General features: G+C 39.3%; 1 protein-coding gene across 1 annotated transcript; it reads right to left on the bottom strand.

Annotated features, from left to right (window-relative positions):
* Positions 1 to 22,083: 22,083 nt before the first annotated feature.
* Positions 22,084 to 34,567, bottom strand: LOC147347647 (chorionic somatomammotropin hormone 1). Its single transcript, XM_086370551.1, has 5 exons — positions 34,396 to 34,567; positions 27,013 to 27,197; positions 25,301 to 25,408; positions 23,137 to 23,316; positions 22,084 to 22,422 (listed from the first exon to the last, which is right to left on the bottom strand). The coding sequence occupies exons 1-5, from the start codon at positions 34,565 to 34,567 to the stop codon at positions 22,240 to 22,242; spliced, it is 828 nt and encodes a 275-aa protein (XP_086226677.1). The 3' UTR covers positions 22,084 to 22,239.
* Positions 34,568 to 72,089: the final 37,522 nt, after the last annotated feature.

Raw genomic sequence — 72,089 nt, 5'->3', positions numbered from 1 at the left:
AGAACCCATGTCCCCTGCATTGGCAGGTAGCTTCTTTACCACTGAGCACCAGGGAAGCCCACCAGTATCTAATAAACTATGCTTATAACTTTTTTTGAATCATTGTAAATTTATAAATGCTAGCAACAGTGAAATTTGGAGAGAAAAAAAAAATTATATCTAACACAACTTTTGACTTGAGAATAGTTCCTGTATTCCCCTTCTTTGAAAATGAAAATCAAAATTCATTACAACAATGTCATAAACTGAGCAGTGGCAATCTTCTGGTTTAACTTTTTGATCCTACATGAAAAAATTAGATGCACAAATTGTATTGTCAGAGCAATGGTCTGACATTGCTGGATGTCAGGTTTTTTTTTTTTTTTAATATAATCTCAGTTGATTCTAATCCAAATATCCAGTTTCATCTTCCATGCCCACCCAACTCTAAGCAATCTATCTATGAGCCATAAGGAATTTGAGCTCCATCCTTAGACCTGGCACATGACCTCTGACCTGGGCATGGTAGTAGAAAGCCCCGCTCAGGCCTTCTCCCCTAGACCAAGAGGATGTTTCTTCTCAGGATCTTTGTTTCCATTTTTCTAGACCTAAATCACTGAAACGCTGGAATTTTCTGCCTACTAAGCCAGACACTCTCTCCCAAGGCCATATGAGGAGGCTTGTCTCTGGGATGATGGTAATGGAGGGTTCACTCCTAAGCTCATGTGTCAGTGTGTCTGCCCAGAAGTCCACTCATAGTAGGGACAGAACTACAGGAAGCAAGTGAAGATGTGTAACTCCCAAGCTAGGGCTCCGTTGCTGCTTTTGCCTGTCCCTTTAAAAGATAGGAAAGAGCTGATGGAAGTCATGATCTTTCCCCAAACCTGCAGTGCTCTTTTAGGTTTAAATGTCTTTCTTTGTATAAGCTCTTCTACACCTTGGAGTCCTGTCCCCTTTCACTCCTGGAGAGCTCCTCCAGATTCAATTTCACTTCCTTTTTGAAAATTCTCATCACTTTTCTGGGCAAATCAGCTCTTCTGTCCTTTTGGTTACTATACTAGGTTTTACTTATACTTATCATAGAAATTAATACAACTGACTAATTATTTATTCACATATTTATCTCCTCATGAAAAATGGGACCAGGAAGTCTTAAATTCAAACACTAGCCATTCATAAATATTTAATAAAAGTGTGTTGAATAAAATGTGTAAAATATATTATTTATTTATAAATTGATTATCAAGGTCATTGCTCATGTCAAAATTCTTTAGGCTACAGCTCAGGATAATGTTAAATTTTTATGAATATAAAGGAATAAAATAGTAAACTCAAAATCAGTTCAAACATTTTCCAAATGTGAATACTTTTAAAAATTTCATCTATAAAGACAAATTCTTAAGATAATGCAATCCTTGAAAAAAACTGACAGTTGTACTTGACATTCAAAGGTAACTTTTGAAAAGCAATTGTGTTTGTCTTTTTAATCTCTGGCTGCTATTACTTTGGGTGACCTATTTTCTTCTTATGGCTCTGCTGTACACATATGTATTTCCCCTAATTCTATAATATATTGATAGCAATAGTTTTAATCTAGGTTCAATGTAATACGGACACTGTGTCCACTTAAACTTGACATTTGTCTCTGTGTTGCGTATATTTTATTTAAGTCAGTATTATTTAAGCTATTAGGAAAATACAAGTATTGGTTCCTCAAGTGGTTTGTAAAAGTACCCCCAATTAAATAAAGGACAGAACCACAACAACACAAAGGTAACTTTTTACTATTGATCACAACTGGGACCTCCCTAGTAGTTGAGCTGGTAAAGAATACGCCTGCAATTCAGGAGACCCCAGTATAATTCCTAGGTTGGCAAGATACATTAGACAGGGATAGGCTACCCATTCCAGTATTCTTGGGCTTCCCTCATGGCTCATGGCTCATGGCTCATGGCTCAGCAGCATGGCACCCCACTCCAGTACTCTTGCCTGGAAAATCCCATGGAGGGAGGAGCCTAGTAGGCTGCAGTCCATGGGGTCTCTAGAGTCTGACATGACCGAGAGACTTCACTTTCACTTTTCACTTTCATTCATCGGAAGGAAATGGCAACCCACTCCAGTATTCTTGCCTGGAGAATCCCAGGGATGGGGGAGCCTAGTGGGCTGCCGTCTATGGGGTCGCACAGGGTCAGACATGACTGAAGTGACTTAGCAGCAGAAGCATGGCTCAGCTGGTAAAGAATCTGCTTGCAATGCAGGAGGCCTGGGTTGGATCCTTGGGTTGGGAAGATCTCCTGGAGAAGGGAACAGCTACCCACTCCAGTATTCTTGCCTGGAGAATACAGACCATGGGGTCAAAAAGAGTCAGAGATGACTGAGCAGCTTTCACGTTCATTGTTCACCACTTGGACAAAGGGCAGAGGGTTTATCAGTAAAATCTGGGGAGTTTTATTCTGCTTTCCAGGTCAAATGCCTGTCTCATGAATATTACAACCTAGACTCTTCCTTTTCTCTCTTCTTGTCAGTAAAATTTCTCAAGTCATCGTGTTATTCAGGGCTATGTGGGCATAGATTCTTATGTCAATTAATATAGCTGAAATAGGAACATAAAAAACATAGAAATGCATACAATCAAAATCTCTCTCTCCTTTTTTATTTAAGGTATATTTTTAAATATAATTGACATATAGCATCATACAAGTTTTAGATGTACAACACAATGATTTGGTATTTGTATATATTGTAAATAAGGGCTTCCCTGGTGGCTCAGATGGAAAATAATCACCACAGTAAATCTAGTTAACATCCATCATCACACTTCGTTATGATTTCTTTCTTGAGGTGAGAACTTTTAAGATCTAGTCTCTACAACTTTCAAGTGTGCAATACACTATTATTTACTGTAGTCACCACTACGCTTTGTGTTATGTCCCCATGACTTATATGTAACTGTACATTTGTAAGTGTGCAATACACTACTATTTACTATAGTCACCACTAGGCTTTGTGTTATATGCCCATGACTTATATGTAACTGTACATTTGTACCTTTAAACCCACTTCACCCATGTTGGCTGCCCACCCAAACCCTGCGTCTGGAAACCAACAATCTGTTCTCTGTATTTATTTTTTGTTCGTCGTGGTTATTGTTTGATTCCACATTTAAGTGTGATCATGCAGCATTTGTCTTTCTCTGACTTATTTCATATAGCATAATGTGCTCAAGATTCATTCATGTTATTGCAAATAGTAAGATTTCTTTATGGTAAGTCCATAACCAATACATTAAAAGTACCTTCATAATCCTGATGTATAAACTTGGGGTGCCTCCACACCCTTATAGTGAATAAATAGTTGATAGTGGTATGTGTGTCTTAGTTGATTAGTCATGTGTGACTCCTTGTGAATCCAGACTGTAGCCCATCAGGCTTTTCCATCCATGGAATTTTCCAGGCAAGAATACAGAAGTGGGTTGCTGTTTCCTTCTCCAGGGGATCTTCCTAACCCAGGGAATGAACCTGGGACTCTTGCATTGCAGGCGGATGTTTTACCATATGAACTACTAGGTATAATTGATGTAATTTACTTTTTACTCTTCTTCTTCACTGTCAGTTTGATCAACCACAATTCTGCTTCAGTCCTATCTGAGACCCAAGGTTTAGCACAATAGCAAGCATCATTTGCACCTGGCCTGAGAGAAGGGCCATGAAACAGTTGCTGTACTTTGGCAAAGGCTATTACTATAACTGACTCAATGGACATGAGTTTGGGTAGACTCCGGGAGTTGGTGATGGACAAGGCGGCCTGGCATGCTGCAGTTCATGGAGTCACAAAGAGTCGGACACGACTGAGTGACTGAGCTGAAATGAACTGATTACTGTAACGATAAAAGTGGAGCAAAGCAAACAAAATTTTCACTAGAGACAGTATGTCAGTTTTTAAATCAAAAGAGAAATGCAATGAATAAATTTTTTGGATTTTGATGCATCACAATTGTTTACTATTTCTTTTCTTGGCAATTTCAGTTGTGACAAAAATACCTTAAGAAATAAATAGTATATGTATACAAAAAAAAAAAAAAAAATCCAAGATGCTTTTCAAAATAGAAAGAGAAAAGAGAAAACAGATGAGACTTCTGTCAAATTTTAATCGACAAAGCAAAGAATATTACGCTCTCTTTCTCTCTTTAGTCGCAAAGTTGTGTTCAATTATTGCAACTCCATGGACTGTAGCCTTCCAGGCTCCTCTGTCCACGGGATTCTCCAGGCAAGAATCCTGGAGTCAGTAGCCATTTTCTTCTTGAGGGCATCTTCTTGACCCAGGAATTGAACCCGGGTCTCCTGTGTTACAGGCAGATTTTTTTTACCAACTGAGGTATGAGGGAAGCCCATATCACTAATAAAACTTCATTAAATCATTAAATATTTAAATGAACTTTGAACTCTAGCTTATTGAATGGTTCCTTTTTATGTATTTGAAGCCCTATTATGAAATATATACATAAAGAAATTCTAATGTAAAACCGAACTATTTAATGTATTCCTCTCAATCGAAAATTTCATTTACCTTTCCAAAATTTAAATCACCTCAGAATATTATATCTCAGTTTATATTTTTTTAATATAAATTTATTTATTGTAATTGGAGGTTAATTACTTTACAACGTTGTATTGGTTTTGCCATACATCAACATGAATCCACCACGGGTGTACACGTGTTCCCCATCCTGAACCCTCCTCCCACCTCCCTCCCCGTACCATCCCTCTGGGTCATCCCAGTGCATCAGCCCCAAGCATCCTGTATCCTGCATTGAACCTGGATTGGCGATTCCTTTCTTATATGATATTATACATGTTTCAATGCCATTCTCCCAAATCATCCCCCCGCCCCTCTCCCACAGAGTCCAAAAGACTGTTCTATACATCTGTGTCTCTTTTGCTGTCTCACATACAGGGTTATCGTTACCATCTTTCTAAATTCCATATATATGCATTAGTATACTGTATTGATGTTTTTCTTTCTGGTTCACTTCACTCTGTATAATAGGCTCCAGTTTCATCCACCTCATTAGAATTGAGGGAACCCTCTTACACTGTTGGTGGGAATGCAAAGTAGTACAGCCACTATGGAGAACAGTGTGGAGATTCTTTAAAAAACTGGAAATAGAACTGACTTATGACCCAGCATGGCTTAGCTTCATTGAGTTAGACAAGGCTGTGGTCCTAGTGTGATTAGATTGACTAGTTTTCTGTGAGTATGGTTTCAGTGTGTCTGTCCTCTGATGCCCTCTTGCAACACCTACCATCTTACTTGGGTTTCTCTTACCTTGGACATGGGGTATCTCTTCACGGCTGCTCCAGCAAAGCGCAGCCACTGCTCTTTACCTTGGACGAGGGGTATCTCCTCACCGCCACCGCTTCTGACCTTGAATGTGGAATAGCTCCTCTAGGCCCTCCTGCGCCCGTGCAGCCACCGCTCCTTGGAAGTGGGGTTGCTCCTACCGGCCAGGGCCCCTGGCCTCTGGGGGGGGGTAGATCCTCCAGGCCGCCGCCCCTGGCCTCGGACGCAGGGTAGCTTCTCTTGGCCACCACCCTGACCTTGGACGTGGGGTAACTCCTTTTGGCTGCCTCCCCTCGGGCATGGGGTCCTCCCGGCTTCTGCCCTGAAATCGGACGTGGGGTAGCTCCTTTCCACTGTGTTAAATGCGCCAGTCACAGCCGCCCGTGCTAAATGCGCAGTTTGTAGCTGCCCGTGCTAAAGACAGTATGGTAATCACACTAGGACCACAGCCTCGTCTAACTCAATGAAACTAAGCCATGCCCGTGGGTCCACCCAAGATGCGCGGGTCATGGTGGAGAGGTCTGACAGAATGTGGTCCACTGGAGAAGGGAATGGCAAACCACTTCAGTATTCTTGCCTTGAGAACCCCATGAACAGTATGAAAGGCAAAATGATAGGATACTGAAAGAGGAACTCCCCAGGTCAGTAGGTGCCCAATATGCTACTGGAGATCAGTGGAGAAATAACTCCAGAAGGATGAAGGGATGGAGCCAAAGAAAAAACAATACCAAGTTGTGATTGTGACTGGTGATAGAAGCAAGGTCTGATGCTGGAAAGAGCAATATTGCATAGGAACTTGGAATGTCAGGTCCATGAATCAAAGCAAATTGGAAGCGGTCAAACAAGAGATGGCAAGAGTGAACGTTGACATTCTAGGAATCAGAGAACTAAAATGGACTGGAAAGGGTGAATTTAAATCAGATGACCATTATATCTACTACTGCTGGCAGGAATCCCTCAGAAGAAATGGAGTAGCCATCATGGTCAACAAAAGAGTCCAAAATTCAGTACTTGGATGCAATCTCAAAAACGACAGAATGATCTCTGTTCATTTCCAAGGCAAACCATTCATATCACAGTAATCCAAGCCTAAGCCCCAACCAGTAATGCTGAAGAAGCTGAAGTTGAACGGTTCGATGAAGACCTACAAGACCTTTTAGAACTAACACCCAAAAAAGATGTCCTTTTCATTATAGGGGACTGGAATGCAAAAGTAGGAAGTCAAGCAACACCTGGAATAACAGGCAAATTTGGCCTTGGAATATGGAATGAAGCAGGGCAAAGACTAATAGAGTTTTGCTAAGAAAATGCACTGGTCATAGCAAACACCCTCTTCCAACAATGCAAGAGAAGACTCTACACATGGACATCACCAGATGGTCAACACTGAAATCAGATTGATTATATTCTTCGCAGCCAAAGATGGAGAAGCTGTATACAGTCAACAAAAACAAGACCAGGAGCTGACTGTGGCTCAGATCATGAACTCCTTATTGCCAAATTCAGGCTTAAATTGAAGAAAGTAGGGAAAACCACTAGACCATTCAGGTATGACCTAAATCAACTCCCTTATGATAATACAGTGGAAGTGAGAAATAGATTTAAGGGACTAGATCTGACAGATAGAGTGCCTGATGAACTATGGATAGAGGTTCGTGACATTGTGCAGGAGACAGGGATCAAGATCATCCCCATGGAAAAGAAATGCAAAAAAGCAAAATGACTGTCTGGGGAGGCCTTACAAATAGCTGTGAAAAGAAGAGAAGCAAAAAGCAAAGGAGAAAAGGAAAGATACAAGCATCTGAATGCAGAGTTCCAAAGAATAGCAAGAAGAGATAAGAAAGCCTTCCTCAGCGATCAATGCACAGAAATAGAGGAAAACAACAGAATGGGAAAGACTAGAGATCTCTTCAAGAAAATTAGAGATACCAAGGGAACATTTCATGCAAAGATGGGCTCAATTAAGGACAGAAATGGCATGGACCTAACAGATGCAGAAGATATTAAGAAGAGGTAGCAAGAATACACAGAAGAACTGTAAAAAAAAGATGTTCATGACCAAGATAATCACGATTGTGTGATCACTGACCTAGAGCCAGACATCCTGGAATGTGAAGTCAGGTGGGCCTTAGAAAACATCATTATGAACAAAGTTAGTGGAGGTGATGGAATTCCAGTTGAGCTATTCCAAATCCTGAAAGATGATGCTGTGAAAGTGCTGCACTCAATATGCCAGAAAATTTGGTAAACTCAGCAGTGGCCACAGGACTGGAAAAGGTCCATTTTCACTCCAACCCCAAAGAATGGCAATGCCAAAGAATGCTCAAAGTACCGCACAATTGCACTCATCTCATACGCTAGTAAAGTAATGTTCAAAATTCTCCAAGTCAGGCTTCAGCAATACGTGAACCGTGAACTTCCAGATGTTCAAGCTGTTTTAGAAAAGGCAGAGGAACCAGAGGCCAAATTGCCAACATCCGCTGGATCATGAAAAAAGCAAGAGAGTTCCAGAAAAAACATCTATTTCTGCTTTATTGACTATCCCTAAGCCTTTGACTGTGTGGATCACAATAAACTGTGGAAAATTCTGAAAGAGATGGGAATACCAGGCCACTTAACCTGCCTCTTGAGAAATTTGTATGCAGGTCAGGAAGCAACAGTTAGAACTGGACATGGAACAACAGACTGGTTCCAAATAGGAAAAGGAGTATGTCAAGGCCGTATATTGTCACACTGCTTATTTAACTTCTATGCAGAGTACATCATGAGAAAACTGGGCTGGAAGAAGCACAAGCTGGAATCAAGATTGCCAGGAGAAATATCAATAACTTCAGATATGCAGATGACACCACCCTTATGGCAGAAAGTGAGGAGGAACTAAAAAGCCTTTTGATGAATGTGAAAGAGGAGAGTGAAAAAGTTGGCTTAAAGCTCAACATTCAGAAAACGAAGATCATGGCATGTGGTCCCATCAGTTCATGAGAAATAGATGGGGAAACAGTGGAAACAGTGTCAGACTTTATTTTTGGGGGCTCCAAAATCACTGCAGATGGTGACTGCAGCCATGAAATTAAAAGACTTTTATTCCTTGGAAGAAAAGTTATGCCTAACCTAGATCAGATCAGATCAGTCACTCAGTCGTGTCCGACTCTTTGCGACCCCGTGAATCACAGCACCCAAGGCCTCCCTGTCCATCACCAACTCCTGGAGTTCACTCAGACTCACGTCCATCCAGGCAGTGATGCCATCCAGCCATCTCATCCTCTGTTCTCCCCTTCTTCTCTTGCCCCCAATCCCTCCCAGCATCAGAGTCTTTTCCAATGGGTCAACTCTTCGCATGAGGTGGCCAAAGTACTGGAGTTTCAGCTTTAGCATCATTCCTTCCAAAGAAATCCCAGGGCTGATCTCCTTCAGAATGGACTGGTTGGATCTCCTTGCAGTCCAAGGGACTCTCAAGAGTCTTCTCCAACACCACAGTTCAAAAGCATCAATTCTTCGGCGCTCAGCTTTCTTCACAGTCCAAGTCTCACATCCATACATGACCACAGGAAAAACCATAGCCTTGACTAGACGAACCTTTGTTGGCAAAGTAATGTCTCTGCTTTTGAATATGCTATCTAGATTGGACATAACTTTCCTTACAAGGAGTAAGTGTCTTTTAATTTCATGGCTGCAGTAACCATTTGTAGTGATTTTGGAGCCCAGAAAAATAAAGTCTGACACTGTTTCCACTGTTTCCCCATCTATTTCCCATGAAGTGATGGGACCGGATGCCATGATCTTCGTTTTCTGAATGTTGAGTTTTAAGCCAACTTTTTCACTTTCCACTTTCACTTTCATCAAGAGGCTTTTTAGTTCCTCTTCACTTTCTGCCATAAGGGTGGTGTCATCTGCATATCTGAGGTTATTGATATTTCTCCCAGCCGGCTCAACCTAGATAGCATATTGAAAAGCAGAGACATTACTTTGCCAACAAAGGTCCGTCTAGTCAAGGCTATTTTTTTTCCAGTGGTCATGTATGGATATGAGAGTTGGACTATGAAGAAAGCTGAGTGCCAAAGAATTGATGCTTTTGAACTGTGGTGTTGGAGAAGATTCTTGAGAGTCCCTTGGACTGCAAGGAGACCCAACCAATCCATTCTGAAGGAGATCAGCCCTGAGATTTCTTTGGAAGGAATGATGTTAAAGCTGAAACTCCAGTACTTTGGCCACCTCATGTGAAGAGTTGACTCATTGGAAAAGACTGATGCTGGGAGGGATTGGGGGCAGGAGGAGAAGGGGACGACAGAGGATGAGATGGCTGGATGGCATCACTGGCTCGATGCACATAAGTCTGAGTGAACTCCAGGAGTTGGTGATGGATAGGGAGGCCTGGCGTGCTGCAATTCATGGGGTCGCAAAGAGTCGGATACAACTGAGTGACTGAACTGAACTGATGACACAGCCATCCCCCTACTGGGCATACACACTGAGGAATCCAGAATTGAAAGAGACAAGTGTACCCCAATGTTCATTGTAGCACTGTTTTTAATAGCCAGTACATGGAGTATTACTCAGTTTATATTTCGCTCACATCAGGAAACATAATAAAACACTGTTACAAATACCCATCACCTACAAAGTGGTTGAGCCTTTAAATATAACTCATTCATTTCACATGTTTCATTTCATTTCACTAACAATGTATGATAATATTGTGCAATTTACAATGAATGTCAATTTTATGGCAGATAAGATAATGGATATTTACTAACTCCACTTTTTACATCACTCACAACCAACTATATAGACATATATAAGTTGTGTCAGAGTGGAAATAGACACTGAAAAAACTTGCAAACAGAGGAAGCCAAAGTAAACAAACAAGAGGGAACCACTCTGGAAGCGACAGGTGCAACAGATTAAAACCCTGTAGTTAACATTGACTAAGCATTGGAAGTGGAGAAGGCAATGGCATCCCACTCCAGTACTCTTGCCTGTAAAATCCCATGGACAGAGGAGCCTGGTAGGCTGCAGACCATGGGGTCGCGAAGAGTTCGACACGACTGAGCGACTTCACTTTCACTTTTCCCTTTCATGCATTGGAGAAGGAAATGGCAACCCACTCCAGTGTTCTTGCCTGGAGAATCCCAGGGACGGGGGAGCCTGGTGGGCCGCCGTCTGTGGGGTCGCACAGAGTCCGACAGGACTGAAATGACTTAGCAGCAGCAGCAGCAGCAGCGAGCATTGGAAGGGGCCTTAAAACTTGAGCATAAGTATAAGCTGGAACAAGGAACTATCTGAAACTGAACTGACCCCACACTGCCCACAACAGCTCCAGAGAAATTCCTGGATATATATTTACTATTATAGTTTTAAAAAATTTTTAAAAATTTTAAGCTTTTTATTACTCCTTTAATTTTCATTTTTATAACCTACTATTACCTTGCAAGAAAAGACCCTATTTTTAAAACAAATTTCATATATACATATTTTTTCATTTTTGTGATTGATTTTGTTTTGTACTTTTAATACTGTATTTTTGAGAGTCTAACTTCTACTCTAGATTATTAATCTTTACTTTTTGGTAATATCGTCTTGTACCTTTAAGAATCTAATCTTCAGTATCCATTTTGACTTAGGGGTGTGATTACTGGCTTGATTGCTCTCTCCCCTTTTGACTCTCCCTTTTCTCCCCCAGGTCACCTCTATCTCCACCCTCCCCCCTTTCCTCTCTTTTTAACTCTGTGAATCACTTTTAGTGTTCTGAGCTGTGGAGAACACTTAGGGAACTGATTACTGGATAGATTGGTCTCTCCCCTTTTGACTGCCCCTCATCTCCTCCTGGTCACCTCTATCTCCTTCCTCCCTCTTCTAATCTCTGTGTAACTCCATGAACCTCTCTGGGTGTTCCAGACTGTGGAGAGCACATAGGGAATTGATACTGGCTAGACTGCTCTCTCCCCTTTTGACTCCTCCTCTTCTCCTCCTGGTCACCTCTATCTCCCTCCTCCCTCTTCTCTTCTCTGCATAACTCTGTGAGCCTCTCTGAGTGTCCCTCACTGTGGAGAATCTTTTCACCATTAACCTAGATGGTTTGTCATCTGTATGGATGGAGAAGTCTTGAGGCTACTGTAAGAATAAGACTGAAAGCCAGAAGCAGGAAGCTTAAATCCAAAACTTGAGAACACCAGAAACCTCCTGATTCCAGGGAACATTATTTGAAAGGAGCTCATCCAAAAGTCTCCAAACCTACACTAAAGCCAAGCTCCACCCAAAAGCCAGCAAGTTCCAGAGCAAGACACACCATGTTAATTCTCCAGCAATGCAGGAACACAACCCTGAGCATTAAAATACAGGCTGCCCAAAGTCACGCCACAGCCATAGACACCCCAAAACTCACTACTGGACAATTCACTTCACTCCAGAGAGAAAAGATCCAGCTCCACCCACCAGAACACAGATGCAAGCTTCCCTACCAAGAAACCCTGATAAGCCACTAGTCCAACCCCACACACAGGGAGCAACCTCCACAATCAAGAGGAACTACAAACTTCCAGCCTACAGAAAGGCCACCCCAAACACAGCAATCTAAACAAAATGAAAAGGCAGAAATATTTAGCAGGTAAAGGAACATGATAAAGGCCCACCAAACCAAACAAAAGAGGAGGAGATAGGAAGTCTACCTGAAAAAGAGTTCAGAATAATGATAGTAAAGATGATCCAAAATCCTGAAAACAAACTGGAGTTATAGATAAATAGAGTAGAGAAAATGATAGAGAATATGCAAGAAATGTTTAACAAGGACCTAGAAGAAATAAAAAAGAGTCAATCAATAATGAATAATGCAATAACTGAGATCAAAATCACTCTGGAGGGAAATAGAGGCAGAAGATAGGATAAATGAGGTGGCACACAGTATGGTGGAAATAAATGAAGAAGAGAGGAAAAAAGGAAAAAGAATTTAAAGAAATGAGGAAAACCTCAGAGACATCTGGGACAATGTTAAATGTCCCAACATTTGAATCATAGGAGTCCCAGAAGAAATAGGCAAAAAGAAAGGGTATGAGAAAATACTTGAGGAGATAACAGTTGAAAACTTCCCCCAAATGGGGAAGAAAATAGCCATCTAAGTCCAAGAAACCCAGAGAGTCCCAAATAGATTAAACCCAAGGTGAAACACCCCAAGATACATAGTAGTCAAACTGATGAAGATCAAACACAAAGATAAATATTAAAAGCAGCAAGGGGAAAGCAACAAAAAACACACAAAGGAATCCCCATAAAGATAACAGCTGATCTTTCAATAGAAACTCTTCAGGCCAGAAGGGAATGGCATTACATACTTAAAGTGATGAAAGAGGAAAAGCTACAACCCAGATTACTATACCCAGCAAGGATCTTATTTAAATATGGAGGAGAAATCAAAAGCTTTACAGACAAGCAAAAGCTGAGAGAATTCAGCAACACCAAATCATCTCTTCAACAAATGCTAAAAATCTTCTCTAGACAGGAAACACAGAATAGGTTTATAAACTCAAACCCAAAACAACAAAGTAAATGACAATGGGGTCATACTTATCAATAATTACCTTCAATGTAAATGGGTTGAGTGCCCCATCCAAAAGACAAAGACTGGCTGCTGCTGTTGTTGCTGCTAAGTCGCCTCAGTAGTGTCTGGCTCTGTGAGACCCCATAGAAGGCAGCCCACCAGGCTCTGCCATCCCTGGGCTTCTCTAGGCAAGAACACTGGAGTGGGTTGCCATTTCCTTCTCCAATGCATGAAAGTGAAAAGTGAAAGTGAAGTTGCTCAGTCATGTCCAACTCTTTGCGACCCCATGGCCTGCAGCCCGCCAGGCTCCTCTGTCCATGGGATTTTCTAGGCAAAAGTACTGGAGTGTGTTGCCTACTCCACAAAGACTGGCTGAATGGATACAAAAACAAGACCCCTGTATATGCTGTCTATAAGAGATCCACCTCAAAACAAGGGACACATACAGACTGAAAGTGAAGGGCTGGAAAAAGATATTTCATGCAAATGGAGACTAAAAGAAAGAAGGACTAGCAATACTCATAACATATAAAATAGACTTTGAAATAAAGGCCGTGAAAAGAGACAAAGAAGCACAGCACATAATGATCAAAGGATCAGCCCCAAAAGAAGATATAACCATTATAAATAGATATGCACCCAACATAGGAGCACCACAATATGTAAAGCAAATGCTAACAAGTATGAAAGGGAAAATTAACAGCAACACAATAATAGTGGGAGACTTTAATACCCCCCTCACACCTATGGATAGATCAACAAAACACAACATTAGCAAGGAAACACAAACTTTAAATAGTACAATGGACCAGTCAGACCTAATTGACACCAATAGGACATTACACCCCAAAACAATGAATTTCACCATTTTCTTAAGTTCACACAGAACATTCTCCAGGATAGATCACATCCTGTGCCATAAATATAGCCTTGGTAAATTAAAAAAAATGAAATCATTTCAAGCATCTTTTCTGATTACATTTCAGTAAGTTTAGATGTCAAATACAGGAAAAAGTACAAAATCCATGGAGGCTAAACAACATGCTTCTGAATAACCAAGGAATCACAGAAGAAATAAGAAAATAAATCAAAATGTCCATAGAAACAAAGCAAAATGAAAACACGACAACCGACAACCCAAAACCTATGGGATTCAGTAAAAGCAGTGCTAAGGGGAAGGTTCATAGCAATACAAGGTTACCACAAGAAACAAGAGAAAAATCAAATAAATGACTTAACTTTATACCTAAAGCAACTAGAAAAAGAAGAAATTAAGAAGCCCAGGTTTAGTAGAAAGAAATAAATCATAAAAATTAGGGCAGAAATAAGTGCAAAAGAAACAAAGGAGACTATAGCAAAAATCAAAAGTAAAAGCTGGTTTCTTTGAGAAGATAAATAAAATAGACAAACCATTAGCCAGTCTCATCAAGAAAAAAAGGGAGAAGAATCATATTGACAAAATTAGAAATGACAATGGAGAAATCATGACAACACAGAAATACAAAGTATCCTCAGAGACTACTATCAACAACTATATGACAATAAAATGGACAACTTGGAAGAAATTGAGGAATTCTTAGAAAAGTATAACCTTCCAAAACTGAACCAGGAAGAAATAGAAAATCTTAACAGACCCATCACAGGTGCAGAAATCAAAACTGTAATAAAAAGTCTTTCAACAAACAAAAGCTCAGGACCAGATGGCTTCACAGGTGAATTCTACCAAAAATTTAAAAAGCTAAACCTATCCTACTCAATCTCTTCCAGAAAATTGCAGAGGAAGGCAAACTGCCAAACTCATTCTATGAGGCCACCATCACCCTAATACCAAAAGCAGACAAAGATGACACAAAAAAAGAAAACTACGGACCGATATCACTGATGAACTTAGATTCAAAAGTCCTTAACAAAATTCTAGCAAACAAAATCCAACAACATATCAAAAAGATCATACAACATGACCAAGTGGGCTTTATCGCAGGGATGCAAGGATTCTTCAAATCTCTTTAACAAGTGGTGCTGGGAAATCTGGTCAACCACTTGTAAAAGAATGAAACTAGAACACTTTCTAACACCATACACAAAAATAAACTCAAAATGGATTAAAGATCTAAACGTAAGACCAGAAACTATAAAACTCCTAGAGGAGAACATAGGCAAAACACTCTCTGACATATATCACAGCAGGATCCTCTATGACCCACCTCCCAGAATATTGGAAATGAAATAAAAAATAAACAAATGGGACCTAATTAACCTTAAAAGCTTCTGCACATCAAAGGAAACTATTAGCAAGGTGAAAAGACAGCCTTCAGAATGGGAGAAAATAATAGCAAATGAAGCAACTGACAAACAACTAATCTCAAAAATATACAAGCAACTCCTACAGCTCAACTCCAGAAAAATAAACGACCCAATCAAAAAAATGGGCCAAAGAACTAAATAGACATTTCTCCAAAGAAGACATACAGATGGCTAACAAACACATGAAAAGATGCTCAACATCACTCATTATCAGAGAAATGCAAATCAAAACCACTATGAGGTACCATTTCACACCAGTCAGAATTGCTGCAATCCAAAAGTCTACAAATAATAAATGCTGGAGAGGGTGTGGAGAAAAGGGAACCCTCTTACACTGTTGGTGGGAATGCAAACTAGTACAGCCACTATGGAGAACAGTGTGGAGATTCCTTAAAAAACTGGAAATAGAACTGCCTTATGATCCAGCAATCCCACTGCTGGGCATACACACTGAGGAAACCAGAAGGGAAAGAGATACGTGTACCCCAGTGTTCATCGCAGCACTGTTTATAATAGCCAGGACATGGAAGCAACCTAGATGTCCATCAGCAGATGAATGGAAAAGAAAGCTGTGGTACATATACACAATGGAATACTACTCAGCCATTAAAAGGAATACATTTGAATCAGTTCTAATGAGGTGGATGAAACTGGAGCCTATTATACAGAGTGAAGTAAGCCAGAAGGAAAAACATAAATACAGTGTACTAATGCATATATATAAGGAATTTAGAAAGATGGTAACAATAACCCGGTGTACGAGACAGCAAAAGAGACACTGATGTATAGAACAGTCTTATGGACTCTGTGGGAGAGGGAGAGGGTGGGAAGATTTGGGAGAATGACATTGAAACATGTAAAATATCATGTAAGAAACGAGTTGCCAGTCCAGGTTCGATACACGATACTGGATGCTTGGGGCTAGTGCACTGGGATGACCCAGAGGGATGGTATGGGGAGGGAGGAGGGAGGAGGGTTCAGGATGGGGAACACATGTATACCTGTGGCAGATTCATTTTGATATTTGGCAAAACTAATACAATTATGTAAAGTTTAAAAATAAAATAAAATTAAAAAAAAACAAATCAATATGATACACCACATTAACAAATTGAAAGATAAAAATCATATGATTATCTCAATAGATGCAGAGAAAGCCTTTGACAAAACTCAACACCCATTTATGATAAAAAACCCTCCAGAAAGCAGGCGTAGAATAAACATACCTCAACATAATAAAAGCTATATATGACAAACCCACAGCAAAGATTATCCTCAATGGTGAAAAATGGAAAGCATTCCCTAAAGTCAGCAACAAGACAAGGGTGTCCACTCTCTTCTTACTATTCAAATAGTTTTGTTAGTTTTAGCCACAGCAATCAGAAAAGCAAAAGAAACAAAAGGAATCCAGATTGGAAAAAAAAGAAGTAAAACTTTCACTGTTTCCAGATGACGTGATCCTCTACATAGAAAATCCTAAAGACGCAACCAGAAAATTACTAGAGCTAATCAATGAATATAGTAAAGTTACAGGATATAAAATTAACACCCAGAAATCCCTTCAATCCTATACACTAACAATGAGAAAACAGAAAGAGAAGTTAAGGAAACTAGTCCATTCACCATTGCAATGAAAAGAATAAAATACTTAGGAATAAATCTACCAAAAGAGACAAAAAGTCTGTATATAGAAAAGTATAAAACACTGATGAAAGAAATCAAAGATGACACAAATAAATAGAGAAATATACCATGTTCATGGATTGGAAGAATCAATATAGTGAAAATGAGTATACTACCCAAAGCAATCTATAGATCCAGTGCAATCCCTATCAAGGTATCAACAGTAATTTTCATAGAACTAGAACAAATAATTTCACAATTTGTATGGAAATACAACAAACCTCAAATAGCCAAAGCAATTTTGAGAAAGAAGAATGGAAGGAGTAATCAACCTGCCTGACTTCACACTATACTACAAAGCTACAGACAGAAGACAGTATGATACTGGCACAAAGACAGAAATATTGATCAATGGAACAAATAGAAAGCCCAGAGATAAATTCATGCACCTATGGACACCTTATCTTTGACAAAGGAGGCAAGAATATACAGTGGAGAAAAGACAATCTGTTTAACAAGTGGTGCTGGGAAAACTGGTCAACCACTTGCAAAAGAATGAAAGTAGAATACTTTCTAACACTATACACAAAAATAAACTCAAAATGGATTAAAGATCTAAATGTAAGACCAGAAACTATAAAACTCCTAGTGGAAAACAGAGGCAAAACACTCTCTGAAGTAAATCACAGCACGATCCTCTATGAGCTACCTTCCAGAAAATGGAAATAAAAGCAAAAATAAACAAATGGGACCCATTTCTATTTATTTTTACCTCACTGTCATTCAATTTATATTTTGTGTATATTTTTAAAATGTCATAATATATTAGAATGCTATGCTAAGTCACTTCAGTCGTGTCCGACTCTGTGTGACCCCATAGATGGCAGCCACCAGGCTCCCCCGTCCCTGGAATTCTCCAGGCAAGAACACTGGAGTGGGTTGCCATTTCCTTCTCCAATGCATGAAAGTGAAAAGTGAAAGTGAAGTCGCTCAGTCGTGTCTGACTCCTAGCGACCCCATGGACTGCAGCCTACCAGGCTCCTCCATCCACGGGATTTTCCAGGCAAGAGTACTGGAGTGGGGTGCCATTGCCTTCTCTGAATATATTAGAATAGCATTGCATATATAATATTTTTACATTATATAGTTTAGGGCACTGACAGTGTGTTGAAAAGTGGAAAATACTATGGAGATTAGTTCTTCAGGAAACAGAAAAGTATCAAAATTTACTGCATAAAATGTTACTTAATTTGGGGGAGTTTGCCAAAAGCTATTTATGAAACAGAATGATCTCTGTTAGTTTCCAAGGCAAACCATTCAATATCACAGTAATCCAAGTCTATACCCCAACCAGTAACGCTGAAGAAGCTGAAGTTGAATGATTCTATGATGACCTACAAGACGTTTTAGAACTAACACCCAAAAAAGATGTCCTTTTTATTATAGGGGACTGGAGTAACAGCAAATTTGGCCTTGGGATATGGAATGAAGCAGGGCAAAGGCTAATAGATTTTCACCAAGAGAATGCACTGGTCATAGCAAACACCCTCTTCCAACAACACAAGAGAAGACTCTACACATGGACATCACCAGATGGTCAACACCGAAATCAGGTTGATTATATTCTTTGCAGCCAAAGATGGAGAAGCTCGATACAGTCAGCAAAAACAAGACCGGGAGCTGACTGTGGCTCAGATCATGAACTCCTTATTGCCAAATTCAGACTGAAATTGAAGAGTGTAGGGAAAACCACTAGACCATCCAGGTATGACCTAAATCAAATCCCTTATGATAATACAGTGGAAGTGAGAAATAGATTTAAGGGACTAGATCTCATAGAGTGCCTGATGAACTATGGACGGAGGTTTGTGACATTGTACAGGAGACAGGGATCAAGACCATCCCCATGGAAAAGATATGCAAAAAAGCAAAATGGCTGTCTGGGGAGGCCTTACAAATAGCTGTGAAAAGAAAAGTGAAAAGCAAAGGAGAAAAGGAAAGATACAAGCATCTGAATGCAGAGTTCCAAAGAATAGCAAGAAGAGATAAGAAAGCCTTCCTCAGAGATCAATGCACAGAAATAGAGGAAAACAACAGAATGGGAAAGACTAGAGATCTCTTCAAGAAAATTAGAGATACCAAGGGAACATTTCATGCAAAGATGGGCTCAATTAAAGACAGAAATGGTATGGACCTAACAGAAGCAGAAGATATTAAGAAGAGTTGGCAAGAATACACAGAACTGTACAAAAAAGATGTTCATGACCAAGATAATCACGATTGTGTGATCACTGACCTAGAGCCAGACATCCTGGAATGTGAAGTCAAGTGGGTCTTAGAAAGCATCACTATGAACAAAGCTAGTGGAGGTGATGGGATTCCAGTTGAGCTATTTCAAATCCTGAAAGGTGATGCTGTGAAACTGCTGCCCTCAATATGCCAGCAAATTTGGAAAACTCAGCAGTGGCCACAGGACTGGAAAACGTCAGTTTTCATTCCAATCCCAAAGAAAGGCAATGCCAAAGAATGCTCAAACTACTGCACAATTGCGCTCATCTCATACGCTAGTAAAGTAATGCTCAAAATTCTCCAAGTCAGGCTTCAGCAATACGTGAGCTGTGAACATCCAGATGTTCAAGTTGGTTTTAGAAAAGGCAGAGGAACCAGAGATCAAATTGCCAACGTCCACTGGATCATGGAAAAAGCAAGAGAGTTCCAGAAAAACATCTATTTCTGCTTTATTGACTATGCCAAAGCCTTTGACTGTGTGGATCACAATCAACTGTGGAAAATTCTTCAAGAGATGGGAACACCAGACCACCTGACCTGCCTCTTGAGAAACCTATATGCAGGTCAGGAAGCAACAGTTAGAACTGGACATGGAACTACAGACTGGTTCCAAATAGGAAAAGGAATATGTCAAGGCTGTATATTGTCACCCTGCTTATTTAATTTCTATGCAGAGTACATCATGAGAAACACTGGACTGGAAGAAACACAAGCTGGAATCAAGATTGCTGGGAGAAATATCAATAACCTCAGATATGCAGATGACACCACCCTTATGGCAGAAAGTGAAGAGGAACTCAAAAGCTTCTTGATGAAATGAAAGTGAAAAATTTGGCTTAAAGCTCCACATTCAGAAAACGAAGATCATGGCATCTGGTCCCATCACTTCATGGGAAATAGATGGGGAAACCATGGAAACACTGTCAGACTTTATTTTTGGGGGCTCCAAAATCACTGCAGATGGTGAATGCAGCCATGAAATTAAAAGACCCTTACTCCTTGGAAGGAAAGTTATGACCAACCTAGATAGCATATTCAAAAGCAGAGACATTACTTTGCCAACAAAGGTCCGTCTAGTCAAGGCTATGGTTTTTCCTGTGGTCATGTATGGATGTGAGAGTTGGACTGTGAAGAAGGCTGAGTGCCAAAGAATTGATGCTTTTGAACTGTGTTGTTGGAGAAGACTCTTGAGAGTCCCCTGGACTGCAAGGAGATCCAGTCAGTCCATTCTGAAGGAGATCAGCCCTGGGATTTTTTTGGAAGGAATAATGCTAAAGCTGAAACTCCAGTACTTTGGCCACCTCATGTGAAGTGTTGACTCATTGGAAAAGACTTTGATGCTGGAAGGGATTAGGGGCAGGAGGAGAAGGGGACGACAGAGAATGAGATGGCTGGATGGCATCACTGACTCAATGGACATGAGTCTGAGTGAACTCCGGGAGTTGGTGATGGACAGGGAGGCCTGGCGTGCTGCAATTCATGGGGTCGCAAAGAGTCAGACACGACTGAGTGACTGAACTGAACTGAATCTAATATAAAGGACAATTTCAGAAAAAAGAGGTAATAAGATAAAATGGAAATAAAAAGGAATATGAGATATTTGCTTTTAGGATATTAAAAAAATGCATATATATTTGCATCCTTAAAAATAAAGTGTTCTAACAGCATTTCATCCTTCACTACCCAAGTCCTTGACTCACTTTCCCTTTGCTGCTTTTTCTTCCTTCTGTCTTTCTCTTCTTTCTCTCTTATTCATCCCCCCTTTCCCTTCTACCTTTGTATTTCCCATTTTCTGGTTACTAGGAATTACTGCTAAAGCCCTAAGATGCTGTAAACCAGCCCAGCAACATCACTGAATCTTAGGAGAGCCAGTCAAGAGATTGGCCCTCATACCAGGTTGTTTGGAGGCAACTGAATAAGCAGAGCAACCCTAATCCAGTCACATTGCTTCAGTCTCAGTAGAGACTCAGTCTGTTTGGATGATTTTATAATTTGGGGACCTACTAGGGCATGTGTGTAAGGCCGAATAATTAATGACAAGGATAGTTACTTTAAGAGAGAATGGTATCTCACTTCTCAGATAAATGTGTTTATGAATCCAGCTTTCTTAGCTACTTGGTTTTTATGTGATCAGTTGGACAATCGTCTAGACTCCCTAGTTGGGGGACAATTGACAGTTAACTAAGCTAGACTTGTTAAACCTGAGTGATAGAACCTATGGAATTTTTGCCAGATGATGCAGGAAATGAGATTGCAGTGGAGTGTGGGTGAAGACAGCCACTGGAGGAGGATAGAGCCAGTTCACCTTTGTGTCTGCTATGGTCTCAACCTTTGTGTCGCCCAGAAACTTCATATGTTGAAATCCTGACTCCTATTGATGGTATTTCATAGGTGGAGCCTTTGGGAGGTGATGAAGTTATGGAGGTGACAAAGGATGGAGCCTCCTGGATGAGATGACTGCTTTTATATATAACAGACACATGGAATTTCTCTAGCCCTTTCCCTGATGTGAGGATATAGTAAGAAGTGTGAGACGGAAAGAGGGCCTTATCTGATCACACTGCGAAAATCCATTTCTATTGTTTATAATTCTATGATATTTTGTTACAGCAGCCCAGAAGGATTAAGACAGCATTCTAACAATTTTTAGGCAGTTCAGTAAACCTCATGCTATTTAGGTAGCCATGTGCAAAGCACTTATATTGTCTGTTGTAACACTGAGACAATATAAGAATCGGCTGACAGTTTGTGGCTTGCTTTCATAAAGAATTCTCAGAATTCAGTCTTCTTGGTAGCATGACCAGCACAATAAGTAATTATCTAATTCTTTGATTCTTATAACTTGACCCAGAATAATTTCATGTGATTCTTTAGTAAGCTCTTTAATGGTCTTTGTCATGTCAGTTCCTGCTATTTGTGACCAATTTTAATAGGAAAATTCTTTCTCTCAGAGGTAGGGATGGATTTTATTTTGATTTTCTATTAAATGAAGATAAAGACATTGACAAATTTCCTTCTTAGATTTTGACATCTCTACAGAATCTGTGTTTATTTTGTTTCAGATGAGACCCATTACACCCAAACATGCATTAAAGAGCTATAAAACTCAAAGAAGCTTTTGACGGGATGGATCATCACTAACCATCTCAGGACTGGTTGGGTTAATTGTGGGCTTAGCATGGGGTGAATCGGCACTTAAGCAAATTGATGTAGGTGCTAATTTTACTCGAATCCCTGTGTAGGCAGTGGAACATTCTATAAAAGGCAGTTTGGCGCACATCCTCATCGTCTGCTGTCAGGGAGGACTTTTCTGACCACACTGGATAGGGCTCGTTCTTCTTCTCTCCAGGATGAACCTAAGCACCCAAAAGATAATGAATTTTATGAGTTTTATTAGTTTTTTATTTTTCAATTTTTTTAAATTAATTAAAAATAAAAATTTTAATATTTTTTAATTATTTTTTAATTTTATGAGTTTTATTAGTATTTGCTCTTCTTTGTTCCTTCTTATTATCAAATTAAGATTGGGGAAGACTTACGAAACTCTCTGGACATGAATTTGGAGCCAGCGTATGGAAAATCTATTAGCAATCTAAAATCAAGAAGCAGAACTCAAGTATGAGTTTGGTTTTGACTTTCTCTTCCCTTCCTTTCCACTCTCATCCTTTACTTTGAAGAGGACAAAGAAAGAATATGAGCAGACTTTCAGTAGCAGATCACCTGGGTTGCTTTTAAGAAAACATTGATCTTACAAATTCTATGCTCCAGTTCTCTTACCCATGAAAGTATTTCAACCACATGTGCCCAGTAAGAGGCTAGCTTTTGGTGGAATTGTGTGCAATGCAGGGAACGCTGCACCTGTCAAAAATTGTAGTTGAATTCTAACTCACTTACAATAGAATCTAGCATTACGAATGATTAGGCTCTCGCTTTATATAACAGCAATTAGAATATAGAAGGTCTGAATCTTGTCCTTACAAAGTGAAATGTTTCAAAACTCATTCCTCAATTCAGAGGTCATCTTCTTTCCTTCATAAGGAAATCAAAGAAGGCTTCAGGAGATGGCTCACCCTTTTTTGTATCATTTCCACACCTTCTAGAAGTACTTTGGCCTTGTCCTCAATCTCTTTAGCCCTTGCCAAGATATCAGGTGAGGCTCCATTCCTATGCAACAACTCTGTGACTGCCTGATGCAGAGGTTCATCCCACGAGTGGAGCAAACTGATAACCAACCTAAACAGGGCTTCGTCCTAAACAATCACAGGAAACAATCTCATTAAAATAAACAAAATTCAGTGGGCTTGGTAACATGTGATTTTTGCTCAGGGAGGCTGAGCATATAAAAAAACCCTTTATTATTCCTCTGTGTATGCAAAAAATTTAAAGATGTTAAGGATATAAAATTATAAAATGTATATTATTAGTTTATACTTTGCTGAAATTCTTTAAAAAAAAACTGTCACATAAATCATCCTTTTGATGAGTTCTAATTTAGAACATGAAATATTTTCTTTTCCCCTCTGAAATTAGACCATCTGCTCAGTGAGTTTTTTTATATTTGAATGCTTTGCTTGTCCAGGGAGAGAAATCTAAATATTTTGTTGGAACTCAATATGGGCCTAGAGTACCTGACCCAGGAAACATGGATCCTACCCATGCCCACATCATTTTCACCTGATGATTCATTTGTATTAATGAATCAAATCATTCATTAGTGTATTCATTTTCTGATTGGTAGTTTTATGATATTTGAACAAAGAGATAATGAAGAAGACATGAAATTCTTAAACACATTTTCCTCAATCCATACCAACACCAGTCCTATTTGCTATCAGAGCAGTCTTTCTATTGACATGTGTCCGGGCAGAAAATGGCACAGTGTTGTCTTTAGTAACAGCATCAGTGGGATTCACAATGGAAGGTCCCCTCCACTGAGTCCACTACTCCAGGATTGGGCCTGAAACTCCCAGGGGCTGAATATCTCTAATTAAAAGTCTTGATTTCTTGATGGGCATGAAATACTTTAGTGGTACAGGAAATGAAGAGCAGAGAAGAAGCGAATAGACATTGCAATAGAAATATAAGTTTTCAGGGGGTCTTGTAGCTTAAAGATGAAGAGTGAGAACTCTGAGTTGGATGAAAGCTAGACTCACTGCTTATTACCTGTGTGATGGGTGGAAATCCCTTAACTTTTCTGAGCCTTGGTTTCTTCATCTCAGGAAGTGTAATAACAGTCACTGTGCTACAGGATTTTTTGTGAGGATTAAGCATAGTAATGAACACAGAGCACTTTATAAATTGTATGGCAGTATAATAGCCCTCAGTAAATTTTAAATTTATTTTAAATTCATTAAAAACATCCTCCTTCTCCTTGACCTTCTTCCTTCATTTTATCATCTCCATTATTAAGATGCTGAGCAGATGGAAAGAATGTTGATATTATTAACAAAGTTTTAGTAAGAGAACAGATTGTATTTAAGAGAAGATGTATGTGAAAATATTTTAAATAATGTTAGGATTGTGGTTCATGTGGGAATCAGAAAGGAACAATTAAAATGAAAAAAAGTTGGAGCTGGGATAAATGATTGAGGCTTGATTTGTAGACTGTGTTTTCATCAGAACAGAGATAATTGTTGCAACCATGAGAAGCAAAACATGATATTTTATAGGACATCTGGGGAGGAGACTCATAATTATGAATAAAAGTAACAGAAGAGTCATAGAGAATGATAATGAAGTAGGTTTCAGAGAAGCAGAAGAATCAGGAGAGCCTTGAGAGTCAGAAGCAATGTCTCAAATGGTGCAGTGTAGGAGTGACTCCTGTGTAGGCATCACTGGTTACAGGGAATACTCAAAACTGTGGTTGTGTTTCTTATATATCCATGAATTCTGCCAACCTTATATATTTTACACACAGAATTTTCGTTCAACCCATGCTTTCATACAGTATAATAGCTGCAATCCTGGGCCTAATGCGTTGGTTAAACTAAGGTTATCTACATGGGAATTTATAGATCTGGTTTTTTTTTTTTTTTTTGCTACTACAGATCTTTAGTCATCACTTGATTCTATTCATACGTTATCAACTGCATAATGTAATTTTCTCTTTGATTGCTTAGTACTCCTCCACATTTCTCTGCATGTGCAGTTACCATTACTCTAATAATCTAAAGCCTAGTAACACGAGTGCACTGTCTCAGTTGCTCAAGTGAAAAACCCAGATAAAATCCTCACCTCTGTATTTGCAGCTGCTTCTTTGTTATTAGGGGTAGTCATGAATTCGGTGTGGCAGCTGTTGATGACCTTGGAAGTGAAGTTTTTGCCCTCGCCATACTGTTTATTCTGGGAGTGATCAAGCACATTCAATTCCTTTGGGTTATTTTGGCATTCAATAAATGAATTCATTACCAGAATATTAACACAGCTGATAGATGTATAATTTTTTTAATGAGGGTTACATAACAATTGAACATCATTAGTTTTCCTATTTTTTCCCATTATCACTATAAACAATTGTTTTTCACCTAATTTTCCTAAACTTGAAACTCTTCCCTTCTTTGCTCTTCCCAGGTTTAACTTCGTCCTTTCCAGTTAATAGTAGGACAGCAAATGCTAAAATTACCACAAATAGAAACATGAGCACAACTTTTTATCAGTGTCTGCTCTACAGTGGGCCACTTGGTACTTTCATCAGAAAGAGAATAATTGGTTCCAATTCTAAACAATCCTTCTATTGTACTTCTAAACCTATTCATTGCCAATCTGAGAACAATGTTTGAAGTGAAAGTTGCTCAGTTGTGTCCAACTGTTTGCAACCCCATGGAGTTGTCCATGGAATACTCCAGGCCAGAATACTGGAGTGGGTAGCCTTTCCATTCTCCAGGGGATCTTCCCAACCCAGGGATCAAACCCAGGTCTCCCACATTGCAGACGAATTCTTTACCAGTTGAGCCACAAGGAAAGCCCAAGAACACTGGAATGGGTAGCCTATCACTTCTCCAGGGGATATTCCCTACCCAGGAATCATACCAGGGTCTCCTGCATTGCAGGTGGATTCTTTACCAACTGAGCTCTCAGGGAAGACAAAACAATGTTTAGTAGTATTTAAAAAACTATCATCATTTTGTTTTCTTGACATGGATTCAGTATGTACTGTGGTTGGAGAAGGGCCTTTATGAAGATTAATTAAAGTTAAATGAGCTCATAGGGTGGGACACTGATCAAGTAGGATTAGTGTCTTTATGAGGAGAAACACCAGAGAGATTTCTCTTTTGTTTTTGTGTCTCTGCCTCTGTCTCTCTTCTCTACTCTCTCAACCTGTGAGGACACAGGAAGAAGCCAACCTGGAAAGAGAGAGTTTTTACCAGAACCGGACCTTGCTGGCACCCTGATCTAGGACTTCTAGTCCCCAGAACTGTGAGGAAATAGGTTTATGTTGTTTAATCCACTGAGTCAGTGGTATTATTTAATGGGACTCCAAACTTCCCTGGTGGCTCAGATGGTAAAGAGTCTGCCTGCAATGCAGGAGACATGGGTTCAATCCGTGGGTTAGGAAGATCCCCTGGAGAAGAGCATGATAAGCCACTCCAGTATTCTTGCCTGGAATGCCACAATCCATGGGGTCGCAAAGAGTAGGACATGACTGAGAGACTAACACACACCTTCAAGGTGACAAACACAGGTGCTTTAAATTTATTTTGAAAATTTTAAAATTAAAATGACTGAAAGAAAATTGAAGCAGATATTTCACTCTTTAAGAGTCTTTGAGATTTCATGAAATTGATCCTTTCTTCGATTTACACATCTTATGAGCTGATGCCGTGTTTGACTTAGGAAGTGTGTTATTTGAAGTTTGGCTGATGCAGCCTTTTTGTTTAAAGGATAATATATCCCACTCACTTTCATCAAAATTTCTTATGGAAATAAGCAAGAAGTACAGTACTTACAAATTCATTGAACATTTCCCTGGCGAGCCTATAGTTGTTGCTAGCCACCAATGTTGCTCTCTCAAACAGGCTTTGAAGGGGAATCCGGCAGTTGCCAGGTTGGTTTTTACAGTATGGTGCATAATCCTCCACACCCTGGCACAAGAGTAGATTTGACACCACCAGCAGCAGGAGCAGGCAGGACCCTGCATAAATAAAAACATGAGCCACTCTGAGATGATGTGTTAGCCTGGGGTTAGCAAAAGCCATCCTGTCCAGGGAAGCCTCATCTCTCCCTGTTGCCCTGAGCAGAATTTGATCCAATGAGCCAACTCATTGGAAAAGACCCTGATGCTAGGGCAGACTGAGGGCAGGAAGAGATTGGGGCAACAGAGAATGAGATGGTTGGATGGCATTACCAACATAATGGACAAGAGTTTGAGCAAACTCCAGGAGATAGTGAAGGACAGGGAAGCCTGGCATACTGCAGTCCATGGGGTTACAGAGAGTTGGATATGACTTAGGGACTGAAAAAGAAGAACATTAGAATTTTTAAGGTTTCTTCCTCTCTTAGTTGTATATTGCCATGGTATCTAAGAATAAAATGGTTATTTAAAATTAAGTGATGAAAGTAAAAGAAGTGACTCTTCAAAAAGCAGAATTAAGTTGGAGAATTGTGGGACTGTATCTCTGAACATCTAAGCTTATTGGGACAAGCAAGGAGAATAATAGTTCATATAACATAGGCATATTTGTGTACATATATTTCTGTGTGTATATGCATGTGTTATACATAAAGACAAATATGCACATAATTCCTACATGGAACTTTGTGCTTTTTAAAAATTAAACTATATAGGAGGCAATAAGTATAGCTGTGGTTGTTCCAATAGTCATGTATGGATGTGAGAAATGGACCATAAAGAAAGCTTAGCACTGAAGAATTGATGCTTTTGAACTGTGGTGTTGGAGAAGACTTTTGAGAGTCCCTCGGACTGCAAGGAGATCAAATGAGTCAATCCTAAAGGAAATCACTCCTGAATATTCATTGTAAGGACTGTTGCTGAAGCTGAAGCTCCAATACTGTGGCCACCTGATGCAAAGAACTGACTCATTGGAAAAGACCCTGATGCTGGGAAAGATTGAAGGCAGGTAGAGAAGGGGACAACAGAGGATGAGATGGTTGGATGGTCTCACCGAATCAATGGAGATGAGTTTGAGCAAGCTTCAGGAGTTGGTGATGGACAGGGAAGCCTGGCATGCTGCAGTTTATGCCATTGCAAAGAGTTGGACACAACTGAGAGACTGAACTGAACTGAACTGAAGGATAGCAGAATATGATAAATCCGAATGTAATTGATCATTTATTGGAAGACAGCTAACTATATGGATTTTTTTCTATTAAAATATAATTTGGTGATCATATAACAGATCTAAATATCCAATATATGACTGAAGAGGATCTCAGTGTGTTATCCACACTGTAAACTGAAGGAATCAATTATCAATGGATAACTATGCATTAACCTTGTAGTTTAATGAGCAAAATAAACTGATAAACACTTGTGTCCTTTTCTCAGTGTTCAGTTCAGTTCAGTTCTCAGTCATGTCTGACTCTTTGCGACCCCATGAACTGCAGCATGCCAGGCCTCCCTGTCCATCACCAACTCCCAGGGGTGCACCCAAACTGATGTCCATTGAGTCGGTGATGACAGAGTCTCATCCTCTGTTGTCCCCTTCTGCTCTCAATCTCTCCCAGCATCAGGGTCTTTTCAAGTGAATCAGCATCAGGTGGCCAAAGTATTGGAGTTTCAGCTTCAACATCAGTCCTTCCAATGAACACCCAGGACTGATCTCCTTTAGGATGGACTGGTTGGATCTCCTTGCAGTCCAGGGGACTCTCAAGAGTCTTCTCCAACATCATAGTTCAAAAGCATCAATTCTTTGGTGCTCAGATTTCTTGATAGCCCAACTCTCACATCCATACATGACCACTGGAAAAACCATAACCTTGACTAGGTGGACCTTTTTGACAAAGTAATGTCTCTGCTTTTTAATATGCTGTCTAGGTTGGTCATAACTTTCCTTCCAAGGAGTAAACGTCTTTTAATTTCATGGCTGCAATCACTATCTGTAGTGATATTGGAGCCTCCCAAAATAGTCCTCCACTGTTTCCCAGTAAGCTATACTCTTTGCCCATAACAATCTTAGGTGCTATTGTGCCTAAGCATTGAAACTGGGGCTCAAAGGAAACACAGATGTATAGAACAGTCTTTTGGACTCTGTGGGAGAGGGAGAGGGTGGGATGATTTGGGAAAATGGCATTGAAACATGTATAATATCATACAAGAAACGAATTGCCAGTCCAGGTTCAATGCAGGATACAGGATGCTTGGGGCTGGTACACTGGGATGACCCAGAGAGATGGTATGGGGATGGAGGTAGGAGGGGGGGTTCAAGATGGGGAACATGTGTATACCCGTGGTGGATTCTTGTTGATGTATGGCAAAACCAATACAATATTGAAAAGTAATTAACCTCCAATTAAAATAAATAAATTTATATTAAAAAAATAGAAAGTCAAAAAAAAAAGAAACTGGGGCTCTTCCCAGAAATTCATAGATATGAGCCCTGCTGCAGAGTTTGTGTTCTTGATGCTGGAATCTCTGTTCTCTGGTCCACTAAGTCCCAGGCTTTCTCTCCTGAGCATCATCTGGGTCTCCTGTTTACACAGGTGTTTGTATTTTGGTTTTCCTATCAATTCTCTTGTTCTTTTGATCAGGCTATCCAACCTCTTGATGATTTATTTTTCAGACCCTTTTCTTCTTTGTTTTTCCTGATTCTTGTTAATGTATTTGCTTTCATATATTCCTGAATTTCAGTATCTACAGCTGCCCTACCCTATCCTCTTGCTGTCTAAATTTTGGCTTTTAGCATCACCATATTTTTCTGAACTTCATTTTCCTTTTGGTCCAGTTTCTGGTATTCAAATTAATCTGGATTTTTACATCTGGCTGTTTTTGGTGCCTCAAGCAACTTTGAGAAGTTAGCTTTCTCTCTATGCAATACTGTCCCTTATTTTGATACCATTGCGGATTTTCTATAATTTCTCTTCCTGCCTCATATTTTGTCTTTGTCCTTTTATAGATACTGTAACTTCAGTACTATGTGTCTTTACATTGGCATTAATATTTATAATAAATTCTTAACCTGATGTAGCAGATAATTAAAAGGAATACAATCAAAATAGTAATAATAAATCCCCCCAAATTAATATCCATAAATACTCCCATTTTTAAAAGATATTCTATCCAAATATTATTGAGACACCCTAACTCATGTTTCATTACTAACTGGTTCAATTTTGAGACAGAATATAGAGAACAATGGAGTGGTAAACGCTGACAATTAATTACTTTGCTCTTTATACATCTCATTCAGTTCAGTTCAGTTCAGTCTCTCAGTCATGTCCGACTTTTTGTGACCCCACGAATTGCAGCATGTCAGGCCTCCCTGTCCATCACCAACTCCTGGAGTTCACCCAAACTCATGTCCATTGAGTTGGTGATGCCATCCAGCCATCTCATCCTCTGTCATCCCCTTCTCCTCCTGTCCCCAATCCCTCCCAGCCTCAGAGTCTTTTCCAATGAGACAACTCTTCACATGAGGTGGCCAAAGTATTGGAGTTTCAGCTTTAGCATCAGTCCTTCCAAAGAACACCCAGGACTGAGCTCCTTCAGAATGGACTGGTTGGATCTCCTTGCAGTCCAAGGGACTCTCAAGAGTCTTCACCAACAGCACAGTTCAAAAGCATCAATTCTTGGGCGCTCAGCTTTCTTCACAGTCCAACTCTCACATCCATACATGACCACAGGAAAAACCATAGCCTTGACTAGACGGACCTTTGTTGGCAAAGTAATGTCTCTGCTTTTGAATATGCTATCTAGGTTGGTCATAACTTTCCTTCCAAGGAGTAAGCATCTTTTAATTTCATGGCTGTAATCACCATCTGCAGTGATTTTGGAGCCCCCCAAAATAAAGTCTGACACTGTTTCCACTGTTTCCCCATCCATTTCCCATGAAGTGATGGGACCAGATGCCATGATCTTCATTTTCTGCATGTTGAGCTTTAAGCCCACTTTTTCACTCTCCTCTTTCACTTTCATCAGGAGGCTTTTGAGTTCCTCTTCAGTTTTGCCATAACGGTGGTGTCATCTGCATATCTGAGGTTATTGAGATTTCTCCCGGCAATCCTGATTCCAGCTTGTGCTTCTAATTAGTAACTGTGTAAATGTTAGTTTTGGTACAGTAGCACAAAAACTAGCACATATTAGAGCTATTCCTAGCACATATTAGAGCTCCCTGTGGGGTGATTGCTTTTGATGAAGGATGTGAACTGAGAACTATAATCGTCAAAAAGATGAGTGGACATGAAAGGAAGCAATGCAAGGAAGACATAGGCTTTTGTTGTTCTGGTAGGAAAAGCTTGCTGTGTCTCTCATCTACAGTCTAATCTCCAGATCTAACAAAACCCTTATTCTTCCTTTGATTTTTTAAAAATTTGGGTTTATTTATGTTTTTTGCTCTTCGGTTGTATGAATCTCATATATTTTTGGATAGTAAGACCTTATCAAATATGTGATTTGCAAATATTTCCTTTCATTCTATATGTTGCCATTTGATTTGTTGATGGGTTCCTTTTCTGTGCAGAAGCCTCTGAGTTTGATGTGGTCCCACTTGTTTATTTTTTCAGTTGCTGCCTTTGCTTTTTGTGTGAAACAAACAAAAAAAATATTGCAAAGACATATGTCAAGGAGATTCTCTCAATGTTTTCTTCTAGGAGTTTCATGGTTTAAGGTTTTATGTTAAACTTTTAAATCAGTTTCTGGTACAGTTTAATTTTTTTGTGTACAACTATCCTGTTTTCCCATTACCGTTTATTGAGACCATCGTTTCCCATTGGATATTCTTGGTTCCTTTGTCATACATTAATTGACAATACATGGATGTGTGCTTCTTTCTGGATTCTCTGTTCTGGCCTGTTGACCTGTGTATATGTTTTGATGCAAATGTCATTGCTTTTTTATTAATTTATATATTTATAGTTTTCTTTATTTCTCTTTCAGATAGTTTGCTATTGGTGTATGGATAGGCAACTGAGTTTTGCATATTGGAATACAGTAAACAAAATATATGCTACAGCTTTATGGAATAGACATTTTTCCCCCAAATAAGATGTACAGATGGCCAAGAGGTATATGACTAGATGCTCAACATCAGTAATTACCAGGAAAATGCAAATCAAAAGCACAAGCGATTTTCCCCCATACTTGTTAGAATGGCCATTAGCAAAAAGGTAAGAAATATTAATAACGTGTGTTGATGAGGGTATGGAGAAACAGTAGGTCTTGTGCACTGTTGCTGGGAGTGTGAATTGGTGCAACTCCCACGGAAAGCGACTGTGCAGATTCCTCAAGAAATTTAAAAGAGTAATGTTATATGATCCATTAATCCTACTTCTGGCGTACTTCAAAGCTCAAAGCTTACCTCAAAGACCCAGGTTCGATTCCTGGGCTGGTAAGGTCCCCTGGAGAAGGAAGTGGCAACCCACTCCAGTATTCTTGCCTGGAGAATCCCATGGACAGAGGAGCCTGGCAGGCTACAGTCCATGATGTCGCAAGAGTTGGACACAACTTAATGACTAAAACGAAACCACAGTGTCCTACTTCTGGATATATATTCAAAGGAAATGAAATCATTATCTTAAAGAGATATTTGTACTCCCATGTTCATTGAAGCATTATTCACAGTAGCCAAGATAGAGGGACAATCTCAATATTGTCAACAGGTGAACAGATTAAAATAATATGATATGGTATATATGTGTGTGTGCATGAATATTATTTAGCCATTTTAAAAAGGGAGGAAATACACCATTTGTGGCAAATGGATAAAACTGGAGAGCCTGATGCTAAGTGAAATAAGTCAGAGAAAGAGAAATACCATATGATCTCAATTATCTGGAATCTAAAAAGAATTGGAACTCAGAAACAGAACAGGAAAGTGATTGCCAAGAGCTGGAGGGTGCAGAAAATAAGGAGAGATTTCTAAAAGGTTACACATTCTCATTTAATGAGGTCTGAAGCTCTAATGTAGAGCGTGGTGACTATAAGGGATAAGATTGTGCTGTATAATTGAAATTGCCTAAAACAATGGAGCTTATATGTTCTTTACAAAAAAATAAACAGTAAACCTGTGGGGTGATGACTTTGTTACTGAACTCAATAGAAAAGGAAAATATTTTCTAAGACATACATACATTGGGGTCAACAAGATGGTGGAGGAGTAGGTGGACATGGAGTACATCTCTCTCCATGGATGCATCTAGAATTCATGTACAGGGTTTTCCTGGAAGCTCAGTGGTAAAGAATTAGCCTGCCAATGTAGAAGGCATGAGTTCGATTCTTGATCTAGAAGGATCTCCCATGTCACAGAGCAACTAGTCCCATGCACCACAATTATTGAGCCTGTGCTTTAGAGCCTAGCAACTGCAAGTACTGAACTCCATATCACAACTACTGAAGCCTGTGTACCTAGAGACCGTTCTCTGTAACAAGAAAAGCCACCACAGTGAGAAGCCCTGTATGCTGCACCTAGAGACTGTCCCCCACTCTCTGTACCTAGAGAAAAGTCTAGGAAAACATGAGCTGCGTTAATTTGTGTTGCAGGATGGGGGAGTCGACAGATACTGGGGAAATAAGAAATGAACACATTTTCAATAGGTTTCCATATTTTTCTACATTTGCTTCTTCTTGTCCCCCTCCTCTACAAGGATGGTGTTAAAAAAAGAAATTAATACCCCACTCCAGTACTCTTGCCTGGAAAATCCCATGGATGGAGGAGCCTGGTGGGCTGCAGTCCATGGGGTTGCTAAGATTCGGGCACGACTGAGCGACTTCACTTTCACTTTTCATTTTCATGCATTGGAGAAGGAAATGGCAACCCACTCCAGTGTTCTTGCCTGGAGAATCCTGGGGATGGGGGAGCCTGGTGGGCTGCCATCTATGGGGTCGCACAGAGTCGGACACAACTGAAGTGACTTAGCATAGCAATGCACATTTAAGTACCTCTAGAGATATATCAGGAGTTCCTGACCACTGGAAAGGAAGTCATAGATTCATGCAAAACTCACTAGGATGAAGGATAGAAGGAGGTGGGAAAGCAAGCAGAATCAATTTGCACCAGGGGGTCAGGGAGCTGAAGCAGGGGAGAGATCCCGGCATTCGGGGCAATTGGTTGGGCAGAAGGGAGGCATTTGAGGCTTTTGGAGAGTGAAGTAGCTGATCTGTGACAATCCAGATGGAGTGGAACCACACAGATAATCCATGCCATAGCCTTATATACCTCGAACAAGGTCACAAATCCACTGGTGCCCACGATGGCTAGATGCTGGAGCCATGAGGATTGGAGAGAAATCCCAGGATGAGGACTGCTGCTGATGGGGAGATGGCCCAACAGGACTGAATGGAGGAAATCTGTGGTGGGGAATGCCTAAGGAGGAAAACCTGGCAACCATAGAAATAGGGTGCTACTGATTAGTCACACCCTGGGGGTGGAGTTTTCACTGCTTCTTTCTTACCTTATTCTCTCTTATCAATGCTGGTGCCTGCATAAGAGCAATAGGGAAAGATCACAGTGATGGTGGCCTTCAAGTGACCAGTGCACTGTGCAATAGAAAATTTCAGTATCTGTATACACCCTATGCGGGCGTGCTAAGTTGATTCAGGTATATTCAACTCTTTGAGACCCTATGGACTATAGAAACCAGGCGCCTCTGTTCAGGAGGATTTGCCAGGCAAGAATACTGGAATGGGTTTTCATGCCCTTCTCCAGGGGGTCTTCCCTACTCAGAGATCTAACCAGTGTCTCTTACCTCTCCTGCATTGACAGGTGGGTTCTTTACCACCAATACCCCCTGGGAAGCCTATATATAGGCTACCCTATCTATCCTATTGTCTTACTATCTCAATTTTGACTTGTGTTAAAATTTAACATCTAAATGTATGTGTGTTAATGTTTATTACAGAAAAACCACACTCTTCCTCAGTGGTAGTGGTGGTCTATGTCTACGGTTAAAGAACTAGGACAGGCTTCCTCTGCCCTGGGATGGATTTCCTGTACCCTCCTGTTCAGGGAGGTCAGTGGGTGGCCAACTCCATCTATGTACACCTTGTGTGGGGGTCCGCTGCAATTCTGCAGCATCATCACAAAGAATTTTGTCTTAGCCACTGGAGATGCAAACTGTGCAGTGTCTCAAGACTTTTTATTCAGTCCCAGTGGGTTTTATCAGGAAGGCACAACCCTTAAGAATAAAAACAGACTGCGTAGAAAAGAATACAAACTCATAGTCTTTATCATCTTCATAAATGTAAGTGATAAATCTCACCAAACTCATTCAGATATATTCTCAAATAAATTTTTTGTTGGCTGCCAAGTGGTAAAGCTGGAGCATTCATAATCTGGAGGAGTCCATACAGGCTCTTTCACATCAAGACAATATCTTGTCACATTCTTTTCCAGTTGCGTTGATGGGCAACAGTGTTTGCACACAATGAAAGAGTCAAAGATAAGGGATTTAACCCAGAAAAAAATTCAACTCTCTTGCTTGTGAGAAGCAAGAAATTTCTTTTCACTTTGAAAATATATATATATATTTTTTAGTTTCTACTGTACTGTGCATTAGGCAGTATAAGACACCTAATGTTATATGCACTGTCACATTTATATTTTTATAAATGTATGTCATAACCATACATGGCAGGGATAAATATCATTATTTTGGAGGTAGAGAACTTTCTCTCTTGCTTTCCATACACTTCCTACATATTAGATTTTGATGTCAATTTTAACCATTATTTTTCCTAAATCTCCTAGTGAGCTGTCCTTTTCTTTCCAGACCTTCTATCACAAACTGCTCTGTCCAACTCCTGGAAGAGCCCCAGTCCCCTAATATCCCTGTGATCCCCTTTATTTCTGTCTAATACTGGCTCTGTTCTTCAGCCAGATTTTGCTTTAAAAATGCAATTATAGTTTTGTTTCTGCTCCTTAAACCCTTGGATGGCTGACTCTTGTCTTTAGAAGAAAGTCTAGTTTCTTTCTCACTCTTCTTGGGTCTCACCTAGATCTTGCCCTTGTCTGAGCTTCAGATTCACTCCTGGCCTGTCTTTTCTCTTCTCTCTCCAGTCCAGCTACGCCAGACCTTACCTGTTCCCCGAAAACACCATCATCCTCCACTGTCTTCCCTCTCTTGTTTTTTTGCCTAGAATGTTTCTTCCTATCATTTCCTCAGCTTCCTCCCATGTATCTTTTAGATTTTTAGCTTCTGCATCAGTTCCTTGGACAGTGATTCCTAATTGTTGGACTAGGAGCCAAGTTCCTTTGACCTAGTTACCCTTCTCTGTGCTCTCACAATGTCAATCCTTCCTGTTTCAACATTTCTTCCAGATTGCTGTTTTGTGTTCAAGTATCTGTATTTTCTGCTAGAATATAAACTTACTGAAATCAGTGGCTCGCCTGTCCTGTTTATCTAAGTATGTTCATCCTGTAATGAAGAATCTGGTGCTGATGAATCATTCAGTAAACAGTTGTCAAATACAAAAAGAATTAAAAAACAAACAAACAAACAAAAAAAACAGAAAACCAGAGAGGTTGAATCTCCTGCCCTGAGTCATGCAAGTTATACCTCTGGCCACACCTGGATTAGAGCCCATGTGTGTTCATCAAGAGAGTCCAGTTTTCACTCCATTTTACTGCTACCTTGGGGAAGGGCTGGTGTGACTCATAAGGTTCATACTTGCTTTTTCCTCTTTTCTGCCCTAGGAATAGTATTTTAGATCCAGTTTTAGATAATAGAAGGTTCCAAATTCCTTTTGATAATAGAACATATACTTTAAAATAGTATTTTGAAGATAAGTGACTGCTTAGTGGTATATCTGCGTGTTTTGAAAATTTATATAATCTAGAACGTTCTTGTGAAATCTATCATAAACTAATTCAATTTTGATCTTGAATTTAGTGCTAAAATTTAAAGTTATATTTTTATCATCTTCTAATCTTCCTTAAGTTCTCCCTGACAGGTGTCTTACAAATCATATTACTGGGGGATTACTTATGCAATGCCAAGAGGATAGAGATAAGTTGCTGCCATATAGATAGCCGTATCTGTTTTTGTCAATAAGGGGAGAAATTCATTTGTTGGCAAGCTTTTCGTAAGTGGAAGGTGAATCTAGTTTCTGATTATCAGTGATTATTTAATCTATGAAGTTTAATAATTCCCAGTCCAAACAGTGGTGAGTAATAGAAATGCAAACCTTGGCTCTGATTTTGTTTAGGTTATTTCTGTTGATATTTGTAAACACCTTTTTAGTTGTTAGCAATTTACAATGATTACAGATTGCCTGAAACCAAAGATGATGAGGGATGTACACACATTCCTTCATTTCTCCTTCCAGACTTTTCCAGGCATCTCTAATGAGATGAGAGTTTGCTGAAGACACAGAAACAAAGATCTATGACTGGCTTATTGTGGGTGAGTAGGTATTTAAGTTTGCTTTAAATTTTCAGGAGTCATTGATTTTTGGTATGTGTTGCCTGGTGCTTACCTGCTTCTATTTGGTGCCAGTTTTACTCTGGAGGGAGATTTGGGGACAGCAAGACCTTTTGGAATCCCATGAACCTTGCTTTCTTATTGGTGAAAGTTTGAAAAACAGCAGCTGTGGAGATCTTCTTTCCAACACAACTGGAATATTAGTGGAATGTATTTTTCTTGCTACCTGCATCCATTTTGTAACTTTGCATGGCCATTTTATGATTTCCAAATTAATCTAGGCCCCTACGATGTACAGTGTGTGGTGTTTATCGTGTAAAGGTAGCAGCGACGATTTTTGAAGGTTTGTTGTTTGATAGTGAATATTCAGCCCCAGGCCACTTCTCTTTGCTTATTAAACTGACTAGTTATGACTGCATTTGTAAACATGAGAGAGTTCAGAGGTTTCTTCAATCTCTCACTAACTCTTAAGAAAGAATTTTTTTAGATACTGACTGCATAACTAGACATTTGAGAAATGCAACAATGTTTTACATGAATTATGAAGCCAGAAGAAGATTTTCTGTTGAAGTTCACTTGAAAGATGAATTGATTTTGACCATCAGCAATGGAATATTAAACCTTTGAGGTACTCAATGAGATTCTCTAAGACAGAATAACTGTGTAAGACTTTTTTTCTTTCATCAATTTATATCTTTTGCAATTTTAGTACTAGGAGGAATATTCTTCAGGGGGGAAAAGCCACTGGAAGTGACAATTTCACTAAGCAATCAAGAGTTTGCTTATTTTCAACTAAATAAAAATGCTGCATGTAATGCTCTTTATAGAAACTCTTGGTATGTTTCATAATTCGGTTCTTAAAAAGTATAATTATTAAAAAAAAAACAGGGAAATTTCTTAACTGTGAATGCCAACTGCCTGGAACAAATACTCACTATGTTTCTACTGCATCAGGTTTCTTAATATCCTTAATTTGTTCAGTGGACAAATGATGTTACTCATAAGAATTATCGGATGTGTGCACCCTGTAATAGACAACATTGTGTTTGAGCCAAATCTGCCCTTTGTGGAAATCTGACAGTGGAGACAGAACAAAGGGTGTGTGTGAGTTGATCAAGAAAAGGATAATCAGAGCTATGAAGTTATTCAATGATCATCTTTTATGACAGCCACTTAACCAGTTTTTTTCAGTATACTTTCCTGTAGATATAGAAATGAAAATTTTTCATGCTACCACATACAGGGAAACTCTATACTGCTTCCTACCCCCATTTGAAACAAGATCCACAATTCTTGAGCAGGAGTGGCAAGAAAACTCACCACTAGATTCTTGATTATTATTTAGGCTTTAATTAGGTACCATATTTTCTGCCATCACTGTGTAAGTGCCTCACATGTTGCAAATTTCTTTTGAACTCAGGCAGATTCTTATCAAGAAATCATTTATTTCTACCTAAACACTTTTAAGTGGCAGATCAGTGCTTCCGATGATACCACAAGCGGTACTTTTACCAAATCCTAACAGTTAGCTTGTATGTCATTATAAATTGGAAAGTGCCTTGAAGTTTCCCAAACCGTTCCATGTCATGATAATTGATAAAAAGCAACATCAATTTGGGATAACTGAGAACAGCCTTCAGATGGCTAAACACTGAGAAAATACTGTGACTGGGATCATCTTATACTAAAGACATTTTTGTCTATATCACTCATGCTATAACACAGGAGGTAATTACTAATGTTTAAATATATGCTGCAAACACCTCTTGGATAGAACATTGCAATATTTAGTCCATGGGATACAAATAAGTGAAACACATATATTCTACCCTAAAAGGCTCTGTAGTCTTCTTGAGAAAACACCACATATAATGAGGAAAAAAAAAACTTCATAGAATGCATTGTTAACAATCACAAATGATTTTAGATTTGAAAGAGACTTTATAATCTTTTTTATAACATTATTGATTTATTTTTGTCTGCGCTATGTCTTCATTGCTGCTTGGGCTTCTCTCTAGTGGTGATGAGCAGGGGCTACTCTTGGTTGCAGTGTGCAGGCTTCTCATGGCAGTGGTTTCTCTTGTTGTGGAGCACAGGTCCTAAGCTCGTGGGCTTCAGTAGTTGCAGTTCCAGGGCTCTAGAATACAGGCTCAACTGTTGTGGCACAAGGGCTTATCCTTGCTCCTTGCCACGTGGGATCTTCCCAGACCAGGGATCAAACCTGTGTCTCCTGCATCAGCGGCAGATTCTTTACCACTGTGCCACAAGGGAGCCCTGTGGTCTTTCAAATCAAGGTCCTCTGCAATGTCTTTCATGGAACATTGGCACATATGAACTTTTACCCAAATTATTCCCACTTAATTAACTCCTGTAGGAATGCCTTTTTCTCTTCTAAAACATAAATATCAGTGCCAAGAGCTGGCTGAGTAGTGACCCCAGGGCTGGGGGCCCTCTGCAACTGGCCCCTTGCAGCTCCCTTCAAGTGAGTTAACACTCAGCAGAGACTGTTTTGTTAGTCCTCATACTTGTTAATGCCCATGGTGCTTGCTATTATAATTATATAATGTAATGATCCTAATGACATGTGGATAATAACAATCTGCTTGCATTGCAGAAGACCCCAGTTTGATTCCTGGGTCAGGAAAATCCGCGGAGAAGGGATAGGCTACCTACTCCTGTGTTCTTGGGCTTCCCTTATGGCTCAGGTGGTAAAGAATCTGCCTGAAATGTGGGAGACCTGGGTGTGATCCCTGGATTGGGAAGATCCCGTGGAGAAGGGAAAGGCTACCAACTCTAGTATTCTGGCCTGGAGAATTCCAAGGACTGTATATTCCGTGGGGTCACAAAGAGTCAGGCATGACTGAGCTGGTGATGGTGTTGGTGATGCACAGGGAAGTTGGTGATGGACAAGGAAGACTGCCATGCTGCAGTTCATGGGGCTGCAAAGAGTCAAGCATGACTGAGTGACTGAACTGAAATGAATGACATGTGAGTGTGATGGGAGCAATTTCAATAAAAACAAAAATGAAAAATATTGGTAAGACCCTTGAGTCTAAAAACATTACTATCCAATTAGGAATGATCTATGACATGTAAAGAGAAAAAAAATTAAAGCTTAGCGTCTGTACTCATTTTTTCCCCTGTGTTTATGTACTATTTTATTTTACAAAATTGAATGTAGTAATTATAGATGATGTGTGATAATTTTGACTTTTGAACAAAAAGAAAGAGGAGGGGATTGGAAACTACTAAATGGGCATAACCAAAAAAGGCCATGGCCACACAGAAGAGACACATCAAAAATAAATATATATAAAGGACATTTTCATTTAACAACAACAACGAAAATCTACCGGTGCAATCCTTTGGTTAAGGAGGATTCTGCTGCTAACCGTTGCATCCTCTGGGATAATCAGAATGTTTGTTTGCATAGTTCAGGATCTGAAAACTTCTGCAGCAAACTATTATGCTCTGAGACATTTCTTCTCTCAAAAGTTCCTGTTGCTTTCTCTGCAAGCGAACCCAAGAATATCAAGATTAAGAAAAGGCAGGTTTAAAACAAGCTGTTGTGTGCTCTGTTTCTTCAGTCATGTTTGACTCTTCGACCCGATGGACTGTAACCCACCAGGCTTCTATGTCCATGGGATTTCCCAGGCAAGAATACTGGAGTGGGTTGCCATTTCCTTCTCCAGGGGATCTTACCAACCTAGGGACTGAAGCTGCATCTCCTTCAGACTCTTTACCATTTAGCCCCCGGGGAAATCCAGTTTTAGTGTAGGACATGCCAACAAATGAACGAGCGCTGTCTTCCATTCTTGTTTGGCCACAGTTAAGCAACCCAAAAGTATATTTGTGAGATACGGTCTTCCTGTAGGTATATTCAAATCCATGTGGTTATATTCTGAATATTACATTTGTATCAAAGAAAGTAATTATGTATCTAATTTTGTCTTTCTTACAAAGGCAAATTCCTATGCCTCATGGTAAAAAATGTTTTTCTAAGGGAAATTGAAGACTTAGATATGTCTAATTTTTAAATTAATTTACTTATATTAATTGGAGGCAAATTACTTTACAATACTGTAGTGGTTTTTGCCGTACATTGACATGAATCAGCCATGGATGTACATGTGTCCCCCACCCTGAAACCCTCTCCCAACTCACTCCCCATCCCATCCCTCAGGTTGTCCCAGTGCACCAGCTTTGAGTGTCCTGTTTCATGCATCGAACTTGGACCGGTGATCTATTTCACACATGGTAATATACATATTTCAATGCGATTCTCTCAAATCATCTCACCCTCGCCTTCTTCCACAGAGTCCAAAAGTCTGTTCTTACTATCTGTTTCTCTTTTGCTGTCTCACTTATAGGGTCATCATTACTATCTTTCTAAAGTCCATATATATATTCATTAATATACTGTATTGGTGTTTTTCTTTCTGACTTACTTCACTCTGTATAGTACACTCCAGTTTCATCCATCACATTAGAACTGATTTAATAGCTGAGTAGCATTCCATTGTGCATATGTACCACAGCTTTCTTATCCATTCATCTCCCAGTGGACATCTAGGTTGCTTCCATGTCCTAGCTATTGTAGATGGTGGTGTGATGAACATTGGGGTACACGTGTCTCTTTCAATTCTGGTTTCCTCACTGTGTATGCCCAGAAGTGGGATTGCTGGGTTGTCAGTTCAGTTCAGTTGCTCAGCCCTGTCTGACTCTTTGCGACCCCATGGACTGCAGCATGCCAGGCCTCCCTGTCGATCACCAACCGGAGATTACTCAAACTTGTGTCCATTGAGTCAGATGCCATCCAACCATCACATCCTCTGCTGGGTTATATGGCATCTCTATTTCAGTTTTTAAAGGAATCTCCATACTGTTCTCCTTAGTGGCTGTACTAGTTTGCATTCCCACCAACAGTGTAAGAGGGTTGTCTTTTCTCTGCACCCTCTCCAACATTTATTGTTTGTAGACTTTTTGATAGCAGCCATTCTAACCAGCATGAGATGGTACCTCATTGTGGTTTTGGTTTGCATTTCTCTGATAATGAGTGATGTTGAGCATCTTTTCATGTCTTTGTTAGCCATCTGTATGCCTTTTTGGAGAAATGTCTGTTTAGTCCTTTGGTGCATTTTTTGATCGGGTTGTTTATTTTTCTGGTATTGAGCTGCATGAGCTGCTTGTCTATTTTTGAGATTAATTCTTTGTCAGTTGCTTGGTTTGCTATTATTTTCTCCCATTCTGAAGGCTTTCTTTTCACCTTGCTTATAGTTTCCTTTGCTGTGTAGAAGCTTTTAAAGTTTAATTAGGTCTCATTTGTTTATTTTTGCTTTTATATCCAGTACTCTGGGAGGTCAGTCATAGAGGATCCTGCTGTGATTTACATAGGAGAGTGTTTTGCCTATGTTTTCCTCTAGGAGTTTTATAGTTTCTGGTCTTACATTTAGGTCTTTATTTTGAGTTTATCCTTGTGTATGTTGTTAGAAAGTGTTTTAGTTTCATTCTTTTACAGGTGGTAGACCAGTTTTTCCAGCACCATTTGTTAAAGAGATTGTCTTTTCTGTATTGTATATACTTGCCTCCTTTGTCAAAGATAAGTGTCCATAGGTGCATGGATTTATCTCTGGGCTTTCCATTTTGTTCCATTGATCTATATTTCTATTTTTGTGCCAGTACACTGTCTTGAAGACTGTAACTTTGTAGTATAATCTGAAGTCAGGCAGGTTGATCCTCCCACTCCATTCTTCTTTCTCAAGATTGCTTTGGCTATTTGAGGTTTGTTTTATTTCCATAAAATTATGAAATTATTTGTTCTAGTTCTATGAAAATTACTGTTGATACCTTGATAGGGATTGCATTGAATCTATAGATTGCTTTGGGTAGTATACTCATTTTCACTATATTGATTCTTCTGATCCATAAACATGGTATATTTCTCTATTTATTTGTGTCATCTTTGATTTCATTCATCAGTGTTCTATAGTTCTATATATAGGTCTTGGTTTCTTTAGGTAGATTTATTCCTAAGTATTTTATTATTTTTGTTGCAATGGTGAATGGAATTGTTTCCTTAATTTCTCTTTCTGTTTTCTCATTGTTAGTGTATAGGATTGCAAGATATTTATGTGTGTTAATTTTATATCCTGTAAATTTACTATATTCATTGATTAGCTCTAGTAGTTTTCTGGTGGTGTCTTTAGGATTTTCTATGTAGAGGATCATATCATATGCAAACTGTGAGAGTTTTACTTCTTTTCCAATCTGGATTCCTTTTATTTCTTTTTCTTCTCTGATTGCTGTGGCTAAAACTAACAAAACTATGTTGAATAGTAGTGGTGAGAGTGGACACCCTTGTCTTGTTGCTGACTTGAAAGGGGAAATGCTTTCAATTTTTCACCATTGAGGATAATATTTGCTGTTGGTTTATCATATATGGCTTTTATTATGTTGAGGCATGTTCCTTCTATGCCTGATTTATGGAGGGATTTTATCATAAAAGGATGTTGAATTTTGTCAAAGGCTTTCTCTGCATCTATTAAGATAATCTGCCGGGAGCCAGCGAGAGACATTCCACTCGTGACAAAGGTCATGAGGAAGGAGGCTCAGCATATGCAAAGGCGGGATCGAGCCTCAGGAGACCCCCCGGATATTCTCAAGCATCTACTCCCAAAAAACCAGAGTCTGCCTACTTTATTGCTTTGTGCTCTCACCTCTGACTTTACTGGGGGCTGTCCCCCACCACCATCTCGCTCTCTCTGTCAAAGAGTTAACTTACAGCTCCAATTAATAAAAGTTCCTGGGCAATTAGGAGTGTTTAAATCCAAACCCCTCAGATGGCTCTCTAACTCGCCTGACAAGTTTACCCGGACTCCTACGGCTATGCATACGATTGTTTACAGTCTTAAGATATTCAAATAGCTTAGAGCCTCTCAGAGAGTTAGAAACTGTCAGAATAAAACTAGTAAAAGATTTCATTGATGAACCAATGCTTGTTGCCAAGTTTTCACATCCCCTGAATTGTATCGTTGAATGTGTATTAATTAATATAGTTGGTATATAGAAAAAATAAGTAGTGGCCTTGGTGTTAGTAACTTTAGACCCTTAAGGTAATAAATCCTTTCCTTTGTTGTAAACTCATTACACATCCGCCCTATAGGAATGCAATTTTATCTTCGGAACATGGCACCAAGCCTTAAAATAATTACTCTTAGGGAAAATAAGTCTTTGTTGATAAGTCCTTGTCAAGAGTCATAAAATGTTACTAGGCCTTCTGGCCAGAAGATGATGTAAATCACCTAAACCATTTGTATAGGATAAATTTGCAGGAAAGAAACCCTGGTTTTTGATAAGGATCAAAGACTGCTGACTTTGCATCCCCTATTATCCTCTATGTGTAACTTAGGGTATATAAGCCCCTGTTGAAAATAAAGCTACAGGCCTTGCTCACCAACGCTTGGTCTCCCCATGTCATTCTTCCCTTCCAGCTGAGTCTCCATCTGGAGCGCGGATATCCTCTGTGACCATTTATTTGCCTGGGCTTCTAAGACCCACTCGAGAAGGTGTCTAAGGTGGGGCACCTTCCGCTATTCGAGAGGGCGCCTGCGGCCTCTGTGGTCAGAGCTAACCTGGTGTCACAGGTTATATTGATTTTCTGCGTAAACCAAGCTACTCAGCCTCTTTTCTCCACTGAATTTTCCTACTGATCTATCCTCATTCTATTACTCTTTATATCTCTAATTAACATTTGAATAGGTCGCCTAAGCCGTCTCTCCTTCGAATACCCTGGATCAGCCGGGGCTGGTCCCCAGCAATAATCATATGGTTTTTATTTTTCAATTTGTTAATGTGGTGTATCATATTGATTGATTTGTGAATATTGAATCCTTGCATCCCTGCGATAAAGCCCACTTGTTCATGATGTATGATCATTTTGATATGTTGTTGGATTATGTTTGCTAGAATTTTGTTGAGGATTTTTGCATCTATGTTCATCAGTGATATTGGCCTGTAGTTTTCTTTTATTGTGACATCTTTGTCTGCTTTTGGTATTAGGGTGATGGTGACCTCATAGAATGAGTTTGGCAGTTTACCTTCCTTTGCAATTTTCTGGAAGAGTTCGAGTAGGATTGGTGTTAGCTCTTCTCTAAATTTTTGGTAGAATTCACCTGTGAAGCCATCTGGGTCCTGGGCTTTTGTTTGTTGGAAGATTTTTTATGACATTTATGACATTTTCAATTTCTGCCCTTGTGATGAGTCTATTAAGATTTTCTGTTTCTTCCTGGTTCAGTTTTGAAAGGTTATACTTTTCAAAGAATTTGTCCATTTCTTCCAAGTTGTCCATTATATTGTCATATAGTTACTGATAGTAGTCTCTTATGATCCTTTGTATTTCTGTGTCATCTGTTGTGATTTCTCCATTTTCATTTCTAGTTTTGTTGATTTGATCCTTCTTTTTTTTTTCTAGATGAGTCTGGCTAGTGGTTTGTCTATTTTATTTATCTTCTCAAAGAACCAGCTTTTAGTTTTGTTGATTTTTGCTATAGACTCCTTTGTTTCTTTTTCATTTATTTCTGCCCTAATTTTTATGATTTCTTTCCTTCTACTAGCTTTGGGGTTCTTCATTTCTTCTTTTTCTAGTTACTTTAGGTATAAAGTTAGGTCGTTTATTTGATTTTTCTCTTGTTTCTTGTGGTAAGCTTGTATTGCTATGAACCTTCCCCTTAGAACTGCTTTTACTGAATTCCATATAGGTTTTGGGTTGTCATATTTTCATTTTCATTTGTTTCTATGCATATTTTGATTTCTTTTTTGATTTCTTCTGCGATTTGCTGGTTATTCAGAAGCATGTTTTTTAGCCTCCATGTGTTTGTATTTTTAATAGTTCCCCCCCCCCCCCCCCCCCCCCGCCCCATGGCAACCCACTCCAGTATTCTTGCCTGGAAAATCCCATGGATGGAGTAGGCTGGTAGGCTACAGTCCATGGGGTTGCAAAGAGTTGGGCACAACTGAGCGACTTCACTTTCACTTTTTAATGATATCTAATCTTACTGCAATATGATCAGAAAAGATGCTTGAAATGATTTCAATTTTTTTGAATTTAAGAAGTCTATATTTATGGCCCAGGATGTGATCTATCCTGGAGAATGTTCCATGTGCACTTGAGAACTTGATGGAATTCATTGTTTTGGGGTCCTATTGGTATCAATTAGGTCTGACCGGTCTATTGTTTCATTTAAAGTTTGTGTTTCCTTGCTAATTTTGTGTTTCGTTGATCTACCCATAGGTGTGAGTGGGGTATTAAAGTCTCCCACTATTATTGTGTTGCTGTTAATTTTCCCTTTCATACTTGTTAGCATTTGCCTTACATATTGCAGTGCTCCTATGTTGGTTGCATATCTGTTTATAATGTTTATATCTTCTTCTTAGGTTGATCCTTTGATCATTATGTACTGTGCTTCTTTGTCTCTTTTCATGGCCTTTATTTCAAAGTCTATTTTACCTGATATGAGTATTGCTAGTCCTTCTTTCTTTTAGTCTCCATTTGCATGAAATATCTTTTTCCAGCCCTTTACTTTCAGTCTGTATGTGTCCCTTGTTTTGAGGTGGATCTCTTGTAGATAGCATATATAGGAGTCTTGTTTTTGTATCCATTCAGCCAGTCTTTGTCTTTTGGTTGGGGCATTCAACCCATTTACATTTAAGGTAATTATTGATAAGTATGATCCTGTTGCCATTTACTTTGTTGTTTTAGGTTTGAGTTTATACACCCTTTCTGTGTTTCCTGTCTAGAGAAGATCCTTTAGCATTTGTTGAAGAGCTGGTTTGGTGTTGCTGAATTCTCTCAGCTTTTGCTTGTCTGTAAAGCTTTTGATTGCTCCTCCATATTTAAATAAGATCCTTGCTGGGTATAGTAATCTGGGTTGTAGGTTTTCCTCTTTCATCACTTTAAGTATGTAATGCCATTCCCTTCTGGCCTGAAGAGTTTCTATTGAAAGATCAGCAGTTATCTTTATGGGGATTCCTTTGTGTGTTATTTGTTGCTTTTCCCTGTTGCTTTTAATATTTTCTCTCTGTGTTTCATCTTCATTAGTTTGATTACTATGTGTCTTGGGGTGTTTGGCCTTGAGTTTAATCTGTTTGGGACTCTCTGGGTTTCTTGGACTTGGGTGGCTATTTCCTTTCCCATTTTAGGGAAGTTTTCCAACTATTATCTCCTCAAATATTTTCTCATGTCCTTTCTTTTAGTCTATTTCTTATGGGACTCCTATGATTCTAATGTTGGGACATTTAACATTGTCCCAGATGTCTCTGATGTTGTTATCAGTTCTTTAAATTCTTTTTCTTTTTCCCTCTCTTCTTCATTTATTTCCACCATTCTATCTGCCACCTCACTTATCCTATCTTCTGCCTCAGTCATTCTACTGTTAGTTTCCTCCAGAGTGCTTTTGATCTCATTTATTTCATTATTCATTATTGATTGACTCTTTTTTATTTCTTATAGGTCCTTGTTAAACTTTTCTTGCATATTCTCAAACGTTTTCTCTAGTCTTTTATGTATAGCTCCAGTTTGTCTTCAGGATTTGGATCATCTTTACTATCATTATTCTGAATTCTTTTTCAGGTAGACTTCTTATCTCTTCCTCTTTTGTTTGGTTTGGTGGGCATTTATCATGTTCCTTTACCTGCTAAATATTTCTCTGCCTTTTCATTTTGTTTAGATTGCTGTGTTTGGGGTGGCCTTTCTGTAGGCTGGAAGTTTGTGGTTCCTCTTTATTGTGGAGGTTGCTCTCTGTGGGTGGGGTTGGACTAATAGCTTTCAGGTTTCCTGGTTAAGGAAGCTTGCATCTGTGTTATGGTGGGTAGAGCTGGATCTTTTTCTCTCTGGAGTGCAATAAAGTGTCCAGTAGTGGGTTTTGGGATGTCTATGGGTGTGGCATGACTTTGGGAAGCCATATATATAACGCATATATATGGAATTTAGAAAGATGGTAATGATGACACTATATGAGAGAGAGCAAAAGACACAGAGAGAAAGAACAGACTTTTGGACTCTGTGGGAGAAGGTGAGGGTGGGATGATTTGAGAGAATAGCATTGAACATGTGTATTACCATATGTGAAATAGATCACCAGTCCAAGTTCGATGCATGAAACAGGGCACTCAAAGCCAGTGCACTGGGACAATCCTGAGGGATGGGATAGGGAGGGAGTTGGGAGGGGGTTTCAGGATGGGGGATACATGTACATCTATGGCTGATTCATGTCAATGTATGGCAAAAAAATTAAAACAAAACAAAAAAAACACTACAATATTGTAAAGTAATTAGCCTCCAATTAAAATAAATAAATAAATTTAAAAAATAAATAGAAATAGAAAGGCTAACATTTTCTTCCCCAGGGGATAAGGACACTTATTTTTATGGCCACTGGACTAATGGATTCTGAATGTACACACATAATTATCCCACAGTTATTTAACTATCATAATAAAGAAATTTCTTTTACATATAACTTCAACCAAAGCTCTCAGAATACCACAAGGGGCCAAGAATAAAATTATATGTGAATACATTTTCATATGCATATATAAAATTTTGTAAGCTCAGTTAAGTAATCATCATTAGTTCTTTTATTATTCCATCAATTCATCTACTGCTACATAATCCAAACTCTACAATAGATTTCTTTTTTACAAAGGTTTAAATCTCAAGTCATAATAAAAGCAGAACAATGGCCTAGAAGAATAAATATAATGTTGTGTGGATATCATTATACATATACATTTGCAAGGAATATTAATAAAAAAATACAAAAGACTTACAGTTTGCTGAAAGAGAAAGTGTACTCATTCAGAGCTGAATATACATGTCACCTAGAATAAATACTTTCTAAGCTTCCCATGACTTTTAAAGAAAGGGACTCCACGACTTTCATCTCCAGCCTGCTATGGACTCCTTTCCAGTTTCCTCCTCAACTTCCCTCCGTGAAATCTCTTCCCTGGGTTATAAAACACACCTTGGGCTTCTGGTTCAGACAAGATAGTCTTGATCTCTTTGTGCCCACTCCTCTGTTTGTTCTGGAAATAAGAAGAGGCCACTAAAGGAGACCATTTATGGTTGGCAAGAGGAAGGTGAACTAGTTTAGAGCCTGAAGACTGGAAGAGCCTCTTGATGAAAATGAAAGAGGAGAGTGAAAAAGTTGGCTTAAAACTCAACATTCAGAAAACAGATAATGGCATCTGGTGACATCACTTCATGGCAAATAGATGGGGAAACAGTTGAAAGAGTGACAGATTTTATTTTCTTGGGCTCCAAAATCACTGCAGATGCGAACTGCAGCCCTGAAATTAAAAGACACTTGTTCCCTGGAAGAAAAGTTATGACCAACCTAGACAACATATTAAAAAGCAGAGGCATTACTTTGCCAACAAAAGTCTGTCTTTTTTCCAGTAGTCATGTATGTACATGAGAGCTGGACTATAAAGAAAGTTGAGTGCCAAAGAATTGATGCTTTTGAATTGTGGTGTTGGAGAAGACACTTGAGAGTTCCTTGGACTACAAGGAGATCCAACCAGTCCATCCTACAGGAAATCAGTCCTGAATATTCATTGGAGGGACTGATTCTGAAGCTGAAACTCCAATACTTTGGCTACCAGATGCGAAGAACTGACTCATTTGAAAAGACCCTGATGCTGGGAAAGATTGAAGACAGGAGAAGGGGATGACAGAAGATGAGATGTTTGGATGGCATCATGGACTCAAAGGACATGAGTTTGAGTAAACTCCAGGAGTTGGTGATGGGCAAGGAGGCCTGGAGGGCTGCAGTTCATGGGGTCACAAAGAGTTGGACATGACTAAACAACTGAACTAAACTGAACTGGAAGAGCCAGACAGCAGCACCTAACAGAAGAAGGCAACACAGACCCAACATTTCTGATCTCCAACCTACCATCAGAAGGCAACCTGAGTAGGGCCATTCCTCCCCAGGAATAAAGGTGAAGGAATACTGGTGGTCGTTTAGTTCCTAAGTTGTGTCTGACTTTTTGTGACACCATGTACTGTAGCCCACCAGCTTCCTCTGTCCATGGGATTCTCCAGGCAAGGATGCTAGAGTGGGTTCTCATGCCCTCCTCCAGGGAACCTTCCCCACTCAGGGATCAAAGCCTCATCTCTTACACTTCCTCATTGACAGGAGGGTTGTTAACCACTAGCACCATCTGGGAAGCTTGACTTAAGCAATAACATATCATTAACCTAACCTACAAATGGTCTAAATATACTGATCAAAAGACAGAGTTGTCAGAGTGAATTAAAAAAAAAAACAAAACACGAAACACTATATGTTCTTTCAAAGAAACTCAGTGTGCTGTGTGCTGTGCTTAGCTGTTCAGCCATGTCTGACTCTTTGCGACCTCATAGACTGTAGCCTGCCAGACTCCTGTGTCCAAGTAGATTCTCCAGGTAAGTATATTGGAGTGTATTGCCATGCCCTCCACCAGAGGCTGTTCCCAATACAGGGATCAAACCCAGGTCTTCAAATTGCAGGTGGGTTCTTTATGATCTGAGACACCAGGGAAGCCCAAGGAACTCATTAATGGCAAGGATATGTAGAAAATAAAAGGATAAAAAATATGATAATATCAGGTAAATTAGACTTTAGAGCAAAGAAAATTTCTGAAGACAAAGGAATACAAGGGCATTATATAAGGATAAAAGAATCAATCCAGATAGAATACATAATAATCCTAAATACATGTACACCAATAAACACAGTCTCAAAATATTTGAAGCAAAAATAGATAATCTGAATAGTCCTATAACATTTAAAGACATTGAAAATGTAATATAAAACTTTTGAAAAAGAAATCATCAATTCATGATAGTTTGACCAGAGAATTCTAACAAATATTTTAAAAATTAAGATCAATTTGACATAATCTCTTCAAGAAAATAAGAGAGTAGGAAACTATTCCCAACTAATTTGATGGGGCCAGTATTGCCCTATACCAAAATCAGACAAAGGCAGTACAAAAAAGGGAAATTTCAGACTAACACCTCTCATAAATTTGGAATTAAAAGTCTTTACTCTTACACATACAAATGAGCCAAATGAATCCAGCAATGTATAAAAACATCTCTTGATAGTTTCTGGTCCCTTTGTAAGTCTGGTCGTATTACCTATCTCTTCAATGGGTTTATGTGAATCAAGGGTACAGTTAGTTAGGTTCCCAGTAATAATATCATACCAGAAATGCAGTGACAAATGCTCAAACTAGGTAAAATCAGAAACTAACTTCTCCCACTAAAGTTAATCATACCCAGTGTTTCTAAAAGTCTAGCAAAAATTACTACAACTAGATTAAGATAAAGAAAGCATTTCTACCAAGAAGTGGTGGGTGTGTTTGATATTCTTTATATGACCCTCAGGAACCCTGTTGATCATTTTCTATTATGTTATGAACCTTTAGAGGCTGAGAAGACCAGACTTTATCCCTCTAGCTCTCCTGGCCTCTGACTTCTACTTGAGTTTGGCCAGTGGTGTACAAAAGAGATTGGTGAGTCTGTGGAGAAAGAGATTAGTGGATTGATTCTTTTCAGACTCCTTTCCTGCTGGGATGTGACCAAGTTTCTCCACTGAAAGCCAGATCTCTGGTCAGAAGCCCTCAAGTTTATCTGCAGGTATGTACAAGTCTCTCTAGAGACTGCAATATCCATTTTCTTTCTTTGCCCTGTGGGCCTGAAAGTGTTCATGTATCCTGTTCTTGCCTGTCTCAAACAGTTTTACTATTCCTTTTAAGGAATTCCTTTTAATTCCTTTAAAGCAATGAACTTTAATCTTTAAAGTTTATTGTCTGTTAGTCACTCAGGCATGTCTAACTTTTTATGACCCCCATGGACTGTAGCCTGCCAGGCTACTCTGTCCAAAGGATTCTTCAGACAAAGATTACTGGAGTGAATAGTCATTCCCTTCTGCAGGGATCTTCCCTGACCCAGGGGTGCAACCAAGGTCTCCCACATTGCAGGCAGATTCTTTATCATCTAAGCCACCAGGGAAGCCAGTTCTCTTTATTTTCCTTACTTGTGTAAATCATCTTGATTTCTGACAATGATAGGGGTGGCTTTGGATCTGCTAGTTAAAGAGCATCCCTTAAAGATCTATCACTAAACTGCTTACAACAGGAGTGGGACATCATTCTTCCTGATTCCAAAATCATAAATACAAGAACATGTCACAGGTCATGTAAAAATAAGTGCTGAGAAATCAATGATTTAAGAATAAATTTTGTAAAAGTGCACAAACTTTAAGCTGTAAGATGACGCATAAGGTCTGAGGATCTAATGTGTAACATGGTGACTACGGTTTGTAAAGTGTTACTGACATTTGTGGGGCTTCCCAGGTGGTGTTCATGGTAAAGACCCCTCCTGTCAGTGCAGGATGCATAAGAGACGTGGGTTGAATCCCTGGGTCAGGAAGAGGCCCTGGAGGAGGGCATGGCATCCCACTCTAGTGTTCTTTCCTGGAGAATCCCCATGGACAGAGGATCTTGGCAGGAGTCACAAAGAGTTGGACATGACTGAAGTGACTTAGCACACATGTAAGAGAGTAAAACTTAAAAGTCCTCACCAAAAAGATCTTGAAAGGTAAATATGTGAGGTGATATTAATAGATATGTTAATTAAATCAATGAGGGAATCCATTTGTAATGTATACGTATTTAAATTGTCATGTATACTTTAAATATCTTGCCATTTTATTTGGAAATTATATTTTTAAAAAACTGAAAGAAGAGAAAAAATTTCAATGCTTTTTAATATAATTTTGTAGATATTTCAGCCATTACTCTTGGCTTGTAAAAGGATTTAATTCCAGACAATAACCAGTGGGATTCACTGGATATTTAGAAAAGGAAGAAACTTTGGAAATTATCTAGACAATCCTCCCATGTTAAAGATATATTAGTAAATCCAATATTGATTAAGTCGCTTATCTAAACTTATAAAACTTGGTGCAAATGTAGCAATAGAAACCACATTTCCTAAGTTTAAGTGAATCTTTACCAAATTACCCAGCAAATGGAAATATCTCCTATGCTCTGTAAAACTTGATTCTTATCTCTTTTACAGAACTGATCATATTCTACCTTGTATTCCTTGTCTAGTTTGCATAAGTTTTACCAAGTAAATTAAATTCCTTGAAGGTTCAATCCTGGCATGTCTGTTCTTCTCACTCTATATTCTCACATATGGCTAAAGCTCTTTATAAATGCCATTCCTTCTCCCTGGAAGACCCTCTCTCTTTTACCTCATGACGTCCATGACATCTTTCAGATCTCAGTAAAGACCACTTCCACAAAACAGCCTTTCATGACTCTGACACAGCTCAGGTCTCCTTGTTATGTGGACATATGGCATTCTGTGCTTTTCCTTCTCAACATGTGTCCCAATTGTGGTGCAACACTTAACTTTGAAATTTACCTCACTTCTGTTTTTCTGTTAAAATTTAAGTTCTAATTCACAAAGTCCACATGTGTGCTCTTCACTGCTGGACATTCTTTGCATCCAGCAGGCCTTTGTTATGTGTTTGTTCAATGAAACACTTTTATTTGTGCAGAGTAGAATTCCAGTGAATTTTTGATGCTGCTCTCACAGCATACAGTGAACTAAAACCACTGAGGTCTTTTCCCCTGACCCAAACCCTCATAGCCTTATTATTTGGACATAATTACAGAACTAGAACTGTGGGGGCTTCCCTTGTGGCTTAGCTGGTGAAAAATCTGCCTGCAATGTGGGAGGCCTGGGTTTGCCCGCTGGGTTGGGAAGATTCCCTGGAGAAGAGAAAGCTACCTCTCCAGTACTCTGGCCTGGAGAATTCCATGGTCTGTATAGTCCATGGGGTCACAAAGATTTGGACATGACTGAGCGACTCTTACTTTCACAGAACTGTGGATGCATTTGTTTTTAATCATCACCTTATTAGATAGAAACCACTCGATTTGCAGTCTGTTATTCCACATACACCAGCCCTCACAGTTCATGTCCTAAGATAATGTGATAATCGAGTCACTGACCAAAAGGCTGAATAGGACAGAACTAGAGACAGTGCTCTGAACCTGCCACTTGAGTCTACTTTTTACCATAGGATTCTCAGCTTCACTATAGGAGTTCAGTTTCTTAGCTGTGCTCTCTGATCATGACAGATTAAAATACTTTAAGGAGAGTCTACAAATCAAATGTTCTTACATTGTACACAAACACCTACTCTCTCTTCGAAGGTACAAAAGAAATTCACCTCCTTGATGAATTGTTACCTACTTTTCCTAGAGGAAAGTACCATCTTCCTCCTTATGGCTTCCTAATTTCACTCTCACCATTTTTATCTCATTGACCACATTCTGACTTATATTATAGTTAATTATCTGAACACACCAATTCCCACTTCTTTAAATCAGTTCCCTTGGGGCTACAAAGGCTATGCTAACCGCCCTGAAGTTACTATTTACTGAGTATCAACCATGCCAGAAACTAGTATTTTCACAGACCAGCTTATTTGTTCTTTTTGAGGTAAATACTATAATTAAAAGCAAATACCCAGGTATTTTGGATAAAATGACAACTGAACAAAATCTTAACTGCTATTCCAGATACGTTTGATTTTTTTTTTTTTTTAATATTTCCTTTCAAATAGAGCTTGAGCTTGCATTCTTGATAGCTTTCAGTTATGGGACTGATATGTTAACTGGAAAAAACAAAAAACAAAAAAACATGGTTGCAGGAAACAAAAGTAGACAAATCACACATCTTCCGAATACGTCAAGATCCATTTTATTGGGACCTGGCAGCTCAGACAGTAAAGAGTCCACCTGTAATGCAGAAGACCTGGGTTCGATCCCTGGGTCAGAAAGATCCTTGAAAGAGGGCAAGACAACCTATTCCAGTATTCATGCCTGGATCCCCATGGACAGAGGAGCCTGGTGGGCTGCAGTCCAGGGCTCGTAAAGAGCTGAGCACGACTGAGCAACTAAGCACAGCAAACTTCTTCAAGGTGACATATTGACATTTAGAAACAGTTTCTCTCAATAGCATGCTTAACTATAACTCCTGCTTTTCATCAGAAGACCAAAGATAAAAGTAGTATTTAATAACAATCAAGTGATTATTTCTATCAAGGAATTTTTCTTAAAGCTAAACCAGAGAAGTACACTGTGAGATAGAGCAGATAATGAGGACTATAATAAGTCCTCGTTATAAGTCCATTATAATATATAAGAGATCCAACCAGGGAAGCTGCACAACAAATAATTTTCTTTTTGGGAAAAGGAAAAATACCTCAGTTTGGGATCATGTTGTATACAGAGACTTGCATAATCTTTGGAAATGTAAAGGGTTTTCTACTCTGATTTCCTTGCTTAGTTGAGAAAACCAAGGCCTAGAGAAGTGAAGATAAGTTTTCTAAGTGAAAGAGCAGTTATGTTAGGACTCTGATTAGAGCCCAGTAACAGCCTTAGGGTCCAGTTGCTTCATCTTAAGGCTGAAAGGCTAGAGATCTGGGGACCAGTTAGTGGTGCAGTCTTAAGGCTGAATTGCTTTTATTTTGAAAAACCTCAATCTTTGCTCCTAAGGTCCTCAGTTCAGTTCAGTTCAGTTCAGTCACTCAGTCATGTCCGACTCTTTGTGACCCCATGAAACGCAGCATGCCAGGCATCCCTGTCCATCACCAACTCCTGGAGTTCACCCAGACTCACGTCCGTTGAGTCAGTGATGCCATCCAGCCATCTCATCCTCTGTCATCCCCTTCTCCTCCTGCCCCCAATCCCTCCCAGCATCAGAGTCTTTTCCAATGAATCAACTCTTCACATGAGGTGGCCAAAGTACTGGAGTTTCAGCTTTAGCATCATTCCTTCCAAAGAAATCCCAGGGCTGATCTCCTTCAGAATGGACTGGTTGGATCTCCTTGCAGTCCAAGGGACTCTCAAGAGTCTTCTCCAACACCACAGTTCAAAAGCATCAATTCTTCGGCTCTCAGCCTTCTTCACAATCCAACTTTCACATCCATACATGACCACAGGAAAAACTATAGCCTTGACTAGACGGACCTTTGTTGGCAAAGTAATGTCTCTGCTTTTGAATATGCTATCTAGGTTGGTCATAACTTTCCTTCCAAGGAGTAAGTGCCTTACAAATAGCTGTGAAAAGGTTCTCAACTGATTGCATAAAATCCACCCACATATAGAAGGTAATTTATTTTATTCACAATCTATTGATTTAAATGTTAATTACCTCTAAGAAAATATCTTCCTGTACAATTCTATGGAGTATGTTACCATGTATATTTGGAATTGAACATCTATGCTACCTGTTCCACGTTTATGACCTTGGAAGGGAAAACAGGATTGACAATTTTTCCCCATTTAATCATGTCCAGTGTTTTAGTGCATGCAAGCTGCTATTACAAAATGCCAGAGGTTGGGTGGTTTAGAAACTGCATTATTTATCACAGTTCTGGAGGCTAGAAGTCCAAGATCAGGGAGCCAGCATGGTAGAGTGAGTGAGAGCCTCTTCCAGGACATATCCCTAAATGAAAGGGATGAACAAGTATTTCAGGCCTCTTTCACAAGAGCCTTAATCCCATTCATGTGGGCTCTGCCCTCATGTGGGTTCTGCACTTATGACCTAATCATTTACCAATGTCCCACCTCCTAAAATCATCAATTTGGGATTAGGTTTTCAACATATGAATTTTGGGAGAACATAAGCATTTAGACCATAGCACCCAATGAGGAGACTGACTTGTCTCAGGTAACCCAAAGCCTCATCCATACTGAATGCTCTTGGTGCTGATAGGAAGCCAAGGACTAAGAAAGCTGGATAAGGACCAGCAGCCCCAGGTGGAGGGTCTGAGATGGCAAACTCCTTGATGGATTTCACAATATATGAGTATCTCCAGGGTCTTCCTTGGTTATCATTTATTGAGTAATCCACCACTTCAACGTTCCTATTTGAAATATGAATTAATTACTGAGTTCATAGACAAAGTACCAATTGACCAACATGAAAATATCACAGCTATGCATATAAAGAAAAGGGCCTTTGGCAGACACAAATTTTACAGTGGAAAGTCCCCAAGACTTTATTCACTTCCATTCTTGGGTTCCATAACCAGCTAGGAATTCAAGAACTCACTGAAAGCTATTATAGATATGGCTAAGTAGATCAGCCCTGGGATTTCTTTTGAAGGAATGATGCTAAAGCTGAAACTCCAGTACTTTGGCCACCTCATGAGAAGAGGTGACTCATTGGAAAAGACTGATGCTTGGAGGGATTGGGGGCAGGAGGAGAAGAGGACGACAGAGGATGAGATGGCTGGATGGCATCACTGACTCGATGGACGTGAGTCTGAGTGAATTCCGGGAGTTGGTGATGGACAGGGAGGCCTGGTGTGCTGCGATTCATGGGGTCGCAAAGAGTCGGACACGACTGAGTGACTGATCTGATCTGATCTGATTGTTTATTGCAGATCTTTGATTTATTTTTAATTCATTTTTTAATTTTTAGTGCAGTGTAATTGGTTTATAATGCTATAAATGTCAGTTTTTGTTGAACAGTGAATAAGTTATACATAGACATGTATTCACTCTTTTTTAGATTCTCCTCCAATGGAGGTCATTACAGATCATTGAGAAGATTATCCTTTTCTACACAGTAGGTCCTTATTAGTTACCTATCTTATATTTAGTAGTGTGTATATGTCAATCCCAATATCACAGTTTATCCTTCCCTTCTTCCCCCTGGAACCGTAAGATTATTTTCTACATCTTGACTCTATTTGTAGGTAAGTTCGTTTGTACCATCCTTTAATATTCCATATATAAGTAATATCATATGTATTTGTCTTTCTTTGATTTACTTCACTTGGTATGAGAATATCCAGGTCCATCCATATTGCTTCTCATAGCATTATTTTGTTCCTTCTTATGGCTGAGTAATATTACATTGTATATGTGCACTACATCTTGTTTATCCATCTCTTGATATAAATTTAGGTTGCTTCCATATTCTGGCTATTGTAAACAGTGCTGCAATGAACACTGCTGTGCTTAGTTGCTAAGTTGTGTCCATTCTTTGCTACCCAATGGATTGTAGCCTGCCAGGCTCCTCTGTTCACCGGGATTCACCAGGCAAGAATATTGGAGTGGGTTACCATCCCCTCTTCCAGGGGATCGTCCCAACCCAGGGATTGAACCCCGGTCTCCGGCATTGCAGGCAGATTCTTTACTGTCTGAGCCACCTGGGAAGCCCTGGTGAAGCAACGGACACTGAGGTGCATGTATCTTTTCAAAGTATGATTTTCTCCTGGTATATACTCAGGGGATTGCAGCTTTTTAAAAGATACAGATTAAAAGCTGCCCAGGAAAAAGTCATATAGGGCAGAGTCAAAGAAAGTGTAAGATATGGAGCTTTTGGTTGATTCTTCCCAGGGCATCACAGGCAGCTTTATCTTCCCAGCACTGATGTGCCGGCATTGAGCACTTGCAGACACGGGAGCTCACTCCAGGCTCCATGTCCGGAGTTTTTACTGGGGCTCCATCACCTAGATATAATTGACTGTCCATATAACTGATCTCAGCCTCAAACTTTTCTAGAGGTGCAGCTGACTCTGCATGACCAAAACCCCCATCATAAATCCCAGCATTCTTGTGGCCCAAAGTTTTAACTCTAAATCACATCGTTTATATACCTATCAGTTCAGTTCAGTTGCTCAGTCATGTCTGACTCTTTGCGACCCCATGAACTGCAGCACGCCAGGCCTCCCTGTCCCGCAGGCAAACTCCCGCAGTTTGCCCAAACTCATGTCCACTGAGTCGGTGATGCCATCCAACCATATCATCCTCTGTCCTCCCCTTCTCCTGCCCCCAATTTTTCCCAGCATCAGGGTCTTTTCAAATGAGTCAGCTCTTTGCATTAGGTGTCCAAAATATTGGAGTTTCAGCTTCAACATCAGTCCTGCCAATGAATATTCAGGACTGATCTCCTTTAGGATGGACTGGTTGGATTTCCTTGCAGTCCAAGGGATTCTCAAGAGTCTTCTTAACACCAGAGTTCAAAAGAATCAATTCTTTGGTGCTCAGCTTTTTTTATAGTCCAACTCTCACATCCACACATCACTACTGTAAAAACCATAGCCTCAACTAGACTGACCCTTGTTGACAAAGTAATGTCTCTGCTTTTTAATATGCTGTCTAGGTTGGTCATAACTTTCCTTCCAAGGAGTAAATGTCTTTTAATTTCATGGCTGCAATCACCATTTGCGGTAGTGATTTTGCAGCCCCCCAAAAATAAAGTCAGCCACTGAAGCAGCACTGGAGTTGCAGCGGCTGCTTGGCGCCTGAGAGGCTGAGAAGAGCTACCCCTTGTCCAAGATCAGGGGTGGCGGCCGAGAGCCGCTACCACAGTCCAACGTAAGGAGCAGCGGCTGCACTTTGCTGGAGCAGCCGTGAAGAGATACCCCATGTCCAAGGTAAGAGAAACCCAAGTAAGACGGTAGGTGCTGAGAGAGGGCATCAGAGGGCAGACACACTGAAACCACAATCAGAGACAATTAGCCAATCTGATCACATGGACCACAGCTTGTCTAACTCAATGAAACTAAGCCATGCTGTGTGGGGCCCCCAAAGATGGACCAGCCATGGTGGAGAGGTCTGACAGAATGTGCTCCACCGGAGAAGGGAATGGCAAACCACTTCAGTATTCTTGCCTTGAGAACCCCATGAACAGTACACACCTATCAGGCTGGCCCAAGGCCCTCACATAAACAATAGCACTTTTCTGTCAACCTTTGACACCTTTAGTCACCCTTTCTCAGAGAAAACCACCTAAGGGTTGAGAGAGGAGCTCCCAGGAAACAAGGGCAAAGTCCAGACTTCCCTTTGGATGAGGTTGAGCCCTTCACTACATAGCCGGGTGGCTGGATTTGCCTGAGGAGGCTCCTTAATTGTAACCCCACAATAAGAAAATGTGAAGTGACAAACATCGGTCAAGCATTTATCTTCTGGTCTTTCTCTGAAACGCTTTTCTTGCATATCTTCATTAATTCTTCTGCAACTCCATGAGGTGGACTCTAGTTTGAATGGCATTACAGAGAGAAGTAAATTAAGGCTGGCCTAAAGATTCAGAGCTAGTGAGTGGTGGAGTGGGAGTATGTACAAGGGCTACAGGACTCCAAGGTCACACTTAAAGCCACTATGCGGTGAAGATCCCAACATTTCTTTTTTTAGCATTTTTATTTATTTGGTTGTGTGTGTCTTAATTGTAGCAATCTGGATCTTTCACCTCTGTTGTGGCATGTGGGATCTAGATCTGCAAGCAGGGATTGAACCCCAGGCCTCCTGGATTGGGAGCTCAGAGTCTTAACCACTGGACCACTGAGAAAGTGCCAACACCATTTCCATTTGGAGTGAATGTTCACAAGCAAGTGCACAGCCAAAGAAGTTTGTTGAATCAATATTGTTTAGTCCTGCCATTCTATTCCACAATATATATTAAGGAAGTAACAACATGAAACTCTTCTTGCTATCCATTTAACAGAAATAAATAAAAGACAGAAAGACATGAACTTACCATAAGCTCGTGATGCCATGATCAAGGAAGACTTAGGCAACAGGAGCATTTCAATAAATCTTTTTGTCTGGTATGCCAGAAATCTTACACCCTATTATTGTGTGTATCACACAATAATAAGTTTCCAGATAGTGAAAGGCATGCCTTTCTTTATAAAACAGGGCCAGGGCAATTCTGAAATGGGAGGTGGGAACGAAGACCAGTATTTAAGTCTTCACATACAAATGCTTTCTCAGAGAGAAAAATTTAGAAAAGAAAACATATGAATGTTGAGAGTTTGAAAATTGTTTCCCTTAAAACTCTCCCCAGGAGCATATGCCATGGAAAACTTCGTGTACCTCAGAATACCCTAGTTAGGTAACACAGTCTGACTGATCCAGTATTTTAATGCTTTTCTTAATTTTGGGTGAAGCTTTCATGAACTTCCCATGTGACCAATGGTGTCGATAACTGATAAATCAATTGGAATGGGGTTCCTGAAAATGGAGTGGACAGATGAGAAATGTAATCTGAAGTCTAAGTGAAGGGAGTTTGATACACAGTGGGAGAAAGGATTTTAACTTCTTTGAGGAATGGTGGTTGGTGAGAAGTGGTCCTCAAGGTTCTATGTGAAGGAGCCCACTTCCTGCATCAACTGAGGACAGGGAGAAGGATGGAGTCTAAGCTCTGGTGGCAAGACAGAAGTGTTTCAGCCCACAGCCCTTCATTATAGACAGAGCGAGCTCTCTGTAGGCAACAGTATCCAAAATAGGATACAGGGAACAGCAATACAAATGACCAAGCGATGGAGGAGCAGCACAGACCTGTTCTAAGCAACCCAAGGTGTTCCTAGTGGGAAAATACTGATGGCCTCCCCATCCCTTACTTCTTAGTTCTACTTTTGTCTGAGAGAAAAGTTTCTCCAAGGAGGATAGGAGTTCACACTCCTTCCAGGAAGCCAATTGGGAAGCCTAAGCCATGGAATTACCTTTTGGATCTAGAGTCCGTTTTATAATCATACTGTGTCTCCCATCCCTCAGGTAGGTGGCCTAGGAAACAGCAGTTACAATCATGATTTTAAAGAAATATTAAATACAGATGTTCTTCTCTTGTACTGCCTGTAAATCTTAGAAACAGGTAATTGTGAAATTGTTTTTCAAAGATGGGACAGCTGCCTGCTTTTTAATTACCCTGATTATTCTAAAATATGCCCTGAGGTTAAAATGTCTTTTGCTGAGAAAAGTGACTTTTCCCCTACCACACGCAATGTATCATCTTCTTCACTAAATTTCTTTTAGCAATATAAGCTCTCATTTTTGATTTCTTAATACCCATTGTGGCCAGGAAGTAGAAGCTTTATGGAAAAATGAGTACCCTGTCTCAATATAAAGTGTCCCCATATGGCTACTGTTCTTAAAACCCAATTGGCCATTCTCTTTTACCACCCAGAACTTCATTCAGTGCACATTTTTACATTTTTTTTTTTTGCATTTTACATTTATTTGTGGTTATCTTCTTTTTCTCCGGTTTCAGCTTTAACCACCTAATTTTTGTTTTCATTTTATTCCATTATTGTGTCATTAGCCACAGAATTTCTTAGCAAACATAGTAGATTCAGGGTAAATTTGAGTCATGTTCTATGATAAAGAATACTACTTTGAGATATAAATCAGAATCATTTAAAAATGGTAATTGGTTAAAAAAAAGTTGGAATATGGTTATCCTGAGGCTATACAATACTTTAACCACAACATTTATCTTGATGATAAGTGAGTTAGGTATTTGATAAGCCTCACATGTTTTATTTTCTTGGGCTCCATAATCACTGCAGATGATGACTGCAGCCATGAAATTAAAAGATGCTTGCTCCTTGGAAGAATATGAAAAAACTAGACAGCATATTAAAAAGCAGAGACATCACTTTGCCAGAAAAATGACTGTATATTCAAAGCTTTAGTTTTTCCAGTAGTCATGTATGGATGTGAGTGTCGTATCATAAAGAAGCCTGAGCACAGAAGAACTGATGTCATTGAACAGTGGTGTTGGAGAGGATTCTTGAGAGTCCCTTGGATTACAAGGAGATGAAACCTGCCAGTCCTAAAAGAAATCAACCCTGAATATTCAAAGGACTAATGCTGAAGGCAACCTGATGCGAAGAGCCAACTCATTGTAAAAGACCCTAATGCTGGGAAAGATTGAGGGCAGGAGGAGAAGGGGCAACAGAGAATGAGATGGTTGATTGGCATCACCAACTCGATGGACATGAGATTGAGCAAACTCCAGGAGATAATGAAGGACAGGGAAGCCTGGTGTGCTGCAATCCATGGGGTCACAAATGTCAGGTATGACTTAGTGACTGAACAACAAGAAGAGCAAGGTCTCACGTGTGGATATGAAGTTTAATATTTATGAAATATAAGCAGTCACATTACACATATAGAATAATTTCTGTACATGTGAGTTGTAATAAAGGCTAATCATAGCACAGTTAAAAGGCCCAATGTAATCACAATTCTTTGATTTGTCGATGCTGCTGGTTTCTAGTTGTTGGTGGTGTTTAGTTGCTAAGTCGTGTCTGAATTTTTTAGGACCTCATGAGCTGTAGCCTGTCAGGCTCCTCTGTCCATGGGATTTTCTAGAAAATAATACTGGATTAGGTTGCCATTTCCTTCTCCAGGGGATCTTACCTATGGAACCCAGTGCTCTCTCCCAAGGTCATGTGAGGAGGCTTGTCTCCAGGACAGACAAGAGTGGAGGGTTCGCTCCTAGGCTCATGAGTCCATGTGTCTGCCTGGAAGTCCACTTATAGGAAGGACACAGCTACAGGGAGCAAGTGAGACATGTGAGTCACAGGCTAGGGATCTTTTGCTGTTTTTGCCTGGCCCTGCCAAAGATAGAGAAAAGTCAATATAATTCGTCATCTTTCCCCAAACCTGCAGTGCTCTTCGGATTTTAAATGTCTTTCTTTTTATAAGCTCTTCTCCAATCTGGAGTCCCATCCCCTTCTACTCCTGGGGAGCTCCTCCAAATCTTATTTCACTCCCTTTTTGAAAATTCTTGAGGCTTTTCCAGACAAATCAGCTCTTCTCTCCTTTGTGTTACTATGGTAGGTTTACTTATATTCACCAAAGAAATAATACAACTGGACTAATTATTTATTCACATATTTATCTCTTTCTCATGAAAAATTTGGGACCAGCTAGATTAAATTCAAACACTAACACTTCATAATATTTAATAAATATAAATTTAATAAATGTATGTTGAACAAATGCTCAAAATACATTTTTTATTTATAAATTGGTTATTTGTAATTTGGTATGGTCATTTCTCATGCTGAAATGCCTTAGACTATGTTTCAGGATAATATTAAGTTTTTATTAATGTAAAGGAGTACAGTAGTAAACTCAAAATCAGTTAAATATTTTAAAAACATGAATAATTTCAAAATCTCATCTATAAATACAAATTCTTAAGATAAAGAAATCCTGGAAAAATATTAAGAGTTATTATACTTAACATTCAAGGTAATTATTACTATTGATCCACACTGTGGCAAAGGGCAGAGGGTTTATTTGGGAAGTCAGGGAAACTTATTTTCTGTTATCTAGGGTCAAATGCCTGTTGAATAAATATTACAGCCTAGACTCTCTTTCTTTCCCCTCTTATGTCAGGAAAATTTCAGAAGTCATCAAGTTACTCAGGGCTACATCTTCATAGATTCTTTTTTTTTTTTTTCCTTTTTCAAATTTCTGTTTGTATATCTTTTTTTTAAATTTTATTTTATTTAATGTTACAATATTGTATTGGTTTTGTGTCACTTAATACAGGTGAAATAGGAATCTGAAGGACCATACAAAAACATATGGTCAAAGTCTCCCTCTACTTTTTTTTTCCAAGATGTAGGTTATTTTTTTATGACACATGACATCATACACATTTTAGACATGCAACACAACTGTTTGTTACTTGTGTATATTGCAAAATTATGACCACTGTGATTCTAGTGTTAATTTACTATTGTGACCCATCATCACACACAGTTTCAATTTTTTCTTGTGGTGAGAACTTTAAGATTTGCTCTCTTAGCAACTTTCAAGTATACAATACACTATTATTAACTATAGTCACCACGCTCTGTATTATATTTCCGTGACTTATTTGTAACGGGAAATCTGTATCCACTTCACCCATTCTGGCTCCCCCACCCAAACCCTGCCTCTGGAAACCACCAAACTGTTCTCTGTGTTTATATTTGTTCTTTGTAGTTATTGGTTTTTGAGTTCTCATTTAAGTGAGATCATATAGCATTTGTCTTTATCTGACTTATTTTGCATAGCATAATGCCCTCAAGGTTCATTCATGCTATCACGGAGAGCAAGATTTCTTCATGGTAAGTCCATAACTAATACATTAAGGGTACGTGCATAATCCTGAGGATAATGTTGGTTAGCTCCACACCCTACTCAGCCCTCATGGTGAACAAATGGTTGATAGTGGTATAATTCAAGTAATTTACCCTTTAATTGCTCCCTGTCTGTTTGCTTGACACCATTTTGCTACCTGCCCTCTGGACCTGAGTCCAGTGCAATAGCAAGCATCATTTGCACCTGGCCGTGAGGTGGGACATGGAACAGTTGCTATACTTTGGCAAAAACCATTACGACTATATAAAAATAAAACTGGAGTGAAGCAAATACAATTTTTACTAGAGAAACTGTATATCAGTTTGTAAATCAAAAGAGCAATGCTGTCAGTAAATTTTGTGGATTTTAATGCTTCACAATTGCTTGCTATTTCTTTCCTTGGCCATTTCAGTTCATGTGAAAAAAAATCATTTTAAGAAATGAGTATTTATCACTTTTTATAAAAATACAAAACAAATATATCCAAGATGCTATCCAAAGTGGAAGAAAAATATGAGACACTAATAAAAGTTAGTTAAATCATTCATATTTAAAATGAATTTCTCACTCTTGCTTATTTAATGGTTCCCTCTTATGTAGTTGAAGCTCTATATGAAGTCTATACATAAAGAAATTCTAATGTAAAACCAAACTATTTAATGTATTCCTCTCAATAGAAAATTTCATTTCATAATTGAAATGAAGGTAAGCACATAATTGCCTTATTTGGTAAAAATACAATGTATTACCATATTACTACATGGATTTGTACACATGTATAAGGTAACCTGGAGAAGGCAGTGGCACCCCACTCCAGTACTCTTGCCTGGAAAATCCCATGGACAGAGGAGCCTGGTAGGCTGCAGACCATGGGGTCGCTAAGAATTGGACACGACTGAGCGACTTCACTTTCACTTTTCCCTTTCATGCATTGGAGAAGGAAATGGCAACCCATTCCAGTGTTCTTGCCTGGAGAATCCCAGGGACGGGGGAGCCTGGTGGGCCGCCATCTATGGGGTCGCACAGAGTCGGACATGACTGAAGCGACTTAGCAGCAGCAGCATAAGGTAACCACATCTCTTATATTATACTACATACATTAAAATTAAAAAAAAAAAAAAACATTCCTAAGTAACCAAACACATCACACAATACATAAACATATTCCTTGGTTGCTTTACCCTGACCAAATAAAAGTAGAAGACTGAGCATTTCCTCATTTCTTGGCATTTTCCCTTGTGGCTCAGCTGGTAAAGAATCTGCCTGCAATGTGGGAGATCTTGGCTCAATCCCTGGGTTGGGAAGATCCCCTGGAGAAGGGAACAGCTACCCACTCCAGTATTCTGGCCTGGAGAATACAGTTCATGTGTCACAAGAGTCGGAGATGACTGAGCAGGTTTCACTTTCACTTTTCACCACCTGGACAAGGGCAGAGGGTTTATCAGTAAAATCTGAGGAGTCTTATGTTCTCCTTTCCCAGGTCAAAGGCCTGTTGCATGAATATTACAACCTAGACTCTCTACCTTTTAACTCTTGTCAGTGAAGTTTTTCAAGTCATCATATTATTCAGGGCTATGTGGGCATAGATTCTTAAGTCAATTAATACAGGTGAAATAGGAGCATAAGGAACATAGAAATGCATATGATCAAAGTCTCTCCTTCCTTTTTTCCAAGGTATATTTTTTAAATTGAGGTATTAATTTAATTTACTATAACATCATACAAGTTTTAGATGTACAACACAATGATTTGGTATTTGTATATACTGCATATAGGGGCTTCCCTGGTGGCTCAGATGGAAAATAATCACCAGAGTAAATCTAGTTAACATCCATCATCACATTATGATTTCTTTCTTGAGGTGAGAACTTTTAAGATCTACTCTCTTTGCAACTTTCAAGTGTGCGATACACTATTATTAACTAGAGTCACCACACCCTGTGTTATGTCCCCATGACTTATATGTAACTGCACATTTGTCCCTTTTAACCCACTTCACCCATGTTGGCTGCCCACCCAAACCCCGCATCTGGAAACCAACAATCTATTCTCTGTAGTTATGTTTTGTCCATCATGGTTGTTTTTTGATTCCACATTTAAGTGTGATCATACAGCATTAGTCTCTCTGACTTATCTCATATAGCATAACATGCTCAAGATCCATTCATGTTATCGCAAATAGCAAGATTTCTTTATGGTTAGTCCATAACCAATACATTAAAAGTATCTGCATAATCCTGATGTATAAACTTGGGGTACCTCCACACCCTTATATTGAATAAATTGTTGATAGTGGTATGTGTGTGTTAGTTGCTCAGTCGTGTGTGACTCCTTGTGACTCCATGGCCTGTAGCCCATCAGGCTCCTCCATCTGTGGAATTCTCCAGGCAAGAATACTGAAGTGGGTTGCTATTTCCTTCTTCAGGGGATCTTCTTGATCCAGGGATTGAACCCAGGTCTCCTGAAATGCAGGCGGATGCTTTACCATCTGAGGTACTAGGTATAATTCATGTAATTTCACTCTTCTTCACTGTCAGTTTGATTAACCACAATTTTGCTTCAGTCCCACCTGAGTCCCAAGGTCTAGCACAATAGCAAGCATCATTTGCACCTGGCCTGAGACGGGACATGAAATAGTTGCTGTACTTTGGCAAAATCTATTACTATAACGATAAAACTGGAGCAAAACAAACAGAATATTCACAAAAGAGTGTATCTGTTTTTAAATCAAAAGAGCAGTGCAATGAATAAATTTTGTGGATTTTGATTCTTCACAATTGTTTGCTATTTCTTGGCAATTTCAGTTGTTGTGAAAAAAATACTTTAAGAAATAAATATTATCTCTTTACAAAAAAAGAATATCAAATATATCCAAGATGCTTTTCAAAATGGAAAGATAAAAAGGAAACAGGTGAGACTCTTGTCAAATTTTAATCGGCAAAGCAAAGAGTATTACACTCTCTTTCTCTCATCCCTAAGTTGTGTCCAACTCTTGCAACCCCCATGGACTGTAGCCTGCCAGACTCCTCTGTCCATGGGATTCTCCAGGCAAGAATACTGGAGTGGGTTGCCATTTCCTTCTCCAGGGGATCTTCTCGACCTAGGAATTGAACCTGGGTCTCCTGCATTGCAGGCAGATTCTTTACCAACTGAGCTAGGAGGGAAGCCCATATAACACTGCTGCTGCTGCTGCTAAGTCACTTCAGTCGTGTCCGACTCTGTGTGACCCCATAGACGGCAGCCCACCAGGCTCCCCCATCCCCAGGATTCTTCAGGCAAGAACACTGGAGTGGGTTGCCATTTCTTTCTCCAATGCATGAAAGTGAAAAATGAAAGTGGTCGCTCAGTCGTGCCCGACTCTTAGCGATCCCATGGACTGCAGCCTTCCAGGCTCCTCCGTCAATGGGATTTTCCAGGCAAGAGTCCTGGAGTGGGGTGCCATTGCCTTCTCTGCTATCACACTAATAAATATTAATTAAGGTATTAAATATTTAATTTCTAACTCTAGTTTATTGAATGGTTCATTTTTATGTATTTAAAGGCCTATTATGAAGCCTATACATAAAGAAATTCCAATGTGAAACCAAACTATTTAACATGTTCATCTCAACTAAAAATTTCATGTATCTTTCCAAAATTTAAATCATCTTAGAACACTATATCTCAGTTTATATTTCCCTCACATCAGGAAACACATAATAAAACACGGTTACAAATACATCACCTACAAAGTGGTTGAATCTTTAAATATAACTCTTTCATTTCACATGTTTCATTTCATTTCACTAATGATGTATAATAATATTGTTCAATTTACAATGAATGTCAAATTTCTGGGAGATGAGATAATGGATATTTACTAACTCCATTTTTATATTACTCACAACCAACTATACAGAGGTATGTAAGTCTTCAATATCCTTCAGAAAAACATTTCTTACAGTGAGAAATAGGAATATGCCTTAGTAAGAAAGAATTTGATACATAATTACTTTCTTTGATGAAAAGGCAATATTCAGACTATTACCACGTGGATTTGAATATACCCATAGGAAAACCAAATCTCTTATATTATACTACATATATTAAAATCCACCAGAATAATAAATACCAATAAGTAATCAAACACATAACAAAAAATGCAAATACACTCTTGGGTTGCTTAACTGTGTTACCAAAGAATAGTGGAAGGCTGAGTGCTCGCTCGTTTGTTGGCATGAACTGCACTAAAATTGGGCTTCCCAGGAGTCTAGGTGGTACAGAATCTACCTGCCAGTGCAGGAGATGCGGCTTTAGTCCTAAGGTTGGCAAGGTCCCCTGGAGAAGGAAATGGCATTCCACTCCTATATTCGTGCCTGGGAAATCCCATGGACAGAGAAGCCTGGTGGGTTACAATCCATGGGGTTGCAGAAGACTCAAGACACGATTTAGCAATTGAGCATGCATGCACTGCACTAAAGCTAGTATTAGTCAGCTTTAGCAGGAAAAAAGAATTATTACACTTGCTGGACCCATAGTCTAGAAAACCATGATCTTTTCTCCCTTTGCAACTCTCAAACACCCTTAGAATGGCAGAAAGGCTTTGGAATCCTTAGTCTTGAGCGCAAACCTGAACACTCTACTTTAAAGCCGCTGACCTCACTTCTCTTTCATCTGACTATCATCTTCTCTCACCATCCAGCTTGTTGCCTGAATCGAACACTGGAATCAGTTTACAGTCACCCAAGTTTGCCCATTGTCCCTGACATCTTTTCAGCGTCTCAACGTGGCCTCCCAGGACTAGTCCCTCACTTGAGCCTGCCTGACCCTCCGTGCTGGCACTGCAAGCAGCCTCTCATCTCAATCTGGCTTTGCTCTTCTCCAGGTTGTATTATATTATGTTGGCCAAAAAGTTCTAATTTTTTTTCTGTACAATCTTATGAAAAACCCAGATGACCTTTCCTGTCAATCCAATATTTTAAGCCACTTGAAAGCTTGTTATAGAATCTGCCTGTAATGCAGGAGATGCAGGAAATGCAGGTAAGATCCCTGGATTGGGAAGATCTCTAGAGAAGGAAATGGCAACCCACTGGAGTATTCTTGCCTGGAGAATCCCATGGACAGAGCAACCTGGTGGTCCATATGGTCAAAAATAGTTGAACATGACTGAAGAAACGGAGCATGCAACAGCTTGTTTTAAACCTGCCTTTTCTTAATCTTCTCAATACATTCTTGGGTTCTCTTGCAGAGAAAGCAACAGAAACCTTTGAGAGTAGAAGAAATGTCTCAGAGAAGAACAGTCTGCAGCAGAAGTTATCAGATCGTGGACTATGCAATCAAACATTCTGATTATCCAAAAGAAAGCTACAGTCAGTGATAGAATCCTCCTTAACCAAAGGATTGGCACCAGGATTTCTTTGTTAAATGGAAAAGTCCTTCAGATATATTTATTTTCTGATGCATCTCTTCATATGTGACCATGGCCTCTTTTGGCTATGTCCATTTAGTAGAGTGGGTATAGACTTTTTGTTCAAAAGTCAAAATTATCACACATTATCTATAATTACTACATTCAATTTTTTAAAATAAAATATACAAAAACAATTAAAAAAAAAAGAATACAGATGCCTAAGCTTTAATTTTTATCTGTTTACATGTTGGAGATCATTCCTAATTGGATAGTAACATTTTTAGGCTCAAGGGTCTTAGCAAAATTTTTCATTTTTGTTTTTATTGAAATAGCTCCCATCATACTCACATGTCATTCAGTTCAGTACAGTCGCTCAATCGTGTCTGACTCTTTGTGTCTATACAGTCCATGGAAGTCTTTATTCCAGAACCCAGAGTAGTCCCTACTCACCACAACTGGAGAGAAGCCCATGCAGCAATGAAGACATGGCACAGACAAAAATAAGTAAATTATGCTATGTAAAAAACAAAGATCAAAAGTCTCTTTCAAATCTAAAACCATCTGTGATCATTAAGAATATATTTTATGAAGTTTTTTTTTCTTCCTCATCATATATGCTGTATTCTCAAGAAGATTACAGAGCCTTTTAGGGTAGAATATATGTGTTTCACTTATTTGTATCCCATGGACTAAATATTGCAATGTTCTATCCAAAAAGGTGTTTGCAGCGTATATTTAAACATTATAAATTACCTCCTGTGTTATAGCATGAGTGATATAGACAAAAATGTCTTTAGTATAAGATAATCCCAGTCACAGTTTTTTCTCAGTGTTAAGCCATCTGAAGGCTGTTCTCAGTTATCCCAAATTGATGTTGCTTTTTATCAATTATGACATGGATTGGGTTGGGGAACTTCAAGGCACTTTCCAATTTATAATGAAATATAAGCTAACTGTTAGGATTTGGTAAAAGTACTGCTTGTGGTATCATCGGAAGCACTGACCTGTCACCTAAAAGTGTTTAGGTAGAAATGAATGATTTCTTGATAAGCATCTGCCTGAGTTCAAAAGAAATTTCCAACATGTGTGGCACTTACA

Source organism: Bos grunniens, chromosome 23, assembly GCF_055505025.1.
Source record: "Bos grunniens cultivar Pamir isolate PY7600 chromosome 23, Bosgru_T2T1.0, whole genome shotgun sequence".
Lineage (NCBI taxonomy): Eukaryota > Metazoa > Chordata > Mammalia > Artiodactyla > Bovidae > Bos > Bos grunniens.
Note: the sequence above shows the minus strand (reverse complement) of the source record. Positions and strands in the feature narration are given on the sequence as shown.

What these genes read in the sequence shown, in the direction of transcription:
- LOC147347647 (XM_086370551.1), bottom strand. Translation starts at nt 34,567, where the DNA reads ATGGTTGCCAGGTTTTCCTCCTTAGGCATTCCCCACCACAGATTTCCT. An exon ending in AAGCAGCTGCAAATACAGAG is followed by an intron (nt 23,317 to 25,300) that starts GTGAGGATTTTA and finishes GTGATTGTTTAG; the next exon opens with GACGAAGCCCTGTTTAGGTT. An exon ending in TGGAAATGATACAAAAAAGG is followed by an intron (nt 22,423 to 23,136) that starts GTGAGCCATCTC and finishes TTGGGTGCTTAG; the next exon opens with GTTCATCCTGGAGAGAAGAA.